Source organism: Leptodactylus fuscus, chromosome 3 (genome assembly GCF_031893055.1).
Source record: "Leptodactylus fuscus isolate aLepFus1 chromosome 3, aLepFus1.hap2, whole genome shotgun sequence".
In the NCBI taxonomy this organism is placed as follows: Eukaryota; Metazoa; Chordata; class Amphibia; order Anura; family Leptodactylidae; genus Leptodactylus; species Leptodactylus fuscus.
Window position 1 is genome coordinate 121429565 of NC_134267.1, and position 51207 is coordinate 121480771.

Sequence of the window (51207 nt, forward strand, 5' to 3'; positions counted from 1 at the left end):
GAGTGCCGATTTTGGGTTTTAACCCGTTGATTGCCGTGATCAAACATGATCACAGCAAACAACAGGTTGCCCGATCTTGTGGGGGTCCCCGGCACCCCCCGCTGCGAGATCGGGGGGTGCTGGTACCCCCACTATGTGGCCAGGGGTCTGTTTAGTGACCCCAGCCAGCAATGAGTCCCACTTACCTTTTTATCCTGGTTTTATCCTGGCCGGGATCTTCTGCAGTGAGTCTGTGCCGTCCGCACAGCTCACTTCCTGTTTATAGAGTGATAACACGCAGGCTGTCACTGCAGCCTGTGTCTCACTCTATACTAGAGAATCAGTGATGCAATCATCACTGCTCTAAGTGTCCCATAGGGACACATGAAAAAGTAAAAAAAAAAAAAGTGGAAAAAAAAAAAAAAGTGTTTGCAAACATTTAATAAAGTTATAAAGCCCCAAAAACCCTTTTTTTCTATAGAAAACAAATTATATAAAAAAAAAACCTAAAAATTAATAAAAACAATACATATTTGGTATCGCCGCGTCCGTAACAATCTGTACAATAAAACTGAAACAATATTTAATGTACACGGTAAATAACGGGAAAAAAAAACGGAAAAAACCCGCTGGAAGTAGTGATTTTTTTGCTATCTCACCTTACAGAATGTGCTATAAAAAGTGATCAAAAAGTCAAATGCACCTCACAACAGTGCCAATAAAAAGCACACATTGTCCCGCAAAAAATAAGCCCCCAACCAACACTGTCAACCAAAAAATAAAAATGTTACGCCTCTCAGAAGATGGCGATGCAAAAAACATTGATTTATGTCCCCAAATGTGTTTTTATTCTGCAGAATTAGTATTGCATAAAAAAAATAATATAAATGAGGTATCGCCGTAACCGTACCAACCCACAGAATAAAGATAATATGTTACTTATACTGTACGCTGCATGGCGAAAAATTTAAAAGGTAAAACGCAATACCAGAATTGATTTTTTTTTTTAAAATCCAGCAAAAAAAGAGTTAATAAAATGTATTCAATAAGTTGTAGGCACCCAAAAATGGTGTCATTACAAAATACATCGCATCCCGCAAACAACAAGCCCTTATATGTCCACGTCACCAGAAAAATAAAGAAAATATAGCATCTAATAATGCAAGAACAAAAGCCCGTAAAAATCGCCAAATTATTAGAACACAACTGGCTGCGGCAGGAAGGGAATATATAAGCGGTGCGAGCGGATATCAGGGGACACCCCATGTTTATAGCTTATGAGCGAAAAGACACCAGAAGTGACCCCCAAAGTGACCCCCAGAGTGACTGCCCCAATTATAGGAGCTACTGGGACATAGTAGGGAATGTGGTGTTCCCAATGTCCTCCGCACCGCTTATATATTCCCTCTTCGCCATCCGCTGTGCAGTCACGTCCAGGATACTAATACTCACTACACCCCCTGAGAAATTTTTTGAGGGGTGCAGTTTTCAAACTGGGGTCACTCCTTTGGGGAATCCACTTTTCCGGTACCTTACAGGCTCTACAAACATGACATGGCGTCCAGATACCAAACATCTGAATCTGTACTCCAAAAGCCTCATCGCGCTCCTTCCCTTCTGCGCCCTGCTGTGTGCCCAAACTGCAGTTTATGCCACATGTATGACACTGGTGTAATCGGGATAATGTACGTAATGTCATATGTGGTATAAACTGATATAAGGGCACATATATGACACTGGTGTACCCGGGATAACATATGTAATGTGATATGTGGGTATAAACTGATATTGGGGCACAGCCGGATACAGAAGGAAAGAAGGGTTATTTGGTTTTTGGAGCACAGACTTAGACGGTTTGGTTTTTTTGGATGCCATGACACTTTTGCAGAGACTCTAAAATTGCCCTTACAAAATGGGGTCACTTCTTGGGGAATTCCAGTTCACTGGCACCTCCAGGGCTCTGCAAAAACATGGCGCCCAGAAAGTCCCTCTAAATCTGTACCCCAAAAAGCGTAGTGCTCCTTCCCTTCTGAGCCCTGCTGTGTGCCCAAGCAGCAGTTTACACCCACATATATAATTTTTTGCCCCTCAGGATGGCCCACTTAATAGTTTTAGGAGTGCAGGTCTCTGACAACACAAAGTGGGTGCAATGTAGTGGACACCAAAATGGCATATTTCTTGAAAAATTAAAATTTTCATTTTGTACATTAATTTTTGGGAAGCATTTTTAGGCTCAAAATGATAATACCCCTTGATTCATTCCTTGACGGGTGTAGTTTCTAAAATGGGGTCACTTTTGAGGGGTTTCCATTGTATTGGTACTTTAGGGGCTCAGCAAATGCGACATGGCACCAGAAAACTGCCCTCAAAAGCCAAATAGCGCTCTTTCCATTCTGAGTCCCGCCATGTACCCATACAGCAGATTATGGCCACATATGGGGTATTACCATGTTCAGGAGAAATTGTGTAACAAACTCTGGGGGGCTTTTAATTCTCTAACTACTTCAAAAATTTAAAATATGGCGCTAAATGGACAATTTATTGGAAAAAAAGTAATTTTTCATTTTCACATCTCAATGGTAAAAAAATCTGTGAAACACCTGTAGGGTCCAAGTGCTCACTAAACCCCTTGATAAATTCTTTGAGGGGTCTAGTTTTCAAAATGGGGTCATTTTGAGGGGGTTTCCACTGTTCTAGCACTTCGGGGGCTCTCCAAATGCAACATGGTGCCTGAAACAGATTTCAGCTAAATTTTCCCTCCAAAATCCCAATAGCGATCCTTCAGCTCTGGACCTCACAGCGTGCCCATACATCACTTTACATTCACATATGGGGCATTTCTGTAGTTGGGACAAAATGCGTAACAATTTTTGGAGTACATTTTCTCTTTTATCCCCTTGTGGAAATGCAAAATTTGGGGTTAAAGCAACATTTTATAACAAAAAATGTCACTTTTCCATTTATCGGGCCAATTCTGTTACACTCCTGTAGGGTCAAAGGGCTCACTATACCCCTTGGTAAATTCCTTGAGGGGTATAGTTTCCAAAATGGGGTCACATTTTGGGGGTTTCCACTGTTTTGGCACCTTGGGGGCTCTGCAAACGGAACATGGTGCCTGAAAAGTATTGTAGCAAAATCTGGCCTACAAAATCCAATTAGCGCTCCGTCCGCTCTGAGAGCGACCGTGTGCCCGTACATTAGGGTACCAGCACATATTGGGTATTGTCGTGTTCGGGAGAAATTTTGTAACAAAATGTGGGGTGCAATTTTTCCTTTAACCCCTTGTGAAGATGAAAAATTTGGGGCTACAGTGACATTTTATTATAAAAAAAGTAATTTTTCATTTTCACATCTCAACGGTAAAAAAATCTGTGAAACACCTGTAGGGTCCAAGGGCTCACTATACCCCTTGATAAATTCCTTGGGGGGTCTAGTTTCCAAAATGGGGTCACATTTTGGGGGTTTCCACTGTTTTGGCACATTGGGGGCTCTGCAAACGGGACATGGTGCCTGAAAAGTATTGTAGCAAAATCTGGCCTACAAAATCTAATTAGCGCTCCATCCGCTCTGAGAGCAACCGTGTGCCCGTACATTAGGGTACCAGCACATATGGGGTATTATCATATTCGGGAGAAATTGTGTAACAAAATGTGGGGTGCAGTTTTTCCTTTAACCCCTTGTGAAGATGAAAAATTTGGGGCTACAGTGACATTTTATTATAAAAAAAAAAGTAATTTTTCATTTTCACATCTCAACGGTAAAAAAATCTGTGAAACACCTGTAGGGTCCAAGTGCTCACTATACCCCTTGATAAATTCCTTGAGGGGTCTAGTTTCCAAAATGGGGTCACATTTTGGGGGTTTCCACTGTTTTGGCACATTGGGGGCTCTGCAAACGGGACATGGCGCCTGAAAAGTATTGTAGCAAAATCTGGCCTACAAAATCCAATTAGCGCTCCATCCGCTCTGAGAGCAACCGTGTGCCCATACATTAGGGTACCAGCACATATGGGGTATTATCATGTTCGGGAGAAATTGTGTAACAAAATGTGCGGTGCAGTTTCTCCTTTAACCCTTAGTAAATGTGTAAATTCTAGGGCTGAATAAATATATTAGTGACAGAAATTGAAAAATGTAAATTTGACCTCCATTTTGTTGTAATTGCTGTGAAATGCTGAAAGGGTTAAGAAACTTTCTAACTGCTGTTTTGGATTCTTTCAGGAATGCAGTTTTTAGAATGGGGTGACTTATGGGGGGTTTTATTAGAGAGGCTTTTCAAGTACCCTTCAGAACTGAACTGGTCCCTTGAAAAATGTGCTTTGGAAATTTTCTTGAAAATTTGGAAAATTACTGCTTGACTTGTAAGCCTTATAATATCTGAAAAAAATGAAAGGGTGATTAAAATTTGATTGCTACATAAATCAGAGATATGGTTAATTATATTTATGAAAAAATTTGGGTAGTATGGATTTCTATTTAAAAGGCTTGCAATTTCAAAGTTTGAAAACGGCATTTTTTTCAAAATTTTCACCAAATTTCCTATTTTTTCATAATTAAAGACAAAACATATCGACTAAAATTTACTACTGGCATGAAGTACAATGTGTTACGAAAAAACAATCTCAGAATCACTTGTTTAAGTTAAAGCGTCTCAAAGTTATTGCCATTTAAAGTGACACATGTCAGTTTTGAAAAAAGAGGCCTAGTCCTCAAGTCACTTTTGAGCTGTGTCTCTATAGGGTTAAAGGACTCGGGGGTGCCCTCCCATATAAATAGGAGGTCATCAATGTACCGTCGATGCAACTTGATACTGTTAGACCATGGGTGGCTTCACCCAGATAAAAAGTTCCTCGAATCTCCCCATAAATAAATTTGTGAAACTCGGGGCAAACAGCGTCCCCATTGCGGCCCCTTTTGTCTGCAAAAAAATCTTCCCCTGGAAAGAAAACACATTATGTGTAAGGATGAACTTGACCCCATTGAGGATTAACTCATTTTGTTTATCGGGCATACATAAAGTCATTTTGTAGGTAGTGGGCTATAGTATCTAACCCCTTCTCATGTGCTATGTTGCTGTACAGAGAGGTCACGTCAAGTATGGTAATCTTATTGCCATGCAATTGGTATTAAAATATTAATTAGACTGGTTGAGTCTTTCAAGTATGAGGGTAGTACGGTTACATATTTTTGTAAATGCACAATATAATGCGACAAATTCCTGGTTATGGAATTAACTCCAGAAATTATCGTCCTGCCTGGTGGATTATCTGGTGGTTAATCTAACCTTTGGTGAACTTTTGGAAGGTCCCTGATAGTAAGATATTATTTTTCTTTTTTTGGTAATGATACCATTGGAAAAAAGCATCTGAAATAAGTTTCATAATCCTTGTGGTGTATACAGTAGTAGTAGGATCTTTCTTAAGTTCAACGTAGTAAGAACTATCAGATAGGATTGTAAAGGCCTCAGAGATGTAGTCATCGCGATTTTGTATCATGATTCCTCCTCCTTTGTCGGCCCCCCAGATAACTATGTTGGTGTTGTTCCTCAGGCTAGTGAGGGCACTTTTTTCCCTAAGCAGTGAGGTTAGGATGGGTGTCTTTGATCTCAGATAATTTCCTGAAATCTGCAGCAACTAGGGAATAAAAGGTCTCAATATTGGGACCTTTGTGATGGAGTGGGTAAAAAGTTGATTTGGCTTTTAAATCTGTAGGAATTGGTATTAGGTTTGTTCCATCTGGAGGATCAGTTGGAGTGTTGAGCGGTGGCTCAGGCTGTTTTGCTTTTATATTGAAATGTCCCAGAGTTAGTTTTCTTACAAACCTATTAAGATCAATATAGAGTTGCAACTCGTCAGTTATTTTGTGTAGAGCAATAAGAGGCCTTTGGCTAGGAGTCTCTCTTCAGCCTCAGATAATACATGGTTTGAAAGATTAAAAATATCTGAGACTAAACTTTGTTTTTCTTTGGTCTTGGGCTCAGAGTTTGGTAGAGAGCTGGTGGTGCTTTTTTCTTCCCCCCTCTACATCTTTTGCGGGTGAGCATTCATTGTGGGTGTTGTATCCTCTGCACCCTCTACGTCTTTTGCGGGGGAGTGTTCGTTGTGGGTGTTTTATCCTCTGCACCCTCTATGTCTTTTGCGGGTAAGTGTTCGTTGTGGTTGTTGTATCCTCTGCATCCTCTACGTCTTTTGCAGGTGACACATAGAGGGTGCAGAGAGGGGAGAAAAAAGCACCACCAGCTCTCTACCAAACTCTCTGAGCTCAAGCCCAAAGGAGTATAAAATCGAGCACCTAGCTGTGCAGTCTGCATTGTAAAGTAGCAGCAGACAAAACCCCGCCTGGCAAAGATCACACAACTATGCAGGTAATTCCTCTGTCCTGCTATCATTGGCCGCTGCATGCAGGCGGGGTTGTCTCCATGTGGCTACTGCTACATTGGAATGCAATCTTACATTTGTGAAAATATGTGGTATTGTATGATAATAATATAACCTATCACCTACAGTCAAGAACATGTAGTGAATTCCCTTTGCTTCATAGATGTGGAATGAACAGGTTATATGTGTGGTTTAAAGTAGGTGAATAGGTTTTAAATAGGTTATAGGTGTACCTAATGGTGAATTAAAACACATGACTTTAAAAACTACATGTACAAGGGCGGGTTCACACCAGCACCATTTCTCCATTTTGCAGGTTTCCGTTTTCTGTCGGCAGAAGACGGAAACCCGGCATTCAGTGTCCGGTGGTGAGCATCTGTGAGCGTCTTCTGCTCTCCGCGGCGAAAGTTTTTTTTTTTTTTTTAACTGGACACAAAGTCCTGCATGTCCAACTTTGTGTCTGGTTAAAAAAAAAAAAACACGGTTTCGCAGCGGAGAGGCACAAGACGCTCACGGGCAGGCAATTGGCAAACTCATTCAAATGAATGGGTTTGAAAACTGCTTGCCGGTTTCTGTCTCCTGTCCAGTTTCTCGGGCAGGAAACGGAAACCTGCAAAACGGAGATCAGGCACTGGTGTGAACCTGCCACCATATGCTATTCCATGTCTAGTATGTACAGGAATTTTTCTACATGCCTGTGTATATAGAATGTGCATTTATTTCACTATATACTAGGCATATAATCTGTTCATTCCACATCTATGGAGCACAGGGAATATATGTTGATTCCACTATAAACTGTATCTATAATCTATTCATTTTATGTCTACAAAGCACATAAAACTCATTATACTTGTCTTAATATTTACAGCAATAAATAATTTTTTTTTCATTTTTTTTTTTAGTATGTTCCACTACACAAACAGTAAAAACAACCATGTAAGCAGCTTTCCCCTGCATATACATGGTGAAGCTCTAAGTAGATGTCCCCATTTTAATTTCCTCCAAAATACAATAAAAAAATCTCAAAATGAAAGTACAGTCTAGGTAACGGAATAGGCAAAGTGTCACAAGTTCATCATTATTACTCGAGTTTTTAAAAAACTAGTAGATCCAGTGGATCTCTTTTCTTTTTGTATACTGCCACCTTGTGTAGAATAAGCAAATTACAATGTTGGAGATACAGAAGTTACTAAGTACATTTATAATTGAATTAACCCCTTCCCAGCGGTGACATTTTTCTTTTTCTTTTACTACTCTTTCCAAACCCCGTAAATTTGTATTTTCATTTACAGAGCTATATAAGGGCTTATACGAGACAAATTGTTCTTTGTAATGGTACCATTTAATATTCTGAGACTCGTACTTGGAAGGTGGAGAAAAAAAATTCAGATTGGGGGGAGGAGAATTGGTAAAAACTAAGCTTGTTCTACTTACTATTGAGCTTTGTTTTTATGGCATTCAGGCGGCCAAGTATCAGTGCAGGACAGTGGGAGCGGGGAGCTATGCTGGAGAAGGCGCAGCCTGCTAAAAACTAAACTAGAATGCACTTACCTTAGCTCTACAGTTATGGGACACGTACCCCTGATGAAGCAGTGTGCACCTTAGCATATAACATCAGAAACGCGTTAGCGGTGTCTGACCAATTTTAGTGAGCATTGGCCTAACACAGTGCTTTTAGCCGATTTACTGGAAGGGGAGCTGCTCCAGTCCTGCTTCAAAAGAAATCTAGCCAGGGGTCCGGCAACTATGATAATAGAGAGTGACTGCATTATATAAAAGTTATCCTCCTTTGATAGTGGAATACAGACGATTTCCGATGAATCAGATGTTTAATACTGAAATGTCTGATTTTTCCACAATGGGCATTTATGGCTGGTGGATATTGATCCAGTATTGCCAACTCTCTATTATCCTTTTATATCCTTTAGTGCGTTAGGTGTATTTTCATTATTTTTTGTTTTGTCACTTTTTTTTAACCCCTTAGCGACCCTTGACGTAACTGTACGTCATGGGTCGCATGGGGATGTATGGAGCGAGCTCACATAATATAATACAACCAGGACCTGCCAATAACAGCAGCGGTCGGTGCCCGAGCCGATCGCTGCTGTTAACCCTTTACACACTGCGGTCAAACGTGACCGCAGTGTGTAAACGGCGCCGGCGGCATGGGCGCCGCCATGTTTCCCCGATCGCCGCCCTCCTGAACGTCACATGAGGGCGGTGATCGGTTGCTATGACAGCCGGAAGCCTATTGAAGGCTTCCAGGCTTGTCTCTGCACTAGATCTATTAGACAATGCCAGAGGCATCGTCTAATAGAAGTGCTGCGATTTTCCTATTCACTGCAATACTGTAGTATTGCAGTGAATAGTATGAGCGATCAGACCCCCTAGGTTTCAAGGTACCTAAGGGGTCTGATCATAAATGTAACAGAAGAAAAAAAAAAGTTTTTAAAAGTATTAAAAAAATAAAAAAAATATAAAAGTTCAAATCACTCCCCTTTCCCTAGATTAGCTATAAAAGCAATTAAAGAACATTAAACAAACATATTAGGTATCCCCGCGCTCCAAAATGCCCGAACTATTAGAATATTAAAACATTTATCCCGTAATGCGAACGGCGTAGCGGCAAAAAAAATAAAAACAGCCAAAAAGCGTTTTTTTCAACACTTTGCCTCCTATAAAAAATTGAATAAAAAGTGATCAAACCATCAGATCTTTCCCCAAATGGTATCAATAGAAACGTCATCTTGTCCCGCGAAACCACAACCAGCTCCATACATGGAAATATGAAAAAGTTACAGGTGTTAGAACATGATGACACAAAAATTTTTTTCTATTTTGCAAAGTTTATCATTTTTTTAAAAGTATCAAAACATTTCAAATACTATATAAATTTGGTATCACCGCGTTCGTACTGACACGTAGAACACAGGTAACATGTCATTTGTACCAAACAGTGAACGCTGTAAAAATTAAACCCATAAGAAAATGGCGCAAATGCATTTTTTCTCCAATTGCACCTCATTCTGAATTTTTTTCCAGCTTCCCAGTACATTGCACAGCATATTGAATGATGCCATTACAAAGTACAATTTGTCCCGCAAACAATAAGCCATCATGTGACTCTGTGAACTGAAAAATGAAAAAGTTATGGCTCTTGAAATGTGAGGAGGGAAAAACGAAAATGCGAAACCAAAAAATGGCCTGGTCCTTAAGGGGTTAAATCACTTAAAGGGGTTGTCCCATCACAAGGATCCTATCTATACTGCTTGTTAATGTGGATGTAAGACTTTTCCTAAATACACTGCTTCAGCAAAACTGCTTTGTTTGTCCACTATCTTACTTTATTCAATTCTTTGTGACCACAGCCCTGACTTAGCTGCTCATGAGTCAAGTGATGTGTCTGCCTGCTCTCAGGGGGAGGGAGGAGGGGCTAAGTGCAGGGAGCCAGCCTGTGTATCTAGCTATTCCTGTGTCTGCACCATGTGACCTAGCTTCCTGCTATCAGATAGGGGAGAGGAGCTGCTTTCATTTCTTCTGTTCTCCCAGTTATTAGGCTAGCTAATTCAATTGTGTTTATTATGGCAGAGACAGACAGTGTCTGTATGTAACACAGAATGGAGTTGCTGCTGCCTGTACTTCATAGTCCAATATGGGTGGGCAGAGCTACACGTTAATTTGGGGCGGAGCTAAACGGCAGGTTGCATGTGAAACCCCGCCCACCAAATGATGCAAGAAACCAGGAAGAAAGAAGATTTTACAGCCGTAAAGACTGATGAGTATGTGAGGTGGGAATACCCCTTTAATATTTTATTTTTATATGTCTTAATATTAGACAGTGGCTCTCCAAAAGTTTTTATGGAATTGATTCTTAGGTTTGTAAAATTTACTACCCTACATCATTTTTTGAAATATATTTTGACACCTGTAACTTTTTAATATTTCTATGTATAAGGTGTCTTTTTTTTTTTTGCAGGCCAGGGGTATTTTTAGTTCTAACTATTTGGCGATATCTAATATTTTCATTTCTTTTTGTTCAAATTTTTATGGGAGGAAAAATGTTTCCTGTTTGTAGACTCGGGATGTGTAATTTGTTTGTTTTCAAATCTAGGGAAAGGGGGGTGATTTAATTTTTTAGGTTTTTATTGACATATATTTTTGGCCATTTTATTAGCCCTAGGTGGCTTGAACCTTCAATCTTTAGATTGCAAGTCCCTTAGGATACAATACAAAAGTATTGCAATCTATGGGAATGTTGATACATTACTATTGAGGTTGGTCATAGAGTGGACACAGATTGCAGGCATTAGTGCCAGGTCTCTGCTATAAATTATTGCAGCTCAACCGCCATCTTTAAAGAACCAACATCCACTGTAATAGTCCAGCAGATGTTGGGAAGCGGCTAAAATGCTAAAAACATGGGTTGTTCATGGCAAAGGAATAATTACAAAAAGCATAGTGTGTCTATAGAGACAAATCTGACTCATATCTGTAGCGGTCGAATTACCTTAACAACTCAAAACAGTTATGCTATGCCTGCCCAATAACATAGACAACAAAACATACCTTTTCTATTGGACTTGTGCACTCACCTAAACTTCTTGTTCCCCCACACTTGAAGCATATATGACGAAAGTGGATGAACTAGCCAGCCTTGCAGAAATAGTTTGGAGCAAAGGTTTCATTCTAAATTTCAACATCTATAGAGTCCAAGGCTTTTCTTTAAAGAAGGTGTTACAACCTGTCAACCACAGTTTAATCAGGGGTTTCCATTGTCATTTGGAGGAACTGTAGAATGTCCTCCTTGCTGAATTCACTTTTTAACTAGAAGAAATGTTGGAAGTCTGCCTGTATTTGAGCTCTGCTTTCACAAATTAGGAGTTGTTGTAGACCCAGGCCTATACTCCAGTCCTGGTTTGCTGGTGACCCAAGGGATCAGCTGTAAAATAGCTGAGGCTAGCCAAGGGAAGGGTGTGTGGTCATCTCTTGCATGAGAAAGCTGTGTACACACCGCACTGTGTGTCTGGAGGAGAAAGGCAAAAATCACCTTGTGCACTGGTGAGGAAACCTTGGAGACTTACCTTTGTATCCTGAATAAGGACTGTTTATGTTATTTGATTTTTATACGTTCTTGCTGAAGAAAGCTACTTTGATTTATCTTTATGCTGAAGAAAGCCATTTTGATTTGTATACTGTTGGACTGTGTGAACTGCCAACCATAAAGCTACAACTGTGAGCTGATATCCTTGCCTCCATCTCCCTGATTTACCCAGCAACCAGCCTACTCTGAAGATCCCACATTTACAAAAGAAAGACATAAGAAGTGCTGTTTACCACAAGCCATATAGGAGACATAGCAAACGTGGAAGAAGGTGCTCTGGTCAGATGAAACCAAAGTTGAACTTTTTGGTCTAACTGCAAAGATCTGTGTGTGGCGGAAAAGTAACACTGCTCATCACCCTGAACACACCAGCCCCACTGTGAAACATGGCGGTGGCAGCATCATGCTGTGGAGATGCTTTTCTTCAGCAGGGACGGGGAAGCTGGTCAGAGTTGATGGGAAGATGGATGCAGATAAATACCAGGCAATCCTGGAAGAAAACTTGTTGGAGGCTGCCAGACTTGAGACTGGGAAGGAGATTCACCTTCCAGCCAGACAATGACCCTAAACATACAGCCAGAGCTACAGTGGAATGGTTTAGATCAAAATATATTCATGTGTTAGAATGGCCCAAAGTCCAGACCTAAATCCCACTGAGCATCTGTGGAAAGACATGAAAATTTCTCTTCACACACGCTCTCCATCCAAGCTGGCTGAGCTGGAGCTATTTTGTAAAGAAGGCAAAAAATCTCAGTCTCTAGATGAGCAAAGCTGATAGAAACATACCCCAAAAGACTTGCAGCTGGAATTGCAACAAAAGGTGGATCTACAAAGTATTAATATAGGGGGCTGAATACTTTTGCACGTTACAATTTTCAGATATTTTATTTACAAATTTGAAAACCATGTATCATTTACGTTCCACTTCACAATTATCTGCTACTTTGTGTTGGTCTATCACTTAAAATCTCAATAAAATACATATAAATGTTTGTGATTGCAAGGTGGCAAAATGTGAAAAAGTTCAAGTGTTATGAATACTTTTGCAAGTCACTGTATGTGTGTATGTGTAATATTGCTGGTTTCAATATGTATTGAAAAAATGAAAACTCGAGCAGATTATTGATAAAAGAAGCCACTGCAAAATATTTTTTATGATGTACTGTAAAGGTGTTTTCTGTCTCTTCCTGGATTTTTTTTTAAGGATAGGTCATCAGCACCTGATCTGTGGGGGTCAGACAAGGGGGCCCTGTAAAGATCTGCTATTCCAGCAGCCTCTTGGCATTGAAGGCTGCTGCAGGAGCCAGATAATGCGTGTAGGCTGTACTTTTGGGGTATTTCACTTGTACTTTTCAATGTTGTAACAGGGTAGCAAAGACATGGATAGAGTAGTGAATCAGATTCTTTATCACAATAAATGTGGCTGCCATTTCTGGTAAAATGATTGTTAAAGTTTTGGGGTCACACCAACACCTGTGTACATTGTATACGAATTTCACAATGGTATTACTCACCTGGCACATAAACAAATCTGCTCACTGCCTTTTCATGGATTATGTTATTTGATTAATAGAAACGGTATGCTAATGTTCACTTTTACATCAGAGCAAAGTTGTTTTTATACCATATATACAGATAATACCAATTTTAAAAGTATAGGCTGCAGTGCTTTTAGTTAAAAACACAGTTCAAGACTGTCAAGCAAAGATGTCAAAACCTTCAGGGATTAAAACACTTGAAAACAAACATTTATGTCAACAGTTTTTCTTTTTTGCTTTTTTTTAATTTCTAAACATTTAACTTTACAAATCACATGGATGGACTGGAACCGCCAGTACATGGCAAAACTATGCAAAGTATATTAAATAATTCACATCCATGCTTGACTTAATGAAGCACAATATGCGCTCCCTACACAGAACGCACACACACAAAAAAGGCTTAAACTATGTAAACTTGCCATACACATTCAATATTTGTAAGTGGAACTAGCACATTTTTAAAGTGTATTGAAAAAAAATCTAAGGATTTTGTCCTGTGCAACCCCTTGATCAGTAGATAAACTACACCAGGGGTGGCAGGCAACACTTGTCTTATTCCCTTGCTGAAGCAATTGGCCAATTCAGTCTTGCTGAACACGGCACATTTTTGGTAGAGCAATTGGCCTACAGCTATCTTACATGTATGGCCACATACAGACTGGGACATTAAAGGAAATTCTAAAACTGTAAGTGTGCTCTGGTCAAGAATGATTTACAGAGTTTGCATTGTCCTGGCAATGAAAAAAAAATGCAAAACTGAATGAGCAAATAAGTCTATAAAAATGTAACTTTTATTTAAGGCAACACTGGGCTACTTCACAAATCACCTGAAATATATACATTGCTCCACACAACTATAAATGTTCCAGGACATTCACATAAGGTTCCCTTAACACAGTGACACACAGAAGGTTGTACTGCATACGTTCATGTTAAAATTGAGCATGGGTGTTCTTTGGTCCCTGGCATTACATGAGATCACCACTGCTGGGACTTACTACTTTAAAAATCCATAAAACAGCTCAAGGACAACCCTGTAACCGTAAGAATTTCATCCAAAATGAAGGATGTTATAGAGCTTGATTCTTTTATAGACAATTCTGGTAAAGTGCACTGTTATTAATGGGTATCCACTGGTATAACACAAATGACTGGGTACAGTATGCTAGTCATTCACTGGCCTGAAAGCCAAACTTTGTAGTTTCAAATACCTTTAATAACAAATACTTGACCTTACCAAACCCTTTAAGACCATGTTCACACATTGCGGATTCTGAACGGATTTTGCTTCTAGAACTGAATAAAATCTACTGCCAATGCATGTATTTTTTTTTATTCCCCATTCACACGTAACGGAAAAAATCTGCATGGATTACTGAACACACCATGGATTTTATGAAACGTAGCATGTTAATTCGTAAGTGTTGAGAGGCCACGAATTAGCACACCAGTATTCAGTGGCGTAAATCTGCATGTCAGGAGCAATCTGTGGCTGAAATCTTAAACTTCTACGGCCATTTTCCTCGAAAATCCATGGCACCGCTTGCATTTGTAAAACCTCACCGTGTGAGCATGCCCTGGTAATTTATAGATCATAACACTGTGAAAAGGACTCGTGTTTTAGGAGTTGTCTAACAATGGAGAAGAAAAAAAAAAAAAACTTCTAAAGGCCCAAGCCATCAATTGGGACTTGAAACACAAAATGTAACCATACAAGACAGGAGGCTGAGACAAGTATGAGATGTGCTCAGTTTATCAGCAAGAGCCATTTCTGTTACTGAATGGCCAGCACGAATCCAATACAAATCAGGGCGGGTTCACATCGGCGACCATGCGCGCTTTAAGCAATCCTGCTGGGTTTCCGTTTTCTACCCCGAAAAACTGGACAGGAGACGGAAACCAGGCAGTCAGTTTTCAAACCTATTCAAGTGAATGGGTTTGAAAAGTGAGCGCCAGTGAGCATTTTGTGCCTGTTCATGGCAAAACTTTTTTTTTTTTTTTTTTTTAAACCGGACACAAAGTCGAACATGCAGGACTTTGTGTCCAGTTAAAAAAAACTGTTTCACCGCGGACAGGTACAAAACACTCACGGGAGCTCACTTTTCAAAAACCCATTCACTTGAATGGGTTTGAGAACTGACTGCCGGGTTTCCGTCCCCTGTCCAGTTTCTCAGGGCAGAAGACGGAAACCCAGCAGGATTCCTTAAAGCGCACACGGGCGCAGATGTGAACCCGCCCTCACTGGGTTCAGTAACAACAAATTTCCATGCTCTGAAGTAGTGGTAGTTTTCTAAAGGACAGGAACTGTATTGTAGTGTCAAAACGAAATAAAATGGAATTTCACCAGTCTTGCGCTTATACTGATGTACTGAAAAACTGAATAAAGTTACAGGATAAGCTGAAAGCAAAGAAAATGGATACCATTTTATTCAGACCCACGGGAATGCTGCTGACTGGTATTCTGTACAGCTATTTTTGCCTGTAGAAACATATAATAGTAAACTGCACCCATAAAATCCATCTCTAGCTTAAAAGGAAAAAAAAAAAAAAAAAGAATGTATTGATTGTACATGTGTCAACCGTGTGGTCAGACCGATTTGCAGCAATAAGCATTGTACACACGAGTAATGCAACAAAGTTTTCAAGTATTTACATATTAAAAACTTTCAATAGATGCTCTGTTTAAGTAATTACATAAAATGTGCAACCCAAAATAATTCCAATACAAATTTCTTTAAAAAACGTGATCGCTAGATTAACAAATTAAAATCCGAATATAAATGTGTAATTTAATAGTTTAGACTTAGGCAGCAATGTGTAACATTGATATTTACAAAAAGAAAAAAAAAATTAAAAAATAACCTCCCCAGCCCTAAAATATGTACAAATATCCTGTAAAACATGAGCAGTGAACCTGGTAAATAAATCAAATTTCACGTATAATACACAAATTGTTAAAATTTGTGGAAATGACAATTTGTCAATAGAAATAAAAAAAAGGGTTCGGAACAATATTTACAGAACTGAATAAAACTTATTTTCCTTTAGTCCCATAGGGATAACATGGAATAAAAACACAGCATGACTATAGTCATGGCTTTTTTTTTTTCTTTTTTTTTTTTTTGGCCAATTTAAGTCACCTTCTCAAAAAAAAAAAAAAAACCTAATAAAAAATACATTTATTGGCATGCTTGATAGTTTCTAATTCACAATAAATGTACAGGATTTGAATATACTAGGACCATTCTAGAATGTGGCTTCACCATTTTAGTCTGTATTTTGTTCCTTCGCAACATTAAGAAGTTCACGGCAGCGAGTGTCACGTGTAAGAACCACAACAGGTTTCAGTTCATTGAGCTGCTTAAGGACAAGTTCAATGTAATCATTGAATGCCTCATTTAAAACTATTTTCACATTGTCCATGTTGGGTATGTGTGAAGGGTTAGAAAAGAGTAAGTATATGTCGCTGTCAAAGTCCTCGTCGGCAGAAAGCCGCGGTCTCTTTTCACTTGGCTGTGGTACGGTCTGTACGTCAGTTACACAATTCTCCTTTTCGACCGTTTTCTTTTCTTTGACAACAGATTCTTCTAGAAATTTAAGGAATGACACTTCAAATCCCATAGGTTTAAAGGAACTCAAATCAAATGCTGGTGTCTCATCACAACTATCAGAAACTGGCGTGTCCTCACAGCTGAGAGCGCTACTGGTTTCAGTAGACGGCATTTCCTCCTGCGTGTCGTTTTTTCTTTTTCGAGTCGGAGTCCCGTGCTTTTGTTTATTGGTTCTTTTTACAACACTTACAGACCTCTGTGGCTCAGACTGACAAGAACTTGATTCCTGGAAGTCACTGCCTACAGCGGGTGAAGTCCGTGCTTGGCTCTCTGAGCTGGTGCTCTCCTCATTGCTTAGCTTTGAAATAAAAAGCTCTGTTAGCTCATCCATCTCATCTTTTTCAATTTCACTATGTTGGGAGGTTGAAATGGAGGACTCATCGCTACTTTCAAGTAAAGCGGAAGTGGCTTGCTTTTGTTGGGCTAATGGTGTATCGTTGGTGCCCTCATTAACCTCTGGCTTCTCAACGTCTTCTCCTGACTCTAATGGTAGTGGCTGAGACGCTGCTTTAGTTTTGTTGCGTCCACTTCTTTTGCATACAATTAGTGTTTTTTTGTGCTTTGTAATGAATGGCCTAGATAATTTGTGGGACTTGTAATGTCTAATCATATTGTGCTCAGTGGCAACAATAGACGTACAGCCACGTACCATGCAAGGATACTGCTTTGTGTGGGTATTTTCGCATTCTGCCAGTGCCGTTTCTTTATCCTTCAACGAGTATGTGTGTCTTCCGTATTTCAGTGTTGATGGTCCTGTCTCGTTTTGGTTCATTTTGCTTTTAAGATCTTTTTCGCCATTGCTGACTTTACTTTTTTTGGTTTTAGGAACATCAACGTCATTGTCAGACTTTTGTCTCACTACTTTGAGTTTTTCTTTTGTTGGTTTGTCATCAATAGCGTCTTGATCATTTACACTTATTTTCCTGGGCCTAATCAAATGTTCCTTGTGTTTATCTTTGTGCTTGAGGTAAATATGCCGAAGCAAGTTAGACCTAGTAGCATACACGCGATCGCAGCCTTCACAATCACACTTGTACATTTCCTCTCCTTCACTTTTAAAAGGCTTCATTTTTAAGTCATGGGCTTCCTCGAGGTGTTCAATGTAATGCGAACAAGTGGTAAAAGTAGCTTCACATTGGTTCTGATCACAATTAAACTGTCCTATATTAACCGTTGTGAGGACATTTTCGATTTCCTCAGCTATCATCTCGTGAAGCTTCACATAATGTTGTATTAAGCTTGCAAAACTGGCAAATATTCGGGAGCAGTCAGTCTCTGTACACCTGAACTCTTTAAGGATTGGTCCATTACTGTCATCTTTTAGGTCTTCTTCTAAAGAGAACTTAGATGCATCTGACTTATGGAAAGCTTGATAATGAAGTATTAGATTCTGCTGAATTGTAAAAGCTGCTGTGCAACCTTCATGAACACACTTGTAAGGTTTATATGTATTCGAACCTTGGTTAGGCTTGCCATCTTTTTCTATTGTCTTTTTTAAAATATGTTCTTTCTCTTTTGGCTTCCTTCGCCTTTTTTTGCTTTTTTGATCAACCGTAACAGAATTTAACTCTCCAGAAGGCAAATCAACAGGCTCTCTCGTTTCTTCAACTTTGGGGGCTTCTACTACTTTCAGAGTGGGTAATTCTTGCAATGTCTCTGGGACCTGGTTTATCGGTTCTGGTTTTGCTATACCTAGAGCAACTTCATAAGGTTCAATGGGCTTTTTTACTTCTGGACTTCCAGTTGCCATTTCAGGAGACACGTCAATACTTTCACTAGCAGGTTTTCGACCATAAGGCCGTTTTATTTTTAACTGTATCATTTGTTCTGAGGTAAAATGGTGCATTGACTGACAGTGAGCGCGGAGGTTGGAGTTTCTGGTAAACGTTTTTGTACAAGAAGGTACAACGCATCTGAAGGGAGCAAACTTAAGCTGATGTTTCTTTACCTCTCCTAGTTTTTCTTCTGTGTAATAATGTACTTTAGTATAATGCTTGAACAAAGCATCCTTAGTCATTGCACAGTAGTTGCAACCCTCCTCATGACAAATAAATGGTTTGTCGTTACATTTGTCACCCAATTGTGAAGATGCATCAAGTGTTGGTTCTGGCAAATTTACACTTGGATTTGGAACTATTACACTAGACATTATGGGTAACTTTTCTAAAGGTGGACATTTCTCTTCCGTTCCTAATCCTTCACACATTATCTTATCTACAAGTTGTAACTTCTGCACCAAGTCCATGATCTCCAATACCTGTTCATCATACTTTACACTACTTTCCTGGGTAGGAGACACTGAGCAGATTGGGATGTTCATTTTGCTAGTAGGACTAGAGGCAGTATTTGAAGACATTATGCTATGCATGACACCAGTTAGCTCATCATCCATGCTGCTAGAAACACTAGACTGACTCTGTGGCACGGTAGAGCAAATATTCGGAACGTTCCCATTAACAGAGTAAGCTTCAGTGGAGTCAGAAGGCATACTTTCAAACGTCTTCTCCCTGAAGTCAGTGTGGACATTTAGTTTTTCAACTCCTTTATGATCAGATGTGAATGCTGGGTATTGCAGTGTGTCACTTTTTTCTTGTTTTGCAGCAAGCTGGCATATTGGATGAGTGTCTGTGTTAGCCTTAATACTTTCATTGATGCAAGACATAAACAGCTCTTTGTCAGCACTGCTCAAATGTTTCGCAAGGTTTTCCAATAAATCTGAACCGTAGGCCATAAAATTTGGGTGAAATTCAGGAGACATTTGGAAGTTTCCTCCTACAGCTGCCAAAATATTTTTTGCCAGTTCGTGGGAAGCCTCTACTGCTACAGGAGAGTCTGTTTTTTTCTTCCTTTTCGAGCCATTGCTCCTTTTTTTGGTGTTGGTTACAGAACTCTGAGGGCCGCTAATAACAGACACTCGGGCGCTGCTTACTGGTTTGGGTATGCAATGGTTTCCTTCAACTGAGTTGGATTCTAGATTAGGGCACAACACATTACTCATAGTCACTTGTTCCACTGTAGGAAGTCCAGATCTGTTAGCACCGTTATTCATGTTAATGTTTTCTAGACCATGGCCAATGTCAGCACTGCAGCTAGTCTGCAACACTTGTGTGGGGATAACAGTAGATGGCTGCGCTGTGTTTATCTGATGACTAGTGGACGTGCAGTCATTTGAAGTAGTCTTGAGAGGCAGTGCTTTGGTGCTTAGATTTTCGTGCGTTTCATAACTATGCTTAACAGGACTTATTTTGTTTCCAGATGGTGAATAGTTAGATATGCCTGGATGTATAAACCCACTGTGCAAATACTGAGTGCTCTCATTTTCAGACTGAACTGGTGTCAAAAATGGCTCATCTTTAATTGTCATTTCAGTACTAAACGTCTGTGCATTTTGCTTCGCACTGGATGACAGAATCATACTTGCCAAAACAGAGGGCTGCCCGTCTTTCTGGGAAACTACTGAAGGAAGGTCATAATCATTATGAGGCTTGCACACAGCCCTTTTAGACAAATGGCCGCCCAAAGAACGTGGATTATCAAAAACTCGGAAACATCTACTGCAGATAAACTTGCCGTCTCTGATAATTGCAGGGCACTTAGCACGAGGACTGTGTTTTGATTTCCGCTCCCTATTTTTGTTTGATTTATCAGCACCATCCTTTTTATCTGTAGAATTTGACAACATTGCAGATGATTTATCCAGATTAAAACTTGCATCCATCTCCGTTCCATCAACCTGTTTAGAAAATGTTTCAGAATCAACATCTTTTAAGAAATTATTCCCCTCGTTGCCTGCTAGAACATGATCTGAACTGCCTCCGAGCTGAGAGAACATTGTACTTCCACTCAAAGACGACATGACGGGCAAAGGATCATTTTCTGTTGGAATTGGAAGAAATGGATCAGAACCATTCTCAAATTTCATAGGCAAAACTTTTGCCAAATCATCAATTTGTGAGGTTAAGGTAGAATTATTCAAATTTCCAACTTCAGGTCCCAAGAGTGTTTCGCCCACATTTTTAGACATTCCTTGAGACATGACAGTTTCTACAGGACTCAATAAAGGATTAACTAGGTTTCCAAGATGTGTTGGGAAGACTGGATTTGGTAAATGTTGTAACTGGTTGCAAAAACTTGTGTTCACGGGATTCTGCAGAGGAGAATGAAAGTTTGAATTGTGTTGACCTCCTGGCCCTGGAAGTATGCAATAGGTAGGTTTTTCGTTAGACACTGTAGGCTTTTGTCTTTTTCTGTTCTTGCGCTCATTTTTAAAGGAAATATAATGGTTAGGGTGAGCACTCTTCATGTGTTTACCAATGCTCTGTACTGAATTATATATTCGTGTACATCCCTCTACATTGCATTTGAACCGCTCAGTTGGAGCTGGGGGTACAGGGGCCACGGTGGCATCACTGACAGGAGGCAACACATTTGAGAGTGCATTGCTTGTTTCAAGTGACAGTGGTAAAATGTTTTCAGTCTTTACACGGTCTTCATACCCAGAAATTTCAAGATTATTTTCACATAGCTGAATGTTTTGGTTACTAATGTTAAATGGCACAATGTTAGTTATCTGCTGCTGTGTTTCCATCTTGGACTCAGTAGAATGAACTGCATTAGATTGAGGTTTAATCTGATGACCTTGGTTACCATGTTTAGCTTCTTGAAACAATGATAGGCACTGTTGATCCACACCTGAGTTTGCCAATGTTTGTGCCTCACCTGTAGGACCGGCACTGGTATGTAGTTTATTTTCATTCAGAAGATTTTGAAACCCTTCAGCGAGGGATGGTAACTTAACAGTTCTAGATTCTGCTGGAAAGGTGGAATGAACCAACATGTCTGCTTTAGGTAGATTATTCGGAGCCAGAGAGGTTGTTGGTAACACCTGATTTAACAGATCCGAATTAGGTAGAGCCTCACTAGAGGATGGAATCAACTGACTAAGCATATGCATAGGATTCTCTAGTCCACTGGAACTCATTGTATCAGGTTTTTGGTCCAGCAGTGAGACATCAGTCATAGTAGGATCTTTAACCATGGTAGAACTGGGAACATCTGAAGATTGTAAGGACAGTGTATCAAAACCTCTGTTTGCATTAGACTTCTGTAGTGATTTTCCTTTTACACTTTCAAATTTACCGCTAATAACCGTGTTTGCCACTTTAGACAGATCCTCAGGCTTGTTAGTTTCTGGCATAGGAGTATCTGACGAATGTTCGGATAAGTGCTGTTGCAGCTGAAGCTCAGAATGATAGACCTTTCCACAGCCAGGGACTTTGCAGGTGAATGTATTGTAGTGTTGTGCTTCGTGGTCAAAAAGCATATAAGCTGCAGAAAATATTCTTCCACACTTTGGAAACATACATCTAGCTTTAAAATCCCGATGTGCCTTTCTGTGCGTTAATAAATCTGCGTACGTATCAAAGCTTGCTTTGCACTTCATTTGTATACAAATGTATGGTTGACTTCCACAGTGCATTTGCAAATGATCGTTTAAGTGAGTTAGACTGACAAACTGTCTGCGGCAATACTGACAGACTACCTTCTTGCTCTGTATCTCAAGGAAACGTGTAGCTTCTTCACTGTCTTTATGGCCCTTCACATGTGCAATTAGATTTTTGAAATATTTGAATCCTTTGTTGCAGAACTGCACAGGACAAGGGAACTCATTCACCGGGGCGGTCTTGTCCGCTTGCGTGTTCTCAGACTGATTATCTTTGTCGTCGTTTTCATCAGAGTTGTCATTATCATTAAAAACTATGAAGTCATCAGAGTAAAGGGTGTTTTTCTTAACTTGGCGCTCCTGTTTGGTAACAGTCACAGGTTTCTTATTCTTACAAGTTTGTGGTTTTTTGGGCAAGGTCACTAATTTCTTGTGAGGGCCCATAGTTTCTAGTCTCTCTTTGCAGGATTGTTTGACATGTAATGTTACATGAGGGATAAAGGTTTCTTTAGTGGTATACTGTTTAGCACAGATTGGACAACTATAGATGCCATCGTTACAGTGTTTTTGAGCATGTCGAATTATTCTGTGACCCAGGAATTCTTTGTCGCACAACACACAATACTGCATATAAGCCTGCCAGTTTCTAAATCTTGCAGATATGTATCCACCCTCTTCAATTTTCTTAATACGCTTCTTTTTCTTCTTTTGCTCACTGACGTCTGCAGCAGGAGTGGGGTCAGTAAAGCAATCAAGTCCATTTTCTGTAGTGTCTTTAGTCAACTCCTGGAAATCATCTACTTGATCATAAGCTTCATTGTCATTTAACTCATCAATTGAAGAAACAATAGATGCCTCTTCTCCCATTAATGCTAGGCATTGACGTTTCAAGGTTTTCCAATCCCAAAACTCAGGATCAAATGGCCATCGTGTTTTCAAGACGAGCAACAATTCACATCGCAAGGAGTTTGGTACAGGAAGACTTTCCTCATCATATTTTTGGTCTGGTTGGTTATAGAGCATCTCAACAGCATAGTATGCATCCACAGTGGGCTCCAAAAGGAATTCAGTAAGCTGGCAGGCTCTCTTGACCTCCAAGTCATCTGGCAATAAACAAGATATTGTTTTGCAGATGGAGATTTTCACCTTGGCATTGTCACTTGATTCTAAGCGAAGGGCTCGTACACAAAGCTCAATACAAGTTGGAAGTCCTGCAGCCTCGGTCTGAAATAGAAACAGAAAAAAAATATTTTTAAAAGTTCATAGCACTTGGCTGAACTAGAAACAACTGCTTCAATCATCTTGGACTGTAAGGTAGGGTTCAACCTACCAATGGTGTCCGTTAAAAAAAACGGACACCTATCATAACGGACAGTAACTGATGGATGTTTTCTCAAACGGACAGAAAGGTCCTGCATGTAGGATTTTTTTTTCCTCTTGAAAAAACGGACATGGTTGTAAACTGACACTTAAGGACACAAGATAAAATCACATTGAAATGAATGGAAATTGTAATGGACACAGCTAGTGTCCATTGCTAAAAACCTGAACAGACAGTAGCTACGGACACTGCTGAGCAGACACCAACGGTAGTATGAACGCCCCCCTATATGTGCATAGATTTTATATTCTGAGCAAGTAAATAAGGCACAAAATCCACATTTATTCACACAGAACCACCGCTAGCTTTTCCAGAGCTATATGCAGAATCTGCATGTCACTCAGAAGAAACCGCAGAAACTACAAGGAGTGACCATTAACTCTTGAAAGGGATTGAGTCACCAAAAATGGCCTTTTTTTTACCCAGTTTTTATGAGAAACACATTTAAAAAATTTTCATGTCCCCATCTATATTTTAGTAGGGGTTGCATTGCAGCAGTGATTTACATCACAAACAAGACAGGACAGGCTTTGTTTTTACAGCATTCAGTGTGCAGCCAAAACGACGTCACCTGTATTCTATGGGTCAGTACAATTCCAGGGATACCAAATTTATATAGAATTTATTTACAAATTTAACCCCTAAGACAAATAAATAAATAAATAATAAAAAAAAAACAACACTTTTTTCCTGCAGTCATTATATTCTGACATATATTCTGCTTAGGGCATCTTTTTTGGTGGGGAGTCTGCTGCTTTGATCACTTTTTATTAAAAAGTGCAGCAAAAAACCCCAAAACAACAGATCCCCCATTTACCTAAAAAGTGGTTACATGCAGAAACCCACAGACTATATTGAGATCCGACAGGTTTCCATCAAAAACGCCAGAGAGACAAGTCCGCCTTGCAGGAAGCGTAATGGGGGGACGAGAGTCTCATACAGAGTTTGAGCCTCATGTTAAAGGGATCCTATCACTCACACAAACTTTTTCTAGGCACCACGTCACAATAGCCTTAAGGCAGGCTATTCGTCTCCTACCTTTTGTCGTCTTCTCCGCACTGCCGTTCACCTACAATCCCGGTTTCTCTCGGTATGCAAATTAGCTCTCTTGCAGCACTGGGGAGCAGGCCCCAGCGCTCAAACAGCACTGGGGGCGTCCCCAATGCTGCGAGAGAACTCTCTCCAGCTTCGCCTCCATCTTCCTCAGCAGATTCCTCTTCATCCTCTTCTTCCGGCGGTGGCTTGTAACTTCTAGTCCTTGGGCAGAGCAGACTGCGCATGCCCACAGGCCATGAGAAGATGGCCGCTTGCACAGTATTGTAAGCGGCCATTTTCTCATGGCCTGTGGTCATGTGCAGTCTGCTCTGCCTAAGGCCTAGAAGTTACAAGCCACCGCCGGAAGAAGAGGGTGAAGAGGACGCTGCTGACGAAGATGGAGGCGGCGCTGGAGAAAGTTCTCTCGCAGCATTGGGGACACCCCCAGTGCTGTTTGAGCACTGGGGACCGCCCCAGTGCTGCAAGAGAGCTAATTTGCATACCGAGAGAAACCGGGATTGTAGGCGAACGGAGGCTCGGAGCAGACGGGGAAAGGTAGGAAAAGAATAGCCTTTTCTTAAGGCTATTCCGACATGGTACCTAAAAAAAAAATTGTGTGTGAGTGATAGGATCCCTTTAACTTTATTAGCAGGGTGTAAAAAAAAAAAAACTAACAAAAGAAACAGACTGCAGATCAAACTACTAGCACGTTGGCAATGCTGTTTTATTTAAGCAATGGAATATTGTTTACTTTTTCGTCAGAATCTTGATCACACTTGCACACGACATTCACTGTACGAGAACATAAGTTCTGAAGTAAGGTTTGCTGAAAGTGACAGTAGAGTATGAACCTGAAGTATCAAGACTTACCTCTGACTGGATAACTTTGATGAGAAAGAAGATGTGATATACAGTCTTCGTTAATTGAGACAGTTGGCGACATATTTCTAAATATACTTGTATAGATGGTTCAACTCTTCTCTGTAGCTTGCTCCAAAACAGTGTCAATTCCCTAAGAGCATAAATATATGTTTACAGAAACAAAACTGAAAACAGTAGGAATATCACGTTTTACACTTCATCCTTCAGAAATAAAAAACAACAAAAAAAAACAGAGCAAATTTTTTACCTACATTCTAAAAGACAAATTTTTATCTTAATATACTTCAATATTGGTTTGTGAGATAGAGGGGCTTTCTTTTTATAATGATGTTAACCCGTTCCTGCCACAGGCATTTTGACTTGCCGCCTTCTAATCCCCATAACAGAGAGCCATATGAGGGCTTAATGTTTACAAGGCAAATTGTACTTCGTAGGGGTAACATTTATTTATTAAACTTTATAGAATTAACACGTTCCCAACATCTGCTGTCTGCAAACTTTACCATATGGGAAAAATATATTTATAATGTTTTAGTCTGTAAATATTACAGAGAACAGTACAGATATCTATAAAGAAGAAAAGATAGATTATTGTTCTCTCACTTCATACTACAATATCGTTGGTAAGATATCAATAAATATTTGGCCAGTGGGGAAGGGGATCTTGTGATCACGGGACTCAAAGATCAGTTTATCATGTCTGTGAGATCTCTAAAATGAACATATATTTTCTTAAAATGATCCATGCTAAAAACTTACCAGGCACAATACATTTCCCCAAATTGGAGCTGACGAGATAGAAAGGCTGCACACAATATAAGTGATGTTTTTTCATCTCCTTCAGACTCTAGATTGCAAATCATTTCCAACGCATCCTTGCAATCTACTTTGGCAATCTAAAATACAGTACGATGCATTAGTACATTGATAGCGCTTTAAATATAATTCCTACAAACATAAAACTTTTGCTATTTTACCATTAGTTTATCTGTCCTGCTACCAGAAATTTTGAATATGCTAACATGACATCTGTTACATTCAGTATAAGATTGGCGCAGCACATAGTTAAAAACAACTACTATTTCTAGCAACGCAATCTTCTAAATTATTGCCTAGTTACAAAATATGTCCATTTGACAATCAATGGAAACTTTTTTTTTTTTGACAAGCAAGGAGAAATTTAAGGAAAATAAGGAAAGCCAAAATTTCCTGTTCTCATTTTTTAAATTTTACAGACTGGCAGAAGACAATAAAACTATTACATATCATAAAGATATTTTATATTTAGTGTTAAGTACTGCATGCAGCACTTTTCTCTCCACATGATTCATGTGGTTACCGTACAGAAAACAGCATTAAAAAGCGGTTAGCTATGGAACCACATGGACCCCATATACTATAATGGGGTCCGTGTGGGTTTCATAGTTAACCGCTTTTTAATGTGTTTGGCATTCCTTTCAGGGGTCCCCAAGCAGACTTCCCGAACAGAATACTGACCGCAGATATGAACCAGGTCATAAAGACAACGCCTTTCTTGATGCCCTAAAAGGGTGTACGGACAAAACGAATAGTAGTCACTAGATAGGGACTTCCTCTATTACAGCAAAGGGGCAACAGTACTGGGGAATCATATTAGAAGGTCACCGATTGACTTGAATGGGTGCTGTGGGAATTTCAACTGTTTGGATCTTTTGTGAAAAGTCAAATGTCAACGGATTCAAAAGAGGGTGTTTCTGCATAGCCTAAAACTGGCATTGCTGACAAGAAAAAAAAAGAAAAAAAAAGAAAAAAAAGTGAGGTGGTTGAATGTCCATTTTGTCTCTTGTTTTTTTAAAAAATGGCACTCAAACATTTTTTTTTTTAAATTGCTTGCCTTTTCCGATTGGTCACTTTTATATAAGGCATTATAAAGTTTTGGGTCATTGTGAGGGGGTGTGGTTTCAGACTGCACCCACCTCAAGGTCATAAAAAACCCTTTGGAGGCATTTAATGTGCCCCAATCTTTTTCTGGTTTTATTACTGCTTCCCAAAAGAATAAAAATGCTATTTTATTAAACTTATAGTGTATCTACTGTATAAGCATTCATGAGAAAAAAATGTAAATAAAGGGCCCCCCCGAGGAGACTTACTAACCTCCTCTATCAGCTTTATATTTGGTGACGCAGCACAGAGACATTTCAAGTACAGCTGTTTGAAGTGTCCCTTCTTGCTCATTTCTTGATGGTCTGAACATATCTTCGCTAGGAACGTGGCTGCTGCTACTTTGCCAAGTTTAAGAAGACGCTTAATTCTCATTTCCAATAGCAATGGACCTTCAGAATTAAGAAACTCTTCAGCTGTGGAAAAAGGAGTAAAAAAAAAATTAGACATGTTATTCCATTTAAAATAAACATGCACATGAAAAGAAGACAATGGACCATAAAGTCTGACCTACAAGTCCTACAGTGTTGCTCCAGAGGGTGGGAAACACACTCGCATGGAGATTCACATTTAAGGCTAGTTCACACGAAATTCTGCGTGAACACATTCATGCAGTGCATGAAAGCACAGGGAGCGTTCCTCTTTGCTCAGGAAGCACAAAGGGCGTCCCCTGTGATCTCTGAAGACTCTTCAGCGACGCCTCTGTCTTGTTCCGCCGCTGCGTCTTCAGCCGGCAGAGCTGACTGCGCATGTCTGCTCGTCCATTTTCCTGGGGCCTCTTACACAAGCATTCATTTGGCAACAGAAAAATGGCCAAACTGACATATGCAGTAAGCTCTGACAGCTAATGACGCGGCAAAGAGGCATCGGGAGAAGACTGAAGAGGTGTTGCAGGAGAGATACCCTCTGTGCTTTCTGAAGACTCATTTGCATATGGAAGAAAACAGAAAAATTCACAGAAACGGCGACACGGATCAAAATAATAAATGCAGGCGAAAAATACCCTATATAAAGGCTATTCCAACGTGGCCTTTGTAGGAAAAAAGGGATTCTAACGAAAGAATCCCTTTAAGTAGACATCCACATTTAATAAAGCTCAAGACAGCAGCCTGCACTTCCTGCCTGCTTCTCTGTTTCAGTTGGGGTGTAAAACACCATAGTTCTCATGATCAGTGGGGGTCTGACTGATAGAACCCCACCAATCAGCAACTGACCCACTATACTTTGGCTAAGAGGTAACTTGTTACTGCAAATCATTCTAAGCACTGGGCACTTTAAATGGGTTGGCCACTTTTTGCACAGATTTCAAATATGCATAAACAGGTGGGTACTGGCCTAGGGAACCCTAACCTTCATCATTTTTTACTGTAGCAATGCAAAGGAATACTTAATGTGGCACCCCCAAGGGGTTTTCGGGCCTCTTTCTGCCCATCGATTCAGTGGCGACAAGATTCAAATGACTGCTATAGCCATATGAATGAAGATGGCGGCAGTCATGTTTTTATCCAAATAAACAACTGCATCCACCTCTGTGCTGGTTCTGAAAGAATTAAATTGCATGCCCACATACACGCAAATACAGAAACTCCTTTATTTGTAAATGCTCTGAATGCTTTTATTACAGGAATACTCAGAGGAAAATTCACAAGAGAATAACCCACTGTATTGTATGGTAGCAGGTAAAATAGACCTCAACCACATTACGCAAAAACCCATCAGGGCGGGTTCACACCTGTGCCCGGTCTCCGCTTTTGGGTTTCTGTCTTCTGCCGAGAGAAACTGGACAGGAGACGGAAACCCGGCGGTCAGTTTTCAAACCCATTCACTTGAATGGGTTTGCAATGTGACCACCCGTGTGCGTCTTGTGCCTGTCCACAGGGAAACCATTTTGGGTTTTTTTAACCGGACACAAAGTCGGACATGCAGGACTTTGTGTCTAGTTTAAAAAAAAAAAAAAAAAGAAAAAAAAAACCACAACAAAAAACGGTTTCACCACGGTTTCAAGTGAGTGGGTTTGAACACTGACCGCCGGGTTTCCGTCTCCTGCCCAGTTTCTCTCGGCAGAAGACGGAAACCCGAAAGCAGAGACCGGGCGCAGGTATGAACCTGCCCTCAGAAATAAACAGCATGTTAAATTATGCAATATAAAAGCATAAAAGCAGTATCATACTCATTGATTGTACTTTTTCCAGCACCCTCTACCACTCTATGTTTTTTTTGCTTCAGTGAAATTGGGGAAAATCCTGTTTCCTGCACTGAAATATCAGCTGTGGACACGTCTGTGGTGACATATAATAAATCATTCAGTACTTCTGCTATAGGACAGATATGAAGTGACTTATCTCACACTTACACTGCCATGTTCTTTTGCAGAGTTTATTATATATATATATATATATATATATATATATATATATATATATATATATATATATATATATATATATATATATATATATGTATGGTGGAAAGTGGAAGACTCTCCAATAAAATGCCCTAAATAGGTTTCTGCCATAGTTTAGCTGTGCAGGCCAGAGAGTTTGGGTGACACATTGACATCTCTATTCTGGTGTCAATAGGTGTTGCTACCATTTATGTTCCAACACTGAAAAGCAACAAGATGACCAGAGCGCCTCAGCACCTGGTTAAGAACGGCTGGGAATTATTTATTTAGTAATCAATATCAGCAATGGACTAATTGGGGGAGATTTATCAAAGACCTATGCCAGATAACTGCAGGTCTATAAATGATTTAAAATGTCATTTGTTCAAAAAAAAGTTTCTTTTATACTGTCTGTGCCACTTACTGAAAAGGGGTTGTGGCTTGTTTATGGCCATCGGATCCAACAGATTTATAATTTAAAAAAAGAAAATAAAATCTAGGTACGAGTTGGCGTAAAATTCATTTATGGCATATGAGCTGCAGGAGAATATGCCAATTTATAAAAAGTGCGTCTTGAAATAAATTAAAGCAGATGTCTACAACTTTTTACAACTGTTACACCATTATACTAGTTTCGCTAACCAATACAATTTTGCAACATTACTGAAATGGTCCCAGTAGCACCATTTCAGATACAGTCTTGTGATCATCCTTGCTTCCTGTGAAGTCACGTATACTAGTTACATCCCTCTGCGCTTCCACACTCTCAGGGCGCTTTATCATCATCGTGGTTACTTGCTGTTGGCTGAAACCTCTTTATAATACAGATTGCTCAGATCCATCATACAGCACATACAGGAGAGGGTTGGGGACTGGATAATACAAATAGAGGGTGGGAGACTGTGACGGATATGCTATACATGATGTCACAGGAAGCGGAGAGGATGATCAAGAGGCCACATCCGCCAAGGCACTAAGGGGACCTTTTTGGTAATGAAAACATATTACAAAATTGCATCAATTAGTATGAGTAGTACATTGGTAATTTCATATGGTTTGGACCCTAGATAACTCCCTTTAAGGCCGGGGCCTCACATGGCGTTAAAGGGGCTCTATCACTAGGAAAAGTCATTTTTAACTAATCACATCTTTGCATAGCCCTTAGAAAGTCTATTTCACACCTACCTTTTGTATGTAGATTGCCTCAGTGGTTTCTGAATAAGTCCGTTTATATTCATATGCTAATTAGACTAGTGCACGATAGATGGTGCACACCTCTCTCTGCTGTTTTCTATGGGAGACTGCTGCTGGGGCTGCTGATAACTCGCTTCCTGTTTGCTTCACACACATAGAAGATAATGGGAGAGAGGAGGCTGCTGGGAACTTCCTGTGCTGGCTGGAGGCTCATTAGCATATGAATAAAAATGGACTTATTCAGAGACCACTGAGGCAATCTACATACAAAAGGTAAGTGTGGAATAGCATTTCTAAAGCCTATGCAAGCATGTGTTTAGATAAAAATGACTTTTCCCAGTGATGGAGCCCCTTTAATACCACGGATCGACCGCGGCAGAAAGAAATACGGCATTTTACAGTCACAGCAAAGCGGATGGGATTCTACCAAATCCCATCCTCACTTTGCGGGAAAATATGTGGTACAGATACGTGGCAAATTCCAAAACCATTGGTTTTGGAAATCCCAGCATGTCAATTAGATCTACGGAAAAGCCAGTGGTTTCTCTATAGGTATAATTGAAGCAGAAAGTCCGCTGTGGAAACCACCACAGCTTTTCCGCAGTGCTTTTCTGCGACAGGACACAACGAGAGGCCTTAGCCTAAGAGCATCCTCCAGCATTTCAGAGAATTACCAGACTGGCACAGAAAATTCCAGTCTTGATAAATCTCCCCGATTGGGTTAAAAAAAATAAAAATAAAAAAAATTAAAGTGTAGTGTTTTATTAAAACAAAAAGACACCAGTAATATCTCGGACTTCACCAACCAATAACCTCTTTCTTACATATTATGAATAAACAACTTTATCACTGCCTGTAACCTTACAGGTTTGTGAATATGTACAGAATATCAACTACCAAATAACTTAAACCAAATTAATGAAACCCAATACTGACAGATTAAATCAGCGGAAAGCGTGATATTTTATGCCTGCAGCAGGAGGGCAATCATTTTAATTGAAGTGATGTTTTGCTGCCTAATATTTATGACCTCGGTATCCCACGCAGTCAGGTCAAGGAAATGATCAGAGCACAGAAAGCTACACTTTTCTGAAAATTTGTGGAAAAGTAACAAACAGCATTAACTAAAACACAATATACATTTAATTTTGAAACTATGAATAATAAAATTCTAGCAGTGCTTACCTTGATATGCATCCTGGATTTCATCATTAAGAATCTTATCCAAAATGGGGTCTCTCCACACGCCATTCTCTTGAGACATATTGTACAAGAGTACAAGTTCATGGCTGCCACTTTCCGTCAATCTTGTATGTGCGGCCTGATATTAAACAAATTTAATATGTAAATACTGGCAAAAAGTTGGCGATTTAGCTTTTTTTATTTTTTTTACAATTAGGCTGGTCTTACATGACCTTAGTTTAAGACCACAAATGGTCCACAATTGCGAGTTTTAAATTGCGGACCCACTGTTTTCTATGCGGCCTCTTACACCACCGTAGATTTTGTCCGTGGTGTGGCGTGCTGTAATCGTGTTCCGGACAGTATACCGCATGTCCGTAATGGCTGTGTTTTTATGGCACGGACTGTCCCATACAAGTCTATGCGGATATACAATGAACGTACATCAATGTATATCCGCAATTGCGGATGTCAACATGTGTGTTTTGTTTTTTGCGGATACACATAATACTGATACAGACGGAACGTTGCGGATGCACTTTGCGGTTGGGCACGGATGTCTGCGGAATGAGCTTTTAGAGTGAAATTTGTGTTGCGGATCCGCAAATTGCGGACCACTAAAACCACTACGGTCGTGTAAGACCAGCCTACTTGAAAAATGTTTGCTTGAATTCACCATGTCACCTATCCTTTCTAGCTATCAGTAACTTACAAGTGGCATTCAGAGGGTGAAAGGGAAACAAAGGTTTTAACCACCTCCAGTGCCTTAGAAAGAGTTTGTTGTCTTCCCATTTACATTTTATGAAGATATAGACATTTTCGTTTTGTGCTCCCTGCTTCCCAAAGCCAGAGCTTTTTCACCAGTATTTTTTCCATTTTCAAAGTGAAATGGGGGTTTATTTTTAGCAGAACAAATATTTTACTTCATAGTACCGTTATTTAATATTATCTACAATGTAACGGGAAGCTGAGTGATAAATTTCAGAATGGAGTGAAATTTTGAAAAAAAAAAACAAAAAAAACAAAACAAAAAAACAACAGTTAAAATTTTGAAAAAAATTAATCTTTAAGTCCCCATATTCTGACATATTGTGGGGCAATATGTAGTTTTTATTAATACCATTTTGTAGAATGTATGATATTTGGTCATTTTTTTATTCCTTTTTTTTAAAGGAGGGGAAGTATTAAAGAAATAAAAAAGCCATTCACCATATAGGATGTTTTTTATATTTTGAGATAAATATTTTTATATATTAAAATTTTGGGCATTTTTGGACTGCGAATGCCTAATAAGTTGATATTTATTTTTAATAATTTATATTTCTATGTGATCTAGGGAAATGGGGTGATTTGAACTTCTCTGTTTCTTAAAGTTTATTTAGATTTTTTTTTTTAAATGCTCCCCACCCCAGGGGGCTTGAACTTACAATATTTTGCTTGCTTATTAGTTAGAAACCAGTGGCCTGCACAACCCACAAGAACTGTGCCGAAAAGCAAAACTGATTGAATGGCCATAATAATATACCCCCAGCAACATGCAAGGAATCCCCATTCAAGATCTGCGAGTCCCACTGCTGTCTAATCCAAAATGTATCATCTTACTAACACAGAAACACATAATGCTTTACCTTTATCGCGCCTTGAAATCTTTCCCAGTGATCACTGGGTAATTCTTGAGGCAAACACAACAGGAGTTCAACACAGCTTCTACAAAACAAAATGAATTCATGTGTGGTGGACAAATGAATGCAAAATGATATAGTCAGTATGCAAATCTATTGGTTAGTTAAAAGGTTCATTAGACATGTGAAGCCAAGAACTTTGGTAGAATTCAGAGATTCTGCTCAAAACTTATTTTGTCAGCATATCCTGTCAGTAAAGTGATCTGAACTGATAATTAAGCTTTTCCCTGTTTTTTTTTTTTTTTTTTTTTTTTTTAACTTTTTGTTAGCTATACTTACAAAGCTAGCCGCTCAAGCACTAAGCTGACATTTTCACACTGCGAGGTGAGGTACGGTCTGGCATTGGAGTAACTTTGGATGGCCACGGTGTACACTTCCAATAAGGGCAGAGAGTCTTCAGAAGCTTTCCATTTTTCAGCATACTCGAGGAGGGTCTGTTTGAACAAGAGAACACCTTTAGAACAAGGCACAGCAAAAACAAACAAACAAAAAAAAAAAACAACACACATTTTGGCTAGGGCTACACAAATCCGAGTGTTACCATGCGACTCCTTTACTCAAGTTCTGTCGCTAAACAGACAAACAATGCGACTCCATTCACTAACAAGAGTGACACGCCGATCTCTGGTCATGTGATGGGAGTCACAGCCATTAAAGCTAGGCCTACACCACAATGTTGGCTATATATTCAGTTTCAAGTAAACCAACACTTAACCCTTAACATGGGGATTCACGCATAAACTGCCGCTAAAGATAACGGCGGTAGAAAATCAAGAAACAAATCACCATTTAGCTTGAACTCTAAAAGGCAAACACTGACCAGGATCGTATTCAGACCTCCACTTTATTTAGAGACACGTTTCAGCATTAGGCAGATGTGTTCCTCAGGATAATACAGTATAAACTTGCTTCTTACAGAATTACATTGACCAAGTAATCTGGGCTTTCAGGGGTCACAATGTCATCAGAGGGCCACTGCTGCAAAGTATATGGTTGGCAATTACTAATACAAAAAAAAAAAAAAAGCAGGGCGTTATACTGATACAATCTTGTATTATCAGAATGGAAGTTTTTTTTTTTTTATCTTTTAAATAGAGATGAGCGAGTACTATTTGAAACGGGCGTTTCGAATAACATGCAGCCATAGGAACGAATGGAAGCGGCCGGCACGCAGACTTAGCCGTCGGCTTAATCCCGTGTGCCAGCTACATCCATTCATTCCCATGGGTGCTTGCTATTTGGAACTGGAGTTTCGAATAGTACTCGCTCATCTCTAGTTTTAATGTCTTATCTTGTTTGTGACATACCTAGGAAATGCCCAAGTGTGGACGGGGAGTAATTTCTGTATAGTGTAGAATATACTGGTGCCATATTAGTAAGAAATAATCTATATTCCTCCACCATAGCTATAACAATACAATTAAACAATTTATCTCATTGGACTTATTTTTTTAGTGTTGGGCAATAAATCATAAAATAACCAACACCAAAAGGCAGTTCAATGAATCGATGTGAACTTGCTGACATTGATTATTTCAATTATTTTACATTCATGTCATCCTCGCTCACGCTGCCAGTGATATGCCTCTAACTGTACACTATCCATTCAGGATTGCTGATATGTGAATTAACCAAAATTCAGTGGCATTATGTGACGTATTAATAGGGGTCTGGCATGTAAAAAGGAGAGTGTCCTAAAATCATTCAGTGCAGTAAAATGTTAAATCAATTGTGATTAATATACATTATCAGAGGTAAAAGATGAAAATGGTGACAAGTGCCAAAGGGTAGATCACTTATACGCCACTATACAAGTGGTCATACTGGGGTCTGAGTGATGAGATTCCCAAAAATAGAAATGGAATCACCACAAATCTTCAGAGTTACACAGTAGAAATGGAAGAGGGATTTTAGATGGACTTCCACAACATTGGCTTTACGCCACTGATTTGGCTCAGATGAATGAGCCTGTGTTGCAGGTTCTGGAGCAGAATCAGTGGTGGAACCCTCGGCAGGATCGAGAAGGATGCTTATTTTTTCAGCAAACTATAATCTCTACCTCCCATCGAACACAAAAGCAGAATCAGAAGGGAATTTTGAGTCAATTTTGCGCTTGATTTGGTAAGTAACGTGTAAATACTAACCCATGCATGGTTCTAGTTTTACACACCCTATTATTGAATCTATCGTCACATATTCAACTGAACAATTTACAATGTTCTCCAATCTAAATACCAAGAAATGGAAATAGTCACAGAGGCAATAAATATCCAGACTAGAAACTGATCACCTTCTTGGCCCTTTAGTACAGGATAGGTCATCAGTATGTGATCCGTGAGGGTCCTACACCTGGTCCCTGCAACCTCCAGGTGCCTGAAGCGGCTAGTGGACGGAGAACACATCCAATACTGCTCCTATTCCAGTAATAACAGCGGCGCAGCAGCCCCACTCTTATTACTTAGTTTTGCTGATGTTTTTGCTGAAGTTGTGATGAGTGGTATCAGGGTGGAGATATTGATAATATAATCTTCAAAGAGCAGGTCAAATGGATCCATCATATAGACACTTTGGTACTTTGTGGCCTGATCTGCCATGGCCTGCAGAGAAAGACCTCAAGTATATAGAGACTTTATAGGGAATGTGTCACCAAATTGAAGAATATTAAATCAGCAGCACAGTTAGGCTATGTTCACACTACCATTATTAATGTCCATTACTGTCATGTGTAAATGAATGACAGCAACCAACATTAACTGGAGTAAGTTACCGTAATAGAAACAGGCGGAACCAACCTCCATCTGTGTCTGTTCCCAATGACTAATGTAAAAAGCAACAGACATTAACGAGGACCTTTCATCAGTTGGGGCACATGCAGGTTTTGTATACCGCTAGAAAGCCGACAGTGCGCTGAATTCAGCCTATAGCGCTGTACTGTGAACGGGGAGGAACGCCTCCACCCCCAGGGCTCGTCTATGGACGAATACTGGGAGAAAACGGAGGAGGCCTTCCTCTCCGCTCACACAGTACAGTGCTATAGACGCTGCTGTGAGGAACGGCATTCCTGACTGACTGTCAGGAGCACCCTTCTGACAGTGAAGAGCTATGGTATCGGCACCGATAGCTCTTCACCTGGGGTGCAGATTGTGAAATCAGATAGTGTGCTGAATTCAGCGCACTACCGGCTTTCTAGCGGTATATAAAACCGCATGTGCCAGAACTCATGAAAGGTCCTCTTTAAATAACAGCAGTGTGAAACTACACTTAGATAGGTCAGACTCTACTCACTGTAAAACCTTTTCCCCATTAAAATGTGTGTCTCTGTTGCCAGGGTATTAGTTTATTTTACAATATGCAAAGATGCAGCCTGGAGTACAGAGAACGACTCAATTGCCCCAAACTGCTACTCCCCACATTGCTATAATACGCCAGGATGAATGTGAGAACACAGGGCCAGGCAAGTTTCCAGCATAGCTCCCTGGTCCTGTCAATGAATGAAGAAGGGGACATTAGAGTAGTGTGGAGTACAGCAGTTTGGAGCCTCTCAGTGCTACAGATAGATCACTGCCATATTGTGAAATAAATGAATATTTAGGCCACGGAGATCCAAATTTTAAAGGATAAAAAGGTTGAGCTGACCAATCTAATGGTGTTGCTGGTTTAATATGCTTCTTCCTGGAGGCAGAGTCCCTTTAAGAGGAAGACCCAAAACAATTACTGTACTAAGAAATAAAAAGCTACCTATATTACACAACTTCTAAAGGAAATACACTTTGGACAGCTGTCAGCCGAATGGTTTCTCTTCCTGATGCTTCTCCTCACACATACTCCGATACAACATACAACCGAGTCCAGCATCCATATGATCTCAATGGAAAAAGGGGAAAAAGCAACAGTGGCTCTTCTTCCTTAAGAACGAAATTAGCAATTATGTGGAAGTCCAATAGCCTGATCCTTCTTTCTGTTGACATCTGCCATCAGGGGAAGTCGGGCCGGGATATCTCACCCCCCCCCCCCAATTAAGTGATAGGCCTAGCTTAATATATATGTATTTGCTAGCACATCAATCACTCTGCTTCATCAATACTCATTTACTAGCATATACAAAGTCTCCATTACTGTACATTATAGTGGGCCTCCAAGTACCATTCTGAGCCACAAATGTATATGTGCTATATTATGTTTTAATGCAAAGCACCAACCCATAAAAATGGGCCATGTAAAACAATAACTAATTCTATGGTACAGCTGGCCCATAAATAATAAGATTGATGCCACAAGTTATGGAAAAGCTGCATTCTTCTTCTTCTGCTGCAACTGAACTGCAACAGCCTAAGGCTGGGGCTCCATTTTGTGAATACACAGCAAAAATGCAAAAAATGCTGCATGTTACAGTACCTGCAAAGCGGATGGGATTCTGTTTGATCCTGCCCACACATTGCAGAAAAAAAGTCTGCAGGAGAAATACTGCGATTTCAAAAACAATTATACCTAGAGAAATACTGGTGGGTTCTGGATAGGTATAAGAAACGTTAAAAAAGCTATGGAAAAAAAACTGAAATATGTTTCGGCGTACGGCTCACTACTTGGGGCCTTACCCTTCGTTCACATCAGCGTTAGTACCCCGTCCGGAGGAGTCTGCATGAGGATCCCCCCCCCCGAACCGAATACCGAATGCAACTGCAAGCGCTGTGCAGTAAAAGCACACGGACCCCATAGACTATAATGGGGTCCATGTGCTTGCCACACGAATCATGTGGACAGGAAAGTAGATTGTGAACTACTTTCCTGTCCGCATGTTCCTCGCAGAGATCTGGCGGCAAGCACACGGACCCCATTATAATCTATGGGGTCCGTGTGCTTTCACTGGTACACCGCTTGCAGTTGCGTTCGGTATTCACGCAGATGTGAACGAGGCCTGAGCCTAAAGCCCCACGTTGCGGAAACGCAGCTTTTTTTGTTGCAGGTTTTGCTGCGGTTTTTTGAGCCAAAGACAAGAATGGCCACAAATGGAATGGGTACTCTATATAAAAAAAAAAAAAAAGTTCATATACTTTTCCCTTCTACTCAATCCACTCCTGGCTTTGGCTCAAAAAACTGCAACAAAAAAAAAAAAAAGAAGCTACGTTTCCGCAACGTAGGGCCTTAGCCTAAAGGAGTTTCTTCCTGCTCCTCCCCAATGATGATGTAGTAGACTGTCTGCTGTTAGGCAGCACCTATACAATCCCCCATGAGCTGCAATGATTGTAATGCATGGCAGGCTGCAGAGGAGTTTTCAGCTGGACATACACATTACATATATGTTTACCATACGCAATGAGACAGGATGATAATTTAATGGTTGTCGGGTTTTCCTCACTGACGCTAGGTTCACACTAGCGTTCGGCAGTCCGTTCTGTGGTTTCTGTCTTCTGCATGCAGAAGACGGAAACCTGTCAGACCGGGTCCGGCCGTGGGCGTTTTATGCTCTACTTGGCGAAACCGTTTTTTTTCTTAAATCGGACACAGAGTACTGTATGTCCGACTCTGTGTCCGATTAAAAAAAAAAAATGTTTTGCGGCGGAAAGCATAAAACGCTAATCGCCGCTCACGGCCGGACATCTTTCAAACCCATTCAAATGAATAGGTTTGAAACATGCCAGCAGGTTTCCGTCTTCCGCCTCTGTTTTGTGCAGGAAACAGAAACCTGCAGAACGGAGACCGGGCGCAGATGTGAACGAGCCCTGACTGAAGTGAGTGTGTACATTTATCGGGTGATCAGAAAAGAGCGTTTTGCTGACATCTACCTATTGTGTTTGGTCGGCCTTAGCGTTACACTAAACAAGTTAACCAACAGACTCTAACATATTCTAATTACAAATGTGTCCCCTGGAACAACTCTGAGACCTAGCACAGACAAATACCCCATATATCTTTAGGACCTTTTATATCAACCAAGACTTGAGCAAATTATTGGCAGGTATTGTTCCTAGGAATGGTTGTTCCTGATAAATGGACATGTGAAAGTACCGGTGATCACCTGACAAACAAGCACATGTTCATCGATCAGGTGATCACTACTTTTATGTGGCACTAAAAATTATCGCTTGTCCGCAACCCTGTGCCAGATGTAAACAGAACAAAATGTATCTAACAAATGTAAGGTGAATGAGCAATTCTTTCATGTCCATACAGCAGCAATGATCGCTGCATGTAAATCCAAGCTGGCAATGATCTGGGACTAATGTTCTTAGGAATGTCCATTCCAGTTATTGCCCACTTGGCGAGCTCATGTAAAAAGACCTTAACTCCATGTTCACCTGACCCGAGGGACAGCTGGAAACAATATGCCGGGAGAGGGACTGTTATCAGGATGTCGCTGGGAGGCAGGGACTCTTAGCACCATACAGAACTATTTTGCTAAGAGATCCTCTCCCGAAATATTATTTAGGCCAGTACAACCTGCAAACAACACAGACTGAGTTTTTATGGATGAATCTTGGTCATGTGAATGTAGTGTTAGGCCACATTCACAGGGTGGAATTTTCATTCCGCGTTTGAACATTACGCGCGGCTAGCTGCGACGGATTAGGCCCAAATGAATGGGCCTAATCAGGAGAAAGCCTCATGCTGCCGCGGCTGAATCCGTGGCAACAAGGGTCATCTCGCTTCTTTTTTCTGCTACTAGCTAGCAGAAAACATAAGCGAGCGGCTCCCATTGACTTCAATGGGAGCCGGTTTTGGCGGCGGATTTTGAGGCAGATATACCCAGTTGGAACCAAAGCAAAGTTTACAGGGAATCTTGGGCCCGCCCTAAAATGTTTGCTCAAGAACCCCATTTGCAATTAGAAATGAAATGATAACTGAAGGCTACAGTTACCAAGGATGACTTTATAGACTTTTATAATAATTAAAGAGGACCTTTCATCAGATCGGGCACAGGAAGTTCTATATACTGCTGGATCGGCTTTCCCGATCTGTGCCCGGTGTAAAGCGCTATTGGTCCCGGTACCGTAACGCTTTACAGTCAGAAGGGCATTTCTGATAGTTAGCCAGGGACACCCTTCTGCCCAGCAGCGCCTATCGCGCTGTACAGTGTGAGCGGGGAGAAACGCCCCCTCCCTCTGCTCACACAGCTCGTCCATAGACGAGTATTATCAGGAGGGGACGTTCCTCCCCAGTCTTAGAGCACAGCGCGATAGGCGCTGCTGGGCAGAAGGGCGTCCCTGACAGACTGTCAGAAACGCCCTTCTGACTGTAAAGCCCTACGGTACCGGGACCGATAGCGCTTTACACCGGGCACAGATCGGGAAAGCCGATAGTGTGCTGAATTCAGCGCACTGTCAGCTTTCCAGCAGTATATAGAACTGCATGTGCCCGATCTGATGAAAGGTCCTCTTTAAAGGGGTTGTCCCATCATAAGGATCCTATCTATACTGCTTGTTAATGTGAATGTAAGACTTTTCCTAAATACACTGCTTCAGCAAAACTGATTTGTTTGTCCACTATCTTACTTTATTAATTTTTTTTTGACACATCCCTTGACTTATCTGGTCATAAGTCAAGTGATGTATCTGCTGCTGTGAGGGGGGAGGGAGGAGGGGCTAAGTGCACGGGAGCGAGCCAGGAGGGGGGAGGGTAGTTTACACTTTGGGGGGGAGGGAAGGGGCCACCAATACAGACCCGACATCCGCTGTAATAGAGAGGCGGATGCCAGGGAGTGTAGACGCCGGCACAGGTGAAGCCAGCAGCGGCAGGAGCAATGCTGCTATTCCGGAGGGGAGGAGCGGAATAGCAGCATCGGTCCTGCCACTGCTGGCTTCACCTGTGCCGGCGTCTACACTCCCCGGCATCCGCCTCTCTATTACAGCGGATGCCGGGTCTGTATTACATTGTGAAGGCTGTACGTGCGATGCCTAGTGCATCGGCAGCGCACACGCAGGGCCAGCGGCATAGAAGCGACGACTTCTTGCCGCTGGCTTTGCATATGTAACCCCGCCCACCAATGGCGCAACAAAGCCAGAAGACAGAAGCATTTACTGCAGCGAAGACTGGTGAGTATGCAACGTGGGACAACCCCTTTAACAATGTGTGTCAATGAAGTCCGATATCTTCCCATCTGCATCATAAAGAGAGAACCTGTCAAAATTTCTGATATATTACATGAAGAGCTCAATGTGCAAGGAGAGTTGTGAAGTAGTTGCTGCCATAGCGGCACTTATCCCCAGCCCCATCAATATAGTGATATTTACCTATCACTTTATTATCGGCATGCGGGAGGAAATCCATGCAAACACATGAACAAACCAACTCCATGCTGAGATTGCCAGTGATCGGATTCAAACCCAAGTCAGCAGTGCTAACCACTGAGCCTCCATGCTGTCAACATATAAGGATAACAGAAGAGCATCACAGTGCAGAGTTATAAGAATTTGCCATGGATTTGAGGGTAGATTTCGCCCACAAATCTGGTGCAGATTCCGCCTCCCATTGTTTTCAATGGGAGGAAGATATCGCAGCCGGATGCGGAAAAAAGAAGCGTCCTGCTCGATCTTACTGCCTATAATTCAACCAGGGAATGGGCAGCTTGAGACTCTCTGCTAGGCCCAGATAAACAGATCTAATCAGCAGTGAGAAGTCGCCACAGAACGCCAATGTACCGCACCAGCATCCAGTTGCAGTCCACCGAAAATGTCAGTGGTGGAAAATAAAGAGGAATTCCTCTTCATTTTCCGCTGTTTGAACATAGCCTTGGAAAAGATGATGCAGAATGAAGAATAGTCTTCTTTATGGGGAACAGATTCTGAGCTGCACCTCCACTGCCATATGGACACACAACACTATCTAAAGTAATCTACAGCCATGTGCATGAATTTACTACTAACAGGTGGCTTGTTTGTGTTGTGTGAACTGTGGCTAAGCAGCATCATACTGAGGGCAGCCCTGTGCAGATGTGGGGGGCAGCAGTCATTTAGGGGGTCACCACATAATCCCCTTAGTGCTTATGCTGCAGCAGCAACTGGATCTAACTTGAATGGAGAAGGGAGGGAGATGAACAATCCTATTTCTCCCCTCACAATGCAAAGCACCAAAGCAGGAGACACTCACAGGCTGCAATGTAATGGAGTGGGTGGAGGCTCCCTCTCTGCAGATCCTATCACAGAACCTTCAGCTGGGAGGAGAAAGCGAAAAATAACTCGTCCACTCACTATAATACATAACGTTACACGGCCAAATGACTGACAAAACCAGGCCAATGGCCGGCCCCAGACAGAAGGCGGGCGGCTGCGGATCACAGCAGGAGGGGCGTGGAGATCTATGGAGGATGTTGTCTGTCACACAGTGAGGGGAGCATTGGGGCCGGGGAGGTCATGCACCCAGCACTTACAATGGCCATGGCCTTCCCGGCAGCTCTGCAGTGTTACACATCAAGCCCTTGGCCCCGGGTGTCCTCGCCTCCCTGCCCTAACATGGAGTCCACAGCGGCCTCTCCATCCACTGCCATACCCACACGCTACATACATGGGAACCGTGCAGCTTCACGGGAAGGAGGGGGAGGTAGGACGTAGCTCCCCCCGTAGCGGGCACAGGCTGCGGACGGTGACAGGCCTACACATGCATGTAGCATGTAAACACACAAAGGAGCCTGTGATCCCGCCCAGTACAGTAGCCACCATTACAGCTGCGGGGAGCCCAGCACAACCTCACAGCCACGATGCCCGGTGCAGCAGGCGGCAATGGGGAGGCCGAGTCCCCGCCTGAATCGGCCATTCTATCCCAGCTCCATACTCACTGACCTGACAGAAGCGCTGGCAGTAGTCGCTGGCTGCCTGCAAGGCCTCTTCCTCTCCCGCGCCTCCTACCATCCGCAGGTGGCTCTCTAGCTCCTGCAGTCTTTCTTCCAGGTGAGGGAGTTCTGCGGAGACGTCGGGGCCGGAGCTGAGGCCGCTCTCCCTCTCGGCCTCCCCGTCCGCCATATTCACACCCCGCTCAGTCTCGTACACACAAACTCTCTCTCGCTCTCACACACCGCCACTCGGCGGTCGTGTCTAGAATGGAGTTGCGCCTGCTGCTCTGACGTGGGAATCACGTGCTTAGGGAGCGCTCACGTGACGCCTCTGGCTTTCCTTTCGCATTCAATACGCGGCCTGCTGGCAGAAGCCAAGCTCGTAGTGGAGGTGATATGCCTGGCGGGCTGCTTCACCTCAGGGGTGCGGGGAGGAGTGCTGTATGGTGTATGGAGTGAGTGGAGGTCGGCCATGGTGTGACTGCTGGGGTTACAGCCCTAGGGTCATCTTATAAGTAAGTGTGTTGTTAGTATTGTTATGTGACAGGAAGCGAGATGTACCAACTACCTGCAGTCAGTGTATTCTATGTGCTATGTGAGCATATTGCATTGTAGTGTATGCCATACTGTTGCCATGGTGCTTTGCTGGTAAGAGTGGTGTTATGTAGTGTATGAGCCCATTATGGCTGTACTGGGTGTCTGTGGTACTATGTGCTATGTGGTGTACAAGCCCCTGCTGGCAGACTGCTTCTATGAGGACTTGCCATGATAACTGTATATGAACATACTACTATGACATTGAGAATGGTAATGCTCATCCATACATGTATAACATATCTACAGGAATAACGGCTGTGAGAAGATTCTGCACATGGCATATCCCAGCTGTCAGTGGGGCATGTGTATTCAACTTTGGAATCCCATTTTAAACAAACATTGTGATTTATTCCTATGCAAGTGAAGGGAGAAGTGCTTTGGGAGTGTCTTGGCTTTAGTCTTAGCTTTCCAGGCAAAGCCCCCCCCCCATCCCCCCAATTGCATATGAATGAGTTGAATAACAGGCACCTTTGGAAACTAAAACAGGTTTCTAACCAACTGCGGACTGACTTCCTGTCTTCTAGCAGTTAGTAACCCTTGTCTATACACTGTGGAATGAAATATCCACTAGACCAGCCAGTCATGTATAATGCATCCATGGACTAACTGGACTAAACATGTGACCCACACGCACTCCTCATCCTTATGTGACTCTTGGCCTTCAGTAAGCAGCAGCATATCATTACTACATATCTTTAGGTATTTTTTCTTTTCAAACAAGAACACACAACTGACTCTAAGGGCCTATTCACACGGAGTAAACGCGGCACGCAATGTGCCGCGTTTACGGGACGTTTGCGCCGCGATTTTGACGGTGCATGTTTGCGGTCGCGTAAACGCGCATTAACGCGACCGCAAACATGCACCGTCAAAATCGCGGCACATTGCGTGCCACGTTTACTCCGTGTGAATAGGCCATAAGGGATGTTGTAATTTTGTTAATTAATTCATTCATTTGAATGGGTGAGAAAGATGTCCGGCGGTGAGCGTTTTATGCTCTCCGCCGCGAAACCAGGTTTTATAATCCGGACACAGAGTCGGACATGCAGTACTCTGTGTCCGGATTAAAAAAAAACGGTTTCGTGGCGGAGAGCATAAAACGCTCACGGCATGCAGAAGACGGAAAGCACAGAACGGACAGCTGGACGCAGGTGTGAACCTAGTGTTAGTCTGAGAAGAACATTCCACGTTATTAAGAAGGCCAAAGGTTTCAAGCAAAAAGGGAAAGAAAACTGATCTCTGCTGTTAAAAAGCGTAAAATAGTACAAGGTATAAAATCATAAATATAAACCTTAATCATTGTACAGTCATGGCCAAAAGTTTAGAGAATGATACAAATATTAATTTTTACAAAGTCTACTGCTTCAGTTTTCCTAATGGCAACCTTGAACCTGCAATTGCTTAAATGCAATGTAATAGACTGCAATGCAACTGAGATTTGCTACATAGCTATTGAGGCTGGTAATAAACCACCCTCAATAGCTATAATTCTGTGACAAGGCTGGGAGCACTCATAAGGCTCCTGGCTGTCGGAAGAACCAGTTGTGTCCCACCATCTCGCCATACGGGAGATGGCCTGCAATGTAATGGAAGGAGGCAGGTAGAGAGCGGCCCATGAGGCTAGTTTTTAACTTTGAGGGAGGGGTCCTGGCCTGCTGTGCCCGTGATCAGAGTTCAGTACAATTTGCAATGTAGAATACACCCAGCATCCGCCACGAATGTCAGGAAAGGGTTGAAGCTGCAAATTCAACAAATGACCAATTTCAGTTCTCTACAACTTATAGAATGTTTAGAAACTGTTGAGCATAATTTGGAACAATGGTTTCAGATTTTTTAAATTTGAAAAAAAAAAAAACATTGGGAGGTTTTCCTATAAAATTTGATTTATACACTAATAGTTAAGGAGATGAACATTATAGTATCATTTGCAGCAACCTTTTAGGAAAATCGGAGAAAAATATAATTTGCATAATAATTTGGAACGTGGTGTATCCCTCACTGCACGCCTTCATAGAATCCTTCAGAGATTTATTACACTTTACCGACACCTCACAGACTCCATGATGTGGTGTCCAAAAAGCAAACCATCTAAATCTGCATTCTGAAAGCCAAATTCCCACATATATGATATTGTTCTACCTCAAAGAATTTCTAAAGGAGTTTAGTGAACATTTTGACCCAAGTACTAAATATTTTTAAAGACCTTGAGTGGTGTGGTTTCCAAAATGAGGCCTCTCTTGGTGTTCTCCTCTGCACTGGCACTTTAGGGGCTTTACAAATGCCTGAAAATTAATCCAACCAAATCTACCCTCTAAAAGTCTAAGGGTAAGTTCAGACGGAGTATTCTGGACCGGAACCTGAGGAGGAGGCCGCCTCAGGTTCCGGTCCAAAATACAGGTAGCCGCAACTGAATGCCAGTGCACTGCTCCGCTCCGGATTAGGCCCAATGAATGGGCCTAGTCGGGAGTGTCTTCAGGCCGAATCGCAAGGCTAAACGGCCCGAAGAATGAGCATCTTGCTTCCTTTTCCGGGAGCCGGAACAAAGCGGCTCCCGGAAAAAAGAACTGACCGGCTCACATTGATTTCAGGCAGATACGGCCTCAAAATCCTGACCAAAATACTTCGTCTGAACTTACCCTAATGGTTCTAGTGCCAGTAAAAAGTACAACTTGGCCAACATAAAACAAGCCTGATACTGCTTTATGAATGGAGAAATAAAAAAAAAACAAAAGGTATAGTCTTTGAAAGGGGAAGGAGAAAACTGATCATGTCTGCAATGGGGAGGTGTTAAATACATTGTTCATTTTCTTAAAACAAAAAAACTACAGACTTTCTGTGAAAAGTGCACTGGAAAAAAATGCAATGTGTTTGTGCCAGGGTCTCTTCCGCAGAGCTTTTTGGGTGCTGTTCATTATGTGGGGCCTTAGCCTTAAGATTTTTTTAAGTTACATAAGTCAAAAGTGCAAGTGATAATAGAATACTTTATAGTGTACAGAATAAAATTTTTATTATTAAATAAATTTTTATTAAAGAAGTTATTTTCCTTTTTCATCCCCTGCACTTATCACTTGTCTCTATATAACTTCATCTTCCTACTCCAGCAGCCTGTACAAAGAAAGCAGCAAATAAGGAAAGGTGGCGGCAACGCTTTGCAGCTTTTCCTGCAGCGCTTTTCACAGAAAGTCCACAGAAGTTTGCTCTGCAGATTACTTCCATTACACTTATACGGAAATGCGCCAGATTTCTGTAGGTATAATTGGCATGCTGCAATTTCCAAAACCGTAAAAGTTTTTTAAATCACAGCATGTCCACTACAAATATTTTTCCAAAATGTGTGGATGGGATTTGCTTACATTACACTTTGCAAGTACTGTAGAGTGCTGAGGACAATTTCCTTATAATTACATTAGGGGCAGAAAGTTTGCAGAGGAAAACTCTGCAAAATCGAAATAAAAAAGTGCTGTGAAAAAAAGTGATTTGTTTCTGCTAATTTTTTTTTAAGTTTAGGTATGCTTATTTTATGTTGAAAATATTTTACTAAATCAAAAGGGTTTTCCAGGACCTGTAGAGTTGGCCATAAGGACCTTTCCTGATTAGCCAAAACAGGGATAACTTGTAGTGTCAAGCACAGCTGCATGTAAAGGCAACCCAATATGACACTGGTAAATATTGAAAGGGCTATGGTGCTCCAGCATTGTAATAACTCATTTTCCAGCCTTTGGAGGGCTGCCCTAATAAACCAGGTAGACAGCGGCCCTTGACAGGATAAATAAGATGGTACACCAATAACTAACCTGTGTCAGTTTTTGTACCCATTCTCTCTCCAAGCAGTTAGCTAATGCACTGAGAATGTTCCCAATAAGATCCAATAGCAGGGAAAACTGATCTGGTGTGAAGTGAGTATAGCAGTCTGACTTGTGACAGCTTCTGCTGTGGTAAACAGAAGACACTTCGGCTGATAGTGTAAGGGTGCATTCACACTACTGATAAGCTGCCTGATTCTGAACGTTAAAACACATTCAGAATCAGCGTGTATAAAGCAGTTCCCATTCATTTCAATGGGTGCCGGCATACAAGCGCTCCCCATTGAAATGAATGGGCTGCTTTTTCACTACGAGCAGTCCCATTGAAGTGAATGGGAAGTGCTCGCGTGTACGGCTCGGAATGAGCAGAGCTAGCCGTACACGCCAGCACATCCCATTCACTTCAATGGGAGCGCTCGTAGTGAAAAAAGCAGCCCATTCATTTCAATGGGGAGCGCTCGTATGCCGGCACCCATTGAAATGAATGGGAACTGCTTTATACGCACTGATTCTGAACGTGTTTTAACGTTCAGAATCAGACAGCGTATCAGTAGTGTGAATGCACCCTATCTCTAGCATTGTAGAATGAAGTGAACCTGCCCTCCTGCAAGTGAATTCACTATTGCAACACATACTTTTGAGACACTGCTGTTCCTCCATTAAGTGAATTGTAGTAAAGGTAATCTTACAGGTGGTTGTATTTATGAGTCATCCCTTTAGGGTAAGTTCATATGGAATTTTTTTGGTCAGGATTTTGAGGCTGTATCCGCCTCAAAATCCTGACCAAAAAGATGGCTCCCATTGAAATCAAGGAGGCAGGAGATTTTTCCCGGAGCTGGAAGAAAAAGAAGCGAGGTGCTCATTCTTCAGGCAAAGTCGCCTCGTGATTCGGCCTGAAGACACTCCCCTTCTCCGGACTAAGCCCATTCATTGGGCCTAATCCGGAGCGGAGTGCGTGGCTGGATGCCGGTGCAGTGCATCGGCTTTCAGAAGCGGCTACCTGGCTTTTGGACCGGAACCTGAGGCTACCTCCGCCTCAGGTTCTGGTCCAAAAAACTCTGTATGTACTTAGACTTAGAGGGTAAATTTGGTTGGATTAATTTTCAGCCATTTGTAAAGCCCGTAAAGTGCCAGTGCAGAGGAGAACACAAAGAGAGACCTCATTTTGGAAACTACACCACTCAAGAAATTTATTAAGGTGCCTAGTGATGATTTGTACCCCAGAGATGCTTTCAAAAATAAATGTGAAGTGGATGGTGGAAAATGAAAACTGAAATTTTTCCAAATATATGCCATTTCAGTGCCCAATGTGTTATGTTAGTATGTGGCCTTAAAGGATTTTTTTTTTGCCCTGAAACACTTTTTAAGGCCACATACTAACATGACACATATATATATATATATATATATATATATATATATATATATATATAGTCTTAATGATATTAAAGGATTGATTATTTCACCCATATATCTTTAGCCGTGCTTTGAGTGACTCTGGGAGCTCCTGGTATCTTCTGCATTTGTTTAAAAGGTTCAGCTTCCTGCTATGTAACTTTAGCACTAGCTTCCTCCCACCTCACTCCCCCACCATCCTCTCTCACTCACTCCCAAACAATCCCTCCCTGTCCCTCTACTATCTTGCCCACTACTAGCTTACCCTTAAGCTCTCCCCTTTATCATGTGACTTGTAATAGCACTGTCCAACTGGAAAGAAAATCAGATTCTTTATTCATTTATTTGAGACTTTCTTCAAGGCACTCATACTAATGAATAGAAAAACGGACTTTCTGTCCAAATATAGGTTGCTAAGTCAACTGGAGAGTTGTATTCTTGGCCACAACTGAGGACCAAAAGTGAGAGAATAACACAGATACAGCTACCGCTAAAAACATAACTTTTGCTACAATTTACATCATGTACCCTTTAACAGACAAAAGAATTAATATTTTCGTGCTTTTTCAAGCATAGTGAACAGAAGAAACTTTCTTTTTTAAATAACGCAGCTGTCACTTGATGATTAAAAAAAAAAACACGTAGCTGTTGCAGCTTTTCACGTAGTCACATTATTACACTGCTTTATTTTAAATATGTGGTCTGCTCTAATGCTGTCTAGAATTTTCATATTTTCCCAATAGAAGTCAGCAGTCATGCTGTAAGAGAATTGCTAGTTGTGCAATTCCTTGCTGCTGCTGAAACCAGGAAGAAGGGAAGACAGAGACAGCGAGTCAAAAACTTGACCCAGCGCCTGTTCCTACCTACTTGCCAAACATGCCCTAGGCGACAGACAGAAACTTGGCGATGATCCCTTCTCTGCATAAGTGTACACAGAACAAGACAAACAACACAGAAGAGGAGACAGCAAGCCAAGTGTAAAAGCCAGAGAGACAAAGCAATACAAAATTGTAATCCAAAAGAGTAGTCACAAGGGAAGCTAAAGGTCAGAGGTCAGTAATACAATAGTAAGAGAAGCAGGATGCTAGCAAGGACGAAATAGCCAGCAAATCTGCATGGGCTGATGACTTCTATATAAGAAGCCCAGGACCTGCCTCAGACTTGATTGATAGACAAGCTGTCATTCACACAGGCAAGACTAAGATTAACTATTTGATGAACAGAGGGAAACAAGGCGCAGGAGATGGGGAGGTGGAAATTAAATTACAGAGGATAGCAAATAGAGCAGTGTTCAGACAGAGCAACAACAACAAAAAAAATCCAAGCATGGAATCAAACAACACGCCTCCTGCGCTGCAGCGTGCGAGCAGAGGGTGGCGCAGGGATGTTACACATGTCTAATGATCTTTGTTTATTCTGAGCTTTGTGGTATAAAGGTGTGCCAGGAATACACTGGCCTAAAGAGAAAGTATCATGTATTTATTTTAGTTTCGTTAAATTAAGAATTTAGAATAGAATAAGTTGTGATTTCTAAAAATTGGTAACCATACAAGAGGCCCATACTTCCTGTATAGAGTGTGCAGCACAGTGTGTGGGCAATTGAAATAAAGGGGAATTTATTAGCTCATAAAACTGACACAGCAGTAGACCTTCAGAATTACAATAGCTTTTCATGAAATCCTCCACATTCTGCTTAAACTATCCCAGTCTACACAGCAAAGTCAGCTGGAGAAAACAGGGCTGCTTTGTCTATTGCATCTTCTCCATTGCTAGTGCTTTCTATTTTAGGGTACTCACAACAAAAACAACAGTATTTTAAAAATATGTTTTGGATAAAATTTACGTTAAAGGGGACCTTTCACCTCTTCCTTCATTTCGAGTTTTAAGATTTATTTAATAGGTGCTTCTCCACTGATTCCAGCACAGTTGGAATTTT

General features: G+C 41.2%; 1 protein-coding gene across 1 annotated transcript; it reads right to left on the bottom strand.

Moving 5' to 3' along the window:
• Window positions 1-16131: 16131 nt before the first annotated feature.
• Window positions 16132-43748, bottom strand: ZNF292 (zinc finger protein 292). Its single transcript, XM_075268232.1, has 8 exons — window positions 43487-43748; window positions 33993-34147; window positions 33660-33738; window positions 32035-32170; window positions 27486-27688; window positions 26112-26248; window positions 25341-25482; window positions 16132-23278 (listed from the first exon to the last, which is right to left on the bottom strand). Exons 1-8 carry the CDS (start codon window positions 43664-43666, stop codon window positions 16268-16270), a joined length of 8043 nt encoding a protein of 2680 aa, XP_075124333.1. The 5' UTR covers window positions 43667-43748; the 3' UTR covers window positions 16132-16267.
• Between the last annotated feature and the right edge of the window lie 7459 nt (window positions 43749-51207).

Bases quoted from the DNA above. Each gene is read 5' to 3' on its own strand.
- ZNF292 (XM_075268232.1), bottom strand. From the start codon at position 43,666: ATGGCGGACGGGGAGGCCGAGAGGGAGAGCGGCCTCAGCTCCGGCCCC. The intron at 27,689-32,034 runs GTAAGCACTGCT...CTTTTTCCACAG, and splicing joins AATCCAGGATGCATATCAAG to CTGAAGAGTTTCTTAATTCT. The intron at 23,279-25,340 runs GTAAGTCTTGAT...TTTCTATTTCAG, and splicing joins TCAAAGTTATCCAGTCAGAG to ACCGAGGCTGCAGGACTTCC.